Consider the following 72,089-nt stretch of genomic DNA (forward strand, 5'->3'; position numbering starts at 1 on the left):
TTTTTCTTTTTAAACCGGAGTTTTTCGTCAAATTTAAGCCCATCCTGTCCTTGAAAAGGAAATGAGTTTTAAAACTACTTTAATTTTGGCGGGTGCTTGATCACCCACAAAAACAGTCTGGTTACGCCCATGGTCTAGATTAAAGCAACAAAAACAACCCGAAGAGCCAAATGGCTCTTTTTTAGTGAGCCTAAAGAGACGGTTCCCTAAAATGACCCCGAATTCCCATTACGAATTTCTACACTGGGATGTTCAGTGAGCAAAGAAGATGATGCAATTCCTGCAGCATCCGAAGGATGGCACACTACGTCTGGTGGGAGGAAGGTGGAGACGGTTCGGGTGTTTGGGAGCAGCTCGGCGGTGCCTGCATTTAACCCGGGATGCAGAGAGCGTCTGCGTTTCCTCTGGAGGGAATCTTCCGCTTGCAGGGTTCAAAGAAGAGGAGGGAGAAGAAGGATGCTGCACGGATGCAAAATTGGTGGTGCCCGTGCTGCTAAACGAGGCACGATGTGGAGGCATCTGCAATGAAATGAGGGCCAAGGAAGGAGGCTAAGTTCAAATAAGTGCGATTCGAGCTTTGCTTGGTTTTTATTTCATACCTGTCAATTGCACCCTCTTAATAATTGCAATATCCCTGATTACTCAAAAATAAACTTTACAAACCCATTACCTATTTACTCACATAAATAGACAAAAAACAAAGATAATTCCTGTGATCAACTTTATTTATTTAAAAGTTACTATTTTTTCAGTGTCTTTCTGATCTTTATTCGTATAACATAGATGTATGTATGTATATTAAGATATCTATAAATATTTCTCTCCCTCCTATATATTAGTAAACATTTTAGAAATTAAGTGACAATATCATAATATACAGATAGGTGTAAATTCAGGAAATAAATCCATCAAATAGACTTGATAAATAAAGATGTGTACATCCTTGTGGGACTGAAGAAAATAAACAAAACAAGAAATGACAAAGCTCATGGTTACATGTGAAGCATTTTGAAGCTGTTTATGTTTATATTATAAATACGTATTTATACTTAGTTATAAATGGGATTATTTTTTTAGTACATTTGAATTGCCAAGTGTTTTTATAGTCATTGATAACAACTTAGTGAAACATTTTAAGCAACAACATTAGAAATGGCGCTCCAAAGTGAAGACGTAATAAAGACTTTAAAAAGAACAATAAGATAAAAGACTTTCTGTAGGCAAAAATATTTACAACAAGGTGCTAGGTTATAATAATGATACAATAAAAATAGAGCATTGTAACAAAAGCTACAACAAGAATTCCTAAACAAGTTGCAAGCTACAGACGCTCCCCTACTTACGACCATTTACTTACGAAAAACGGTAGATAGGAACATTTTTTGGGGACGTCGAAAAATATCTGGACATTGTTGAAAGTTAGATTCTGTATTTTCCACCTTTTTCGGAGTACAAGACCTTATTGTAGTGCATCTTTCCGCCGCTACCGGCGTGTGGCGCTGTGAGAGGTCACCCAGAATTCAACCCCTAAGAAGAAATCCGCTTCCTCTTCCTAGTTCGTGTGTACACATACTGTACTGAATCTCCAGTGTGCTCAGAACTTTGACATTGTTTAATATCGCGTGCATCCATTCAATATGGTTGGTGTAAAGTGTAAAGAAAAGGCGAGCCGTTTCTTTTGAAATGAAAGTGGAATAAGAAAGCTTGATGCGGTTGAGAAAATGGTTGGATCACTTTTTTTCGGCTACTTTCTACCTTGAAGCTCATCTTCCAAAAGTAAGTTAAACCTAACTTTATTTATCTCTATAGAGCATATTATTTTATGAAATGTTTATTTTTTTGTACAAAACAATACAGGCCACTTAAACGAGCCTTAAACATTCTTATACAAACCTTAAACATACAAAATGTAGCAATGAAGCAACTTACGAACAAATTCAACTTACAAACGTTCGTCTCCTTTGTAAGTAGGGCAGTGTCTGTATATATCTTTACAGGTTTGCACGCTTGTTTAGGGTGGTGACGACCCGGGAAGAGAAATCATCTCCCTATACAGCACCTTTGAATAGTCCATTCATTGCTAAAAGATGAAAGTACATACTTTTGAAAAAATGTATATATATATATGTCCTTACAAAAATTCAAATTAAACAGCTACAGTTTAATGGCCATGTTTGAAGTAGCTTTGGTATCGAGCATCAGATATATACTGTGATTGTTTTTTTTTTTACAAGGATTGGAAAATTTCAGTTTGTTTTAAAAAATGGCATCGTCCTGATTTTGCAGCTTTTTCCATCTTGTTTTGGGTTATTAATTTAATGTGTGTGTGTATTATGTTTTGCTTTTTTGTCACCATCTTGTTTAATTTGTGAAAATTGGTAATAGGGATTTTTCCAATTCATTTTTTTTGAACACGTATATAAGAATGGTTTTCTCTGATGTACTTTGTTTTGTTTCCTGTTTGTATTATACAAAATCATGCATGGACTTGCTCCCTCATATCTCTCAGATTTAATTTCCCCCTATGTTCCAGACCGGAGCCTTCGCTCTGAAAATGCTGGTCTACTAGTGATCCCAAGACCCAAGAAGAGATCCGCAGGTTCGAGAGCGTTCTCCATTCGGGCCCCGGTGCTATGGAATACTCTTCCCCCTGAGATTCGATCTGCAACCTGAGTGGAAATGTTTAAATCTAAGCTTAAAACACACTTCTATTCTCTAGCTTATGAATGACATATACAGTATTTCATGTTGACAATATCTGTGTATTTGTTAATGCTATATTCATTGCAACCTGGTCATCCTGGAAGGGGGATTACCTGATGTGCGGCCCCTTCTCAAGGTTTATTCATGTTGAGGTTTTTGTGTTTGTCCTTGCCCTCATGTAGGTTTTAGATCAGGGGATGGTGTAAAAATAGTCTGTAGTTTGCAATAATCTGTGGTCTATGCAGCCCTTCGAGACTCCTTGTGATTAAGGGCACAAACGAATAAATGCAGCCATTCAATAAACCTCGTAAATACAAAAAAGGGCATATGTTTTAGGATAGTGATGCTTTTTCATGAATGTAGGTTATACATATTCATGTTTGATAGACAAAATCAATATTGCAATTATTTCATTGAATGACCTCAAATTCCAAATTAAAACGTACGTTTTATTTCACAAACATCCAAGCACAAACCTTGAATATTCCAGATGTTTACAAATTATAACCAGGTCAAATGCTATTAGGCCTGAAGCTAGTGCCATAATTTTCAGGACATGGTGCGCAACTCAGAAACCCTGTGTTTAGAATATATGTCAAATGCAATTTCATATTTACCCAATAGAGGACAGCAGCACCCTGTCCAGCCATGTGCACAACTTGAAAACATTTTAAAATGAATTTCGAATTTTAGTAGACGTTTCTTTTAAGTTGTATGCTATGTTTAAATGGAAGAACGGGTAACCACTGCACGGATTAATATTTCATCATTTAGCCTATTGCCAGTGATAATACACACTGAAATATTTAGATGGTGTGTGTGTGTGTGTGTGTGGCCTTTTATCTATGTACAGTACAAACAACATCGAGCACTAATGAACAAAAGGAAAAAAAAACGAATTATTTTCTTTTTTTTAATACTATGATATATTATGTTCATAGAACATTTATTTTTTTTGTGGTTATTTTTCATGTTTGAAATCTTATTTGTTCTGGTTTATGAAATTTGATATGTCGAGTTCCAAATGAAATTGTCTTAATTGTCGTTAATAACAATGTAGCGAACATTATTTGCAATGATATTAGACAAAACTCTTCAGGATGAACACCTAGTAAAGATTTAAAGGAGTAAAATAAGGTGAAAATAATGTACGGATAAATAGGTGAAATTAATCTAAAAAGGTATGTTTAAGAATCTTAAGAATTTGAATATGCAAGAAACACTAAAAGCTGTTACTTTATTTATGGTCTAAAGTAAAATAAGTGAATGAGTTTTCAGGTTACTAAGAGTGATCAGAGGGGCTCCACCGACCCACCCAAATTTCAAACCTTCACCATAATGAAGAAAACAATTCCACTTTTCAAAATTAGTGATTGAAAAGTCGACATCGTCGGCCATCTTGCTTCTACCGGTACCCCAAAACTTTTTTTTTTTACTTTCTTTTTTCATAATCTTGTCTCTTTTTCTCTTTTTTTTATCCGCTTTCCTTCATTTTCCTTTAAAAAAAAAAACAACATACTTTATTTAAATGAAAATTATTATTTTTCATTTTTTTCTTTTTTCTTACTTTGTCCTTTTTCAGTTATTTTCTCATCTCTTTTCTTTGTTTCCCTTTTTCTTTTTACTCTTCGTTTTTCCTGTTTAATATCTGCCCTAGATTTAATTTGACAATTTATTCTTTTTATCTTATCTTTTACTTCCTTTTTCTGTGTTTCATTTTTCTTTTCTTCATTCTTTTTCCTTTCTCTACAAAAGGCTGGGCAAAAAATGAGAAGAAAATGTATTTTTTTTTGTTCATCATTATTCTTTTTAACACTCTTCACATCTAGTGGTCAAATAATGCACAAATACACCTCACTTCAGTAGTTTTGTCTTTGACGCTATATGTGCATTCGGCCATGCAACAACATATGTAAACAAACTTCACCGGGTCTTTTTTCAGTGGTGTGAAATAACCGGTGCCAATTTGCATTTGCAGGGCATTATCGTCTTTTACTATTTAAGACTGTCGTTCCATTTCTTTCCTCAGCATTATTTCACCAAAGCCTGCCACCCACTTTTAGTTCCCGACCGCAAGTTGAGAACCACTTCTCTTGAAGACCACTGAAAATCACTGTGACAGGTATCAGTTGTCCCTCAGTATCCACATCGCCTCTCAGACTCTCTCGACATCTGCTCGATTACCTCCTACAGCCAAACGCACACATATCGAAACATGGTTCCCCCCATGGCCGCTGTAAGCCCCTCTGAGCCATATGAAACGTAGTGCAGGAGAAAGCAGATACTGGCGGCTGTGTCACATTGCATTTGCTGCCACCCGTTACGAGTTGCTGGCTTTGACTGCCAAACGTTTTGACAGCGTCGCTCATCCTCTACGCGTGAGAGAGAAGAGACCGCGAGCGCTGAAGCCAAATTCAAATTGCATAAAAAGGAAGAATTTCCGGCTAGTTACAAATAACCGGACATTTTCATCCACAAAAATAAAAAATAAAGTTTATACGGTACAGCGACCGCCAGGCCGCTGACTGGTGCAATGCTGTAGTTCTTTTGGTTCCAGGCAGCGAAGAAAAAAAATTAAATAAAAAGAGTTGTCTAGTTTTTTGCAAATACCATAATTGTGTACACATGCATCTTTTTTTTTAAACCCCCCCAAGAAAAAAAAACTCATTATACATAAATTTGATTAAAATGATTAATCAGGGGTCAGATGAGTATATTTGCTCAGCATTGGATGCAACGGGGCAGCACGGTCCGCGCCACAGTTCTGAGGTCATAGGGTCGAACCTTCCTGTGTGGAGTTTGCATGTTCTCCCCGTGCTTGCGTGGATTTCCCCCGGGCACTCCGGTTTCCTCCCACATTAAAAAAAACATGCATCATAGGTTAATTGGCCGGTCCAAATTGTCCCTAGGTCGGAATGAGCGAGTGAGTGTCTCTGTGTGCCCTGCGACTGGCTGGCAACCAGTTCAGGGTGTCCCCTGCCCACTCCCTGAAGATGGCTGGGATGGGCTCCAGCACCCCCGCAACCCTACTTAGGATATGCGGTGCAGATGATTGATGCCACTAGACAGCTATGAATGTAGAAGACATAAGAAAAGGTATTCGATTTTATATCATTTGAACTCATTTGCCACATTGTAGAATGTTGATTAACAGGGGTCAGGCGTCTTCATTAAAAAAAAAAAAAAGTACAATTCCATGAACTATGATACAGATGTGCATGTTTGCAGATACTTGAAGTCTGAGAAAACATGAGTGTCCACCATCTTGCTGCTACAAGAACCTGAAAAAAAAGTGGTCCCCCAAATTGGTGCAGTTTGGTCACTTTGTGTCCCTGTAATTTGTATATTTTTGTATGCTCTTTAGCACTTATTTTCAGTTCTCAATACATTTGGTGGTCAAAAAAATGCACAGTCCCTTTAAAAACTATTCACAAACTTTTTTTTTCTGATTTATTTCTTTTCATATTCATTCATGATGTTATTCTAATTGTAGAGCTTATTTTGTGGATTTTTTAAAGATATTTGAGAAGAGGGAAACGTTATTCTTTTGTGGTCCAACCTTTTCCAAACTCAAGCTCCGGTGGCCTGCAAGTGAATTGATTTTGAGACCCCCTATTTAGATAATATACGATGCCCCTTCAGGGGTAATTGTTGGTGGGTTTTTCTTTGAAATCAGTCATTTTTTTAAATGAAATTTTAGGTATATTAAATAAATTGAATAATTCTAGTATTGAATCGGACAAACACTATATAATTGCTTAGTTTCCATTTAAGAATATGATTTTTGTTTTTTAGCTTATAATGAGGAGTCAACAACAGGCAGGATATTTGGCACTATTTCAAAAATGATTGCTAATAGAAAATTGATATGGTTTCTCTATATAGGAAAAGCATGACACAGTCTTGACGCTTTCGAATTAACACACACACACACACACACACACACACACACACACACACACACACACACACACACACACACACACACACACACACACACACACACACCTTTAATAAAACAAAAAAAAAAAACCAACAACAAAATACTTCCCTTAATGATTAGCGAGAGTGGAACCGGGAATGCTGAGGAGGGAAGATGTGAGAATGAGACTTGAGAAGGAAAGTCGAGAGGGGATCTTGGGGTGGTGAGAATCTTGAAAAAGTGACTAGGGAATACGTTTAAGAAGGTTGGAGTGGTATGTCTCTGAATGAATGATCTTGGAATGAGGAGGGAACTGAAGAAGAAAGTCTTGTGAGGAGAAGCTGGTTGGCTGTGCGAGTGAATGTCTTGCGCAGGATTTGAATGATTCAACAACATGATGCGAAAGCCTGGAGTATTCATGGTAGTGTTGGAGAATTCTGGGTTCGAGAATTGATTAATTCTTCTCGTATGCGTTCATAGAAATGCAGGAATGCAGGTTACGTAAGAGAGAGCCTCTTTTTTTTATTTTTGCATCTTCAGCGTTTACAAGAGAACTCAGAGAATCTTAGACATAACAGAGCTTTTATAGCTTCAAAGGGGTAAAATTGAAAGGGGGGTTCGGCCCTGCGAGAGGGCTTACGTAACTTCTTCGGAAATGTTTTTGCCTCAGTTTTCTCGGAAAGTTCTTGGAAGGTCAGATGCTGTACCTAGTCCGTCTGCTAAGACTTTTCCCGAAAGTCTGATGTCAACACGTCTTTTATCTACAAGAGTAGAGGTGGCTAATTGATTGGAAGCACCTGGGGAGCAACTCGGTAAATGGAAATGGAAAACTGGGGTAATAGTGCCATCTCTTTGAGAAGGAGAGGCACAGCAGGTACCAAACCATGACATATACACAGTATGTGTTTCCCTCTGTATAGGGCTTATATAAAGCATTTCATATTTGAAATTATAAATTGGCCTGGTTGATTTAAAGCAGGGTTGTTTTTTTTCCCCCGGTCCAATATGGCTCTTTTAACATTTTGAGTTGCCACCCACTAACATAAAAAGAAGCAAAACTGTATGTGACAACAAGATTCAAGCACAGACAGATTGAAGTCAAGGACACACAGGAAAGATGTAAAAACACACGCACACTTTCCAACTCGTAGAAAATGTGAGTTATGCTCCCATGCGGCACGATCGCATTCCAGACAGCAGCACTAGACTCTGACACGGGCAACAGCGCCCTCCTCACCACCTCGGGGTCTCACCTGCCGCCTCGCTCCTTTCAGGACAGCAAGCCCCGAAAGAGGCCGAAGAGTGAGAGGTGATGGACAAGGCAGACTCCGGTGCGAGCAACTTGGGCTCCAGACACAAAAGCTTCTTGGACGTCTGGCTCCCTGCCACGTGAAGAAACAGAGGAACTTCAGGTGACACTCGTCTGAATGTTTTAGGTTTTGGTCATTTTCTTTGGATGCGACCTTTTGATTTCTTATCATTTGTGATACATTTGCGGTCAAATTATTATGAACTAAAAGGTTGTTTTTTTTCAGCAGAGGGGTCCAAACCAGGGGTCTTAATTTGCGACGAATGTACGTCTGTCCAGGAATATGTTTAGGGAGCATCAATACCTCCCGATTTGACCCATGGCAGTGACTATTTTAAAGAATTAGCTATTCCGCGAGTCATTGTTTGCAATTTAATTGAGAAATAAATATACTTCTGTGTCAAGATTTCCATCGCTGTTGAACTGGAGATGACAGGACAGTGGATGCACCTTGCATGTTACTTTGGGTGTTTTTCGCCTTTGAGCCAGGTTTGTTAATTACATTTTTCCAATCACATATTTAGTTTAATTATTTTTGCTGTATACTTTTTTTTCTATATAAATTGATTTTCTCATTAATTCTTATATTAGCGCTTATGATCTTGTGTAAGACATCTTTGAGAACCGTGAAATGCTTCAATGGACCTTTTCCTCTGGAAAGCCCATTACGACCTCACCCAGACCTTAACTGCAGAGGCAGTCCGAAAAAATGGAGCTGTAGGCCTTGGTCTTACCTCTCAGACCTGGTGTTTAATCTTGAAATATACGATTCTAAACACAAAACAAAAATGATAATAGATAAAAAAGTCGCTTGATGTCATCAAAGTACTCCCCAGTCAATGTCATCCTTCTGCAGTGGAATAACTGGTGGTAGGGATTAATTATTTTGAAAATGGAGGAATTTGCTATTTTTACAGAATAAAATTAGCTTTTAATAAGAACTAATAAATTTAAAGTTTAATAGACACTTAAAATAAGGAGCTAACATCTCATCTCATCTCATTAGCTACACCGCTTATCCTCAGTAGGGTCGCGGGGTTGCTGGAGCCCATCCCAGCAATCATCGGGCAGTGGGCATGGGACACCCTGAACTGGTTGCCAGCCAATCGCAGAGCACATGGGGACAGACAGCTCACTCGCTCATTCACACCTAGGGACAATTTGGACCGGCCAATTTACCTGAAATGCATGTTTTTGGATTGTGGGAGGAAACCGGAGTGCCCGGAGGAAACCCACGCAAGCACGGGGAGAACATACAAACTCCGCACAGGAAGTCTGGAGCTGGATTTGAATCCACGCAGGAGGTTCCCAAGACATGAATTGTGCGCACATGCGCTAACCACTGCGCCGCTGTGAGGAGCTAACATATCTATGGATTTTAAATTTGCAAGGAGAACAGGGGCACAAGCCTTTAGATAAGAAATTCCAACCGTTTTCAAAGGCCTCACCTGAACCCATATTTTTATAAATCTAGGTTACAAAATCAAAGAACAGCAATGATTGACAGATAATTAAAATAATGTTAACAATTCATAATAATCAAAACAAAAAACAACAGTGTGCAATAAAAGTCATAAAAGGAATTGGCATCATATACAATCTCCTTTGCAAGTGCCCAATATTAAGATAAGAATACATTTATCACATACTATCCAACAGATTGATTTTTTTTGGTATTTTATATAATTGTTTGCTTAATTATTTTATTACAATTGTATTTAGAAATGAATACAATTTACATTTATATAAAAAAAAATGTCTACAGTCCAGATTTCCCTGCTCCTAAATATGCTGTGTCATTAAGAGACAACTTGATGATGTCACTTCTGTTGCTTAAGACATGATGTGTTGAGTCCTCTGGAATTATTGTATGTCTTGGAAGCTCTTTTATTGTGCAATTATTTTCTTGAAAAAACTACTGCATCATGTTTGATTTTTAAATATGGAGCAGGACCTTGTGGCCATTCAATGTGAACTGTCCTTGCAATTATAAATTGGCCTAGTTGATTTAAATATAATTTTAAATTCGTTTTTTTATGATTAAATCTAGTATAAGGGAGGTACCTATAGACTTTTCAGATGCTATTCGTTGATATCGCTGCTCCTTATGTCTTTTTCCACCCATCTCAGAAATTAGGGTCTGCCATGAATTCATAAACAAAGCTGTTAAGAATGCACCAGACAATACACTGAAGGTCTGTTTGCCAAATACAATCACTTTTCTGTTAAGAAAGCCCATTAATCATGCAAGCGATGTCACTAAATGCAAGGTTAATGAAACACTGCTAATGCTCAACTCCTTTATTTCCACTTCAAAAGCAGTTCTAAGTGGGATTCCTAACATGTTTCAACTATTTATCTCCGCAGTCCCGTGTTGGATTGGCGGGTGTCGTTAAAAAAAGGAAAGTCTATTTTTTAAAAGTGAAACACTTAGGCAGAGTGGAGGTTCAGTTGTGTTCCCAACTCACCTGAGAGGATAACAAAACACAGACAAGATGTATAGGAACCGGTGTTGGGACTAACGCATTGTGATGAAGCCCGGACCAGGCTGGGATGGACGGGGCATGCGTGTTGAAGTAAGTGGGGGCCCATCGCTCATACCTGTAGTTGCGCGTGCTTTTGATGAATGTCCTACAACTTTGTTTCAACTTTCTATGAGGACAATAAAACCATTAATTCAACAGCTATTATGTGTTGTACGTTATCAGTAGATCTATTATAGTTTTTATGTTACGATCATTTAATCTCAGTTGTCAATGACATCATCTCGAGGTAGGTTTAACCCTTCAGAGGCTATTATGAAGGTGCGAGGCTACTTTGCCGACTTTTTGCAGGTGGTTCTGGTCCCCACTGTAGAGCAAATAAGCCCAAAACAGAAAAAAGACTTCCTCCTTCTTTTTTTTCAAATAACTCACTTTGGAATGGATATAAACAACGGCTTCCCATTTTGGACAGTTCCCAGACGTACCAATTTACCATGTACCATGATGATATCTGATAACATGAAGTCTCGAATGGAAAACATCCAAGGCTATGTCTTGATAAAACAATGTTCTCACTGCAAGTAGTTATGCCGAATGGAGAGGGCATTCTCAAGTACAGAACATTATGCAATTTTTTTCACTTTTTTGACTTTCTAACAAGTTAAGCAACTTCAAACACCGATTCGATCCTTGGGATATCAGAGATCTGAGACCACGCCTAAAGAGGCATGATCTGGTCAAGCGTCCCTGGTCCATATAAAAAGAGAAGCTGATCGATAGATCGCTCTCCTTTTCTCCTACCTGCCTGGCTGATCGCAAGTCGGCCACTTGGCGCGACTGTGCGGGTCTGCACTGCGGCCTCGAGTTCAGCGTGCGGGCCGCACAGAGCACGAGACCAAATCTCTCCGCAACACAAGTAGGGTGACGGCTTCAGGTTTCACTCCATGTTTGCTGGTTCTTGGGCATGAGCGTTTTTATTCTGTACAAGAGAATCTCCCCAAATCGACTAGCATTATAATGGGAAACTTTCTTTTTTGTGCTAGTAACTTCCAGACCATCAGCGGTCGGAAACTCCCATAATCTCCGGTGATTTGCCCCCTCCTCCCTTCTTTTATCATTGATTCTCTGTTAATAAATTGTGTGTGTTGTTTCAAACAGCCTGGTTCATTGATTCCATTTTCTTGGTATTAGTAATACATGTAAGAACTCAAAGAACTCAAAGTAATAACAAAATAAATAAAAAATCATCAGTGTGGGAATTTTTAGTATCATTCAGAGAAATAAAAGGTTTATGGTGGAGCACAAGCAACACCTAGAGGCAAATTTGTTAACTGATTGAGTAAAGAATAATTTGTTTCAATCGTAACACATTTCAAAATGAAAACCAGAAAAATCCCTACGCCATTAACTGCAAAAACAGAGGGGTCTCTGTATTAAATAAAACATAAACGAAACCTCTTTAGTGGCTACAATTGTTGTGCTGTGTTTATATAAATTACATATTTCCCAGCAAAAAGTATCAGCTTGGTATCAATCAATACTACTTTGTTTTTACTTGGATGGAATCAATACCAAAATTTCCATGAATGCCCATTCCTAATGGGAACACTTCAGGTATGAAATAAATTCTAACATCGGTACTTGATAATGGATTCAACGGGGTCCCCTGAACCATTCAAAAGCACGCCCGGCATTGAGCATCAGCAGTTATAATCGGCACATACAACTTGTGTGCTGGCTTGATGTGTGTGGCTTGTTCCCACTTCCTTTTCCAGCTGTCAAGTCGACCTATTAAAGAGTGTATGATTTTTTTATGTACTATGTGCATTGCGTCTGTGTACGCCGTAAGCGCAACATCAGGAGAGATGTTTATTGTAACGCGTTGCCAGCTGAGATGAGTCGCGAGCTGCTTGGCGGAGCCGATGACTATTTGATTGTTTGATGACAATGTGAAGCCCGCAACTCGTTTCCTTTTGTTTGAGTCTCTGAAGAATGCTGACATTAAATGTTTGATGTTGGCGTGCACAACTGATGTGCAAATAAAATACCCTTACCGGTGAGACAATGGAGCTTTTCTTCTTTAGTTTTTCTATTCAAGGTAGTATATCACTGTATTTTTATTCATTCCCCTTTTAATAGACAATAGAGCTGGCTTTAGTGGGGTACAGGCTCAGGAAGGCTACCTCGCGAGGGTCGTTTTGTAGCTTAGCCGTAGCAGTAAGCCTGACCTGTAGCCTATGATTCAAATTGAATCTTTTCTTCCGGCGCCGTCACGAATGGCAGCCACTCCAGCAGCTCCCGTGTTATTTTCGATTGTTCTCGATTGTTCTCAGCTCAGGGATGCTGCTGGAAATGTGAATTTCCCTTCGGGGATGAACAAAGTATCTATCTATCTATCTATCTATCTATCTATCTATCTATCTATCTATCTATCTATCTATCTATCTATCTATCTATCTATCTATCTATCTATCTATCTATCTATCTATCTATCTATCTATCTATCTATCTATCTATCTATCTATCTATCTATCTATCTATCTATCTATCTATCTATCTATCTATCTATCTATCTATCTATCTATCTATCTATCTATCTATCTAAATCGCTTCTTGGACCCGATAACAATCCACGGAGGACCCCTGGTGTTCACCATTTTGTTTCTTTTTTCTCAGAGTCTGATTTGATTGATGAAGTTCTCTTCAATGTAACGAGCCGCTAAAATACTAACTCGGCTGAAGCCGTACTCCGCATTTGTTCTGGGGGAGGTCAACAAAATAACTGGTGCGATTGGCCAACTTGGCTGTTTGACTGACCGCATGAACCAGTCTATCACAGTCACGCCCACCCAACAAACAAAACCCTCCCTAAGCTACCCTAAGACCTAATTTGTTGTATGCTGTCTGCTCAGAACAAAATGAACAAACCATCTATTGTAGATATTAATGACAATAGAAACGATTTTAAATCCGTAAAACAATAAGGAAAGCACAAAGTAGAAAGGGTTCTCTGTATTTTTTTGATTTTTTTAAATGATTTTTTTACCACTAATAGGCGCTCTATAATACACACTGTTCCTCTCACACATCAGTCCGTTTTTTGCAGAGGTTAGGGAATTGTATCACTATTGATATGGGGCCAATATCTTTTGAAGCTTATAGCCATATTTTACCCACTAAAAAAAATTTGGTGTACAAAATCCATCCTCCTTTCTTTCCTCAAGATTTCAATTACTCTGGCGTACAGATTCCCTGTGTTTAAGTTCCAACTCAAAATCTGATTGGCTAAACCAACAGCTTTATCTTACACTGATGTTATGGCTCAGGGCCTTCAGAGGTCTTTGTGAAGGCCTCCAGACAGATTACTGACCCGAATTACTATATGCTTAAATACAAAACTACACAGCCAGGGGAAAAGCAATGAAAGAAAGCTGACGGACGAATTAGAATTATTCTCAGCATCATGGACAAAATATACTTAACATCCCATGATTCAAAAGGTTATAGGCCAGCAGAGAATTCTTTGCAGGCCCTTATGCAGTGTTTGAAATAACGTCCGCCCGGACGCCCAGGGCGTGCATCTTTTACGTCCGGCGTACAACTTACACAACATCTTTCTTTTCAAATCCAACGTTTGCTTTATTTCAGTTTGGGAATTTCGTTTCGTTTTGCAATTTGCATACTCGGCAGCCGATCAGAAGACGAAATAACTTCATGCTTCCGGACCTTCCTGAGCGTTATAAGGTCGCGCATTTGAATATCATTTTCCAAAGTTGTTAAGGATATGTCAGAGTGTGCAGTTTCCTTATGCGTGAGAATATAAGTAGGACATTGTGGCTCAGCCTTGAAGCATATTTTTTCCTCAACAGCAAGCAAAACAAGAACACGGCTCCATTCAATACAACATGGCAATCAAACGATAGCAAAACGAAATATGATGCGTGCCTAATGACGTCACACAATGGAAAACGTCTTACTGCAATATCACGAGTAAAAGCGCTATTAAATTGACAAATCTTAACAAAAGTTGACGCACAGAGAACAAAAGAAAAATTGATATGTGTTTAGGAATCAAGCCAAAACCTCAGCCCCAAAATAAATATTCAAAGGAAGCAAAATCTATGACGCTGCAATACGTATACGTACATTAAAAGCATCGTGAAAAGAGGAGTTCACGTGGCTTGTAGCAGACGACCTAACGCAAACATTACATGAATGAAGATGAGTAAATAAAGGTATATACTGATGGCAGCTTGAAAACAGCAATGTCATATACATGCAATGTATGTTATAAGTAGATTTATAATAAACTTAATTTTAAAGTGTTGTTCTGTTATACATTCTGATTATAGATCCTTAATACTTTACAACAATGTTTTTTTTTTTTTGCGATTAGTCGTATTATTCCGTTTCAAGTTGTGAAAAATGGGGCAGGCAACTTTGTGGCTGGGCAGGCAACTTTTCAGCCATGCTCCGCATTTATTCTGGGGGAGGTGGCCCCTGAGATGTTGCTGTGTATATCTTGTTTCAAATACATACACAATGTATTACAGTGTCATGTTACCCTGAGTGTTGTGATTGCAGAACCTAAAAATGCCCAAAATTGAATCAGGCACTGATGGAGAACAGACGGCATCAAACTTGAATTATTATGAGTCCATGCATGCGGTTCTCGGTGGTAGGCCGTCCGTTCATCCACCAGTATTGGTGGCGTCATTCATCCCTCCTGAACCCACACAACCACCAATGGTAAGTTGAGAGAAGCAGGAACTGAGCCCACCAGTAAAGTTTTTTTTATGTACGGCACCCTATACACTGTTGTTTTTTAACAATACACCAACATCAAGTAATTATTCTTGTTTTTTCCACCCAACCTAAAGGCCAATGTAGAACGTCCCATGAAAGAGCTGGCCACCGCCACAGCTACCACACAATCCACACCACCAGGCATGTCGTCAGCATCTTCCACTCCGGCACCAAACCCCAAATCACACAGAAAATAAAAGGAAGCATGTTACACTCATGGACATTTTGAAAGAAGAGTCTGCCAGAGTGCAGAAAAGGACCCAGGAAACTGAGGCCGAAACTGAGCGGTTCCTGATCATTTTTAGGAAACTCCTGGACAAATTGCCAGGACAGTGACATCTCTGCAACATTTCCCTTTGTTTTATAAAACTAAAATATTTTATTTTATTAAGAACTCAATGAAGTTCCAGTTTGTGTTTTACAGTTTTATGGACGTATCGGTATATTTTTGTTACATTTTGTGACACATTGTTATTTTACTCTGATGTATTTCGGACCAATGTGAGTTTGTTTTTCTGAAATTACTATTTAACACAGGGTGATTTGTAGTTGTTTTCTGTACAACAATCACACACAGTATGTCACATCATTATGAAATAAACCACCAAAAAAGACGTTTAATGAATAGTAGTTGTACTTAGAGAAACAATATACCAAATACACATGACACACAGGTAAAGTATCTACATTAACTTGTGTAGAACTCAGGACAAATAGTGACTGCTGCAGTAATAACAAATAGTGATCCAAAATAAGAGAGGAACAGAACTTTTTTAAAGTTGATCCAACCATATATTGCAGGGCTTGCGTTTTGTTACATCAATGAGGCGAGTCAATCTCTTCTGGCATTTCCAGAGGTTTCATTGGGGTCAGGAAGTTCTGGAATTAGAAGCTGCAGGTCAATATTGTCCTCTGATACATCCTGATCTGGGTCTTGGATGTCCCCGTTGTCTATGCAAACATTATGCAGAAAAGCACTGGATGCAAATTATGGTCTGACTTCCAGAGCCTGGAACATGGCTTTGAGCAATTTCTTCCATATTAACTGTGCAACCTGGTGGACAATTCTGTGTACGGTGGACCTGGGAACACTGAAGACCCGTGAGACCACACAGTAGGACAGACCGTGGGCCAGCTAGTACATGTAGATCAGGACCTCCAGCCATGGTGCTGTTCCCTCTTCAGCAGATCCTACAGGGCCCACATGGCCTTCTTGCTAAGCATGAAGTCCTGGATGAGTTCTGACTCCACATCAAACCCTAAGCACAGGATAGGAATATTCCTGTCCAACCTGTCTACGCTTATCGGACGGCCACTCTAAACACAATAGATAAGATAAACCATTTAGACATAAATGTGGGCATAGAAACGAAAAAGACAGCTTTGACTGTGACGTATGCATCATGAAAAAAATGTTGAAATGAACTCTTTTGATATATATTACTTATGAACAAAGGTGTTTGGGTGCTACAGAGAAGGTTTGGTAACGATATTATGTCAGCTTAAAGGTCAGGTGGACTGTTCTTGTGTTTGTTTACTTTTCATCATGTCACACATTAAAGACCCCTACTATTTGTCATAAAATGGCCTTAAGATTCTAATAAGTACGTAGTCATTTATGTCTACACAAACATAGGGTATTATGTGAAGGTGCGTTGTACCTCAACCCTTACTGTATTTGACCAAACGGGTCATTTTTTTAATGATTGTACGTACCTTGTAAAGATGAATCAGCGCTACATAGCACCGAAGCCGTCTTCAGTTTAACGCATTTCTCCTCCGTTGATTGGAGACACGGAAAAGGTGATGAGCTTTCCGGCGATCGGTAATAACACAGCTGTAGCGGGCATTTTCAACGTTGTACGGACTCTCCAACTGGCACACCACAGGTTGAGACTCGAGTTGTTTACATGTGACGTAGGCCAATACGTCACTGAGGTCTACAGCCAATTAATATTACCGCCATCTCCTGGACTGGGGTGGAACCTTGCAAGTTTTTTCAATTTCTTAGGCGACATTGTTCACTTGCACTCCTCTCAATGAGGGGACTTCCCTATGGAAGGACCTCACTGGAGGGTTCTCAGGGCCAAGTGAGAGGAATGGGATTGGGCCCATGTCTTTACACAAGTGCCACATCAAATCTTAAACCATGTAGGCTACACTAGGTTGTAATCAATGACAATTCTATTTTGTTCTAAATGAATAAGCGGATGAAATACTGACCTATCTTTTGGTAATAAAGATAAAATCACAACAGTCACTAAAGCACTACGTAATGTGAAACAAACTTTACGAGTGAACAACCTAAAGAAAAGCAATTCAGTGTGACACCACAATTCCTGCAAGTGGAGTTGATGCAGGAGATTCTGGTCAATAAGATTCTTAATAAAGCATGAGTTCATTTCCCCGCTCCACTTCCCCCCAGCACCTCCATATACAAGTCAAATCAGCTTTTTGCCTCCCAAAGCCCCGTGATTTATGACCTGGCTCCATTTACCACAGCAGCTAGTTTTCATTTTTGTTAAATCATGCGGCCTACTAAATGAAACTATTGATTTAAAGTCAGTTTACTGAGGCTTTAATTTGTATTTGGAAAATTAAAGCAGGTAACGCTTGATAATTTCACATAACACTGGTGTGGAACCAGTTATCCCGAGACTCGCTGTACCCTTCGAATAACCACTAAACACACCCTACCCCCAATCCGTCGCACACACACACACACACGTTTCTTTTCTCATTTCTCCTTCCATCTGGTTTCAGTGGCCACTTTGTGTGGCCATTAATGAGTTTTGGACAGTGAGAAAAGGGATTTATAATCCTGGGACTCCAGCCCGGACTGTCCCATACTTAGTGCCCCCTCAGTCCAGGGCTGCTGGCACAGCATATCACCACTTAGTGACCGTCTTTCTCCTGATTTCCTGTGACCTAGCCAGAGGTACAGAATTTCTTTTTGACTGGTCATAATTTCATTTACAAAAAGAAACGAGGAAAAACCACCCTAGTGCACGAAGCCGGACCAATAAAAGCGGCTGTGTCATTCAATAACTCAAGGGTTGCTTGTTTGATTCCGGTTCATGGGCATGTGTCGTTGTGTTATTGGGCAACACTCTGCGCACTTTGTCGATTGTTCTATTCAAACTTGTGTGCAAAAAGTGCAAATGCTCAGATCTACTCAAGAAGTAAACTAGCAGCATGCTCATTAGTCCTCTAAAAGGTAAAAATTCCAGTTTTTGAATGGTTCGAGATATACATTTTAGAGGTGATGGACCCATGAGGGGGAAGCAGGGACTGGAGGCATAGATGCTCAAAAACGGGGATTGCATTTATTAACAAAATAAGGTACAAAGTAACAAGCAAAATTGGGTTCACAAAGCAATAAAATATCCAAAGAAAACCAAACCTGACAAAGTTTAAATAAGAAACATAGACCGGAACTGGAAATGGATATCGCATGGCATCAATCATGGTGTTGGTTCCTATAGGAGATTGGATTTGGCTGCTTGGAACATAATGCAAATGGTTGTTTTTTTACTCCTTAATGCATGATCAATAGAATAATTATTAATGGTGCTCAACCACAACATTAAAGTAGTCAATAAGCAATTATGTGTACAGATGAATACTTCTAGTCACGAGCTACTCGAGAAATGAGAAAGTCAAGATAAGAGATGTCTTTTAAAGAAACATGTTGCCTGACAAACGAGGGAAAATCCAAGTTACTTGAATTTCCAGACACTGTCATAATAAACCACCAGAGACCACTCACACCCAGATTCAACCTATCCCATTTGCCATGGTTTGGTGCCTGCAGTCCCTTTCGTTTTCAAAGAGATGGCTGCTTGATCCCATTTTCCAGTGCCCCTCACAATTCCTCTGCCCAGGTGCTACAACTTTCCCTCTAAATACTTTCTTCAGTTTCCTGCTCATTCCAAGATCATTCACTCAAAGACCTGCAACATGAGCTTCTCAAAAGGTATTCCCAAGTCACCTTTTGAAGACACCCCAACCTCTGTTTTCCTTCCTCGTCCTAAGACTTGCAACTCCAACCATTTTCCTAAAAGTATTCCCAAGTCTCCTTTTCAACGTTCCAGCCACCTCAAGTCTCCCCCCCAAGTCTCTCCTCCTCCGCAGTCCCGGTTTCTCTCTCCCTTATTATAAGTGAAGCTTTTTTTTCTTGAATAAACGTCCCTTATCGAAATTTGATCATCTCTTTGTTTTACATCTTCTTGTGTCCTGCATTTGGGTCCGTCTGACATATTGTGACACCATTAGGGTCTGTATTCATAAGACAGCTTATCCCGTGCACTTATGTTGTTTTTCCTCCTTTTTTGTGGAAAAGGAAATGCTAAGATGTTTTCTCTGGGGGAAAAAAGGATTATGTCTGTTGAAATAAGGCAGAAAATAGACAAAAATTAGTGTGGCGTTCGTGTAGGTGTCGTTAGCTACAATTTACACAATATTGTAACTGAATGAGATTTAATATTTATGAGAAAATGCAGAGACCTCTTTTGTAGATTCGCGACAAAGAGCTAGTGAGAGCATCATCTCAGAGAAGGCGATGTACATCTGCAAGAACCTACAACAAGTGGCAGTGTCAAATAAGCGGTAGTCATCGTATGGTACAACTGGAAAGGATTTTGAGTCTGGTTTGAGAGGCATGAGAAAGCAATGAGTGCAGATAACAAAGCCATGGGTGAGTTTACTCAGCGCTTGGCTTCATTTTAATAAAATGAGGAAAATACAAATATTGTACGGTAAAAGTGTGTGTACATTTATCTAAGGTTACAGTAACTTATTTTTTTTAAGAGTACAGTAAGTGCTTACATATATTCAACAGTTTCTCATGCGCCGTCACTCACCTGCACCATGGACACACCTCCGTAATGTTAGCCAACGCTCATAACCATCATAGCCAAGTGCTCCTAATAAACTCATCTTTTGTTTCGTTAATAACATCTAATTTATCCTATTTCCACATTTTTATGTTAAATTACTACTTGAATGTGTTTTCGGTAATCAGGGAGATGTGTTTTGTCGCTATTAAGGGTTACCTTGGGTGCTTTTAGGAGTCTGAGAACGAATTAATTAGTTATTAATTATTTCTGAAAATTCTGCTCATAATATAAGCAATTCTAGATACGCACACAATCCGGTCATATCAAAGAGGTGGCGGCCAGGGTGAAAGGATTCCTTTATATTGTTGTTGCCTCTGATGCGGTATCACTAAAGTCAATGTCCTCCAGATTGGGCTGAGCGCAGCCAATTATTTTCTGGTCTGTTTTGATGACCATGTTTTTTCTGCCCACTGCCGAGCTCCTAGCATAAATCTTTTGAGCATATATTAATTATGGTACTATTAGGTTAACCACTGTGTTGTGTCTTGGGCAAGTACAGCCCGGTGGCGCCCATCCCCCTCAAAGCCACCATATAATTATATTACTTTGGAACACTAGGAAAGATACATTACGGCAAAACAATGAGCCATTGTTGTATTATAAGTGGAAGTGTCCTAAATTCAGCTATGCTTTCCTCTCTAATCTAGCGCAGCTAAAAGCAAAATTTGTTACACACCATTGAAAGTCTACACTTTTGTAGCATAGACTCGTTTGCCAATGCCTAATTTTTCGATATATCGTTACAATTAGAAGATCAATTGCATTATACATGTGTGCATCTTAAATGTATGTATTGAATATTCACTTTTTACAGGAAAATGTGCCAAAACGTCCGTTTTCCTCCCCTCAACACTCGCTTTTCAAAATGTCTATGCACGCCAATAATTGCCAACATTCATTTTTGACTGCATTCAAACATAACCGAGATGTCCCAACGCCGCAGCCTCTGGAGTATCTATGATTGGTCCCTTTGTTCAGTGATTTGGCAGCATCGCAAAGTCTTGTTAGTACCACAAACTTTGTGAAATGATGAGTTGATGACATATCAAAACTGGGAAAAAATAAAACCCTGCAACATCACATCCCTTATCTGCAATGTCGCGTCTACCAAATGGCACAGCGGGGACAAAAAGCTACTTTGTTAGAGCTTCCATCACAGGATGTCTCTGGCACCGCTGCTTCTCCTTTTGACAAGAAGCAAAGAAATGCACCTCGCCATTTTCAAAAAAAAATGATACTTCCTGGCCAAAAAGCAAGCTACAATTACAGCTCATAACAGGGTGACATGTTTGTGCGTGTGATTGTAGCTTATTTGTGAGGGAAGCCTCGTCGGCGGCAGCCTCGCCTCACCAACAACTTGAACTTCTCAGCTGACGCGGTGGCAGCCAAGAAGCCTTCCTTTCCCCCCCCGAACGGTTCTCTCAGATTTATACTTTATTTTAATGATATATTACCAATAATACAGAATAATTATGAACTAAAAAAAATAATTTTTAAACTATATTATAATGGCCTTTATCGTTTCAATATACAATGAAATTTTACGTAATTTCCACTCTCAAATTATTTATATTAAGCAAAAAAAAAACAGATGATGCCACAAGCACCTAGATAAAAAGAGAGCGAAAGAGAGAATAAGAGATATTAAAATTGAGAGATAAATGGAAAAATAAATTGGAAGAAAGAGAAAATAGCAGAGAGGGTCAAAGAGAGAAAGATGGAAGTAAAAAGTGAGGAATTAAAAGAAAAAAAGAGTGGGAAAGTGAGGGGAAAAGAACAAAAAGGGAAAGAAAAAGAAATAACGATGGAGACAGGGGAGGAGGAGAACACGGCAAGAGAGAGAAAGATAAGGTGAGAAATGGGTAGAGAAAGAGAAAGGAAGGGTGAAAAAGAGCAAAAATAGAGATAAACAGTGAAAAATGGAGGAACAGAGCAAAAGAGACACAGAGGGAGAAAACATGACTGAAGGTAAGTTTTCACTATAGCATCCTTTGAACCCCCAAAGAGTTTCGACTGATGCTTAAGGTGTTCTTTATTTAGTTGTAGCAATCAGGGTCACCGTAGCACCGTGAAAACGGTATGTCAGGGTATACAAAACATAAAACCAAGTCAGCTCGCGGTCTTCACAGTACAAACAACTCCGCATCAATATCCAAACATGCGTTCATTCATCAAAGTAAACGTGACAATACAAACTCACAATGACACAACGATAAAATATATTTCATATAGACGAATAAGCAAGCAAACACATCTTACTGCACTCACCAAGGATGCTTAAATATTTGTGATGGTTTCTTCAGTCACAGTCTTTTTCGTGCAAATGCCTGGAAAGCAAACCTTATGTAGCTCAGGCTCAAACAATGTAGCCTCATAATTAGCAAGACCTGTGGGTTCACCTTTATCTGTCCCCCTCTTTTATAGCTGCGGTGTCACTCAAGGACTACATTTCTCCACACTCCGATCCAAGTCCATACACACAACTTCTCTCTTTTTGGTTTAAGCACACATAAAATAGAAGCATTATTCAATCATGTAAAGTTTGATTTTTCTTAAGACATGAAAAAAAATTAAATAGTTTAACTCAAACATAACACGACGACGAATGCGGTCCTTTACAAAGAAAGAAAGAAAAATATAAAGAAAGAAAGCTAAAAAAAAGATACAGGGGAAAAGAAAGAATGAAAGAAAGTGAAAGCTAAATAAAAATACAGGGAAAAAAAAAGAACAAAAGCAAGTAAGAATGAATAAAAGACAGAAAGAAAGGAAAAAAGAAAGAAAGAAAGAAAGAAAGAATAAAAGAATGAAAGAAAGAACAAAAGCACGAAAGAAAGTCAAAGTTAAATAAATATACAGGGAAAGAGAAAGAAAGAAAGTGAAAACTAAAGAAACATTCAGGAAAAAAAAAAGAAAGAAAAACAGAACAAAAGAAAGAATTAAAGAAAGTTAAACCTAAATAAAGATACATGGAAAAAGAACAAAAGAATGAAATGAAAAAAGGAAGAAAGAACGAGAGAGAAAGGGAGAGAGATGGAGAATGAAAAGGAAAGATAGACAGGGAGAAAGAGATAAAAGTGAGTTTCAAAAGGAGCCTGCTCCTTACTCACGTGCAGCTGACTGTCTTCATTCACCTCAATGAGCTCATAGAGCCGTTTCGGCCGCAAACGGCTACAACCCGCCACAAGCTCCTTCATCAAGCCCTTCATTAACCTCTCCTCTTCCTCCCGCCATTGAAAAGACTCCGTCTTTAAACCTTCACCACAGTTTTCAACAATCAACATGTGCTTGAAAGGGTGGATCACTTTCTCTGCCCACCCTTGCCCCCCTTGCCTCTGCCTGGTTCATATTCTATTTAGTAAAAATAATCACAGTGATCACACCTCCTTTTCCTCCCTTCTTTTTGTCTGAACCTGCCGCTCGCCGGGTGGTGGGATGGCATGGCTGTCTTTTTGGCCTTAGCACCTCTGAAAGGCCTTCACATGTCGCTTTTCTACCATAAAAGAGAGGGAGGACCGGTGGCGGTGGGTCGGAAGCTCTAGGGTGTCATTAACTCCCTTTCTTCTAACCAGGAGGAAACAGCAGTCTGACTACCCTGATCACTACCCCTTCCCCCCACGTTCTGCAGAATCTTCTGCACCCCGTCAGCTTTCCTGCTTTTTTCCATCTTTCACCAACCTCGCCACCCAGGATGGCAATAACTGTTTATTAACACGTCTCTGATTTCACTAAACTCTTTAAATGGCGCCCAACCCTCCACTCACCACCTACATTCAGATGTCACTAGAAACTTTGGCTTTCGATAATAAGGACCCTTTGGAGCAGGGGTCGGGAACCTTTTTGACTCCAAGAGCGATGAAAGCAAAATATTGAGCCTATCGTATGTTGATCATTTTAATTTTCAATCCGTGCATCCTATGCAAGACGCTTCAACAACACCAGAGAAACATCTATCATGTCTTTGTGGATTTTAGGAAGACATTTGACAGAGTATGGCAGGCCGCCTTGTTGGCCACCGTGCGAAACTACAACATAGGCAAGGAACTAGTTCAGACCATTAGACAGATGGACACCAATGATTGTCATGCGGTACTGATCAAATGTACTATTGGAATGCGGTTTCAAACTCCAGTCTTTTTGATACACGGCCCCATTGTCTCTTCAACTTTATTCAACATCTTTCTGGAGAAGATCATGAATGAAGCCCTGGACCACAATGAAGGTACACTCAGCATTCGGGAACGTACCCTCGCTGAACTATGTTTTGCTACTGGTATTGCCAGACGGAGAAGAACGGGAACTCAGCGATCTTGTCAATCACCTGGACAAAGCATCAAAGCATCAAGAAACAAAATCAGAAGTATGGACCAACACCCCCCCAAGCTAACACCACAGACATCACCATCAACCACCAGGAAGTTGAACCTATCACCAAATTTGAATACCTTAGAACGGTCAAGTCAAGAAAAGGGACAGAGACAGAAATCCTGACCAGAATAGCTCAATTCATAGCTGCAATTGTCTACCTAAACCCATCGAGAGGGACAATACCACAGCAGGGAAATCAGAGATGAGAGTCATGCAAGCGCCGGTTACTTCCATCTTTTACTACGCATGCGAGGCATGGACTTTCACAGAAAATTTAGATAGGAAAACCCAGGCCATAGAGATGCAATGCGACAGAAAAACAGCCACATAGCCTATGCGACAAACCAAACAGTATGCAACACCATCAGAGGGCACATTGGACCCTACAAAGAACTGTTGTTAACTGTGCGCTGAGGAAAACTGCCATGGTATAGTCTTGTCATAAGAACCAAGATCCTTTTTCAGGGCACACTTAAAAGGGGAAGGAGGAGAGAACAAGAACTTGGGCAACAACATCGAAGAACAGACTTGTGCCAACTTTGCCTCAACCCAAAGGCAGGGCAGGAGCCATCAGTATTGGAGAAAATTATCCAGAGTTGCGTTCTTTGTGGTGACCCGACAACCCAGAGAGTTAGGGGATCCATGAACTGTGAACTGTTGGGCATTCCAATGTGAAAGCACTAGCTGTGCTAGTTCGTCACCTTCCTGTTTATGTTTCAAACACTCATGTTACAGCGTCTTGCTATTCAAGTGTACTAAACCCTTGACTGTCCTTCCGGATCACAAATACGGTAAATGGCATTCGATTTTAGTCATTTATTTATATAGGAATAAAGTGTGGTGTGTCATTTATAAATACATTTAAAAATAATTACACGAATGGAAATAACTTTAAAAAAGGTTTAATTTTAAGTAAAAAACAATAAATACAATTTTAAACAATTTTTTTTCATAAAGTATTTCTAAAAAAAATATGTTCTGCAATATACTTACTGGAACATCGACCCCTAACTTGCATCTGGCATCACGATTGTTGTCTCTCTACCTGACTTCGTGTGCACTGAACCCTGCCTGAATAAAAGACCACACAGTTGCCCTGACCTGTGCCCGCTCGTTTGGCTCCAGCTGCTGCTCGTTTCCTGATTGGTTCCCCTCCTACTTAAACTCAGTACTCTCATTCAATCATGGTCAGTCCGTCACCGAACCTCAACACTTGCCAGGCAAGCATTTTTTGACTCTGGCTCCTCTGGTTTTGTTCCCGACCTGTCCTGTATCCTGTATCCTGATTCTGTTTTTTTGTTACGATCTCCGATCCAAGCTCCGTTCTCCTGTCCCAGCTACCCGTATCATGATTCTGTTTCCTGTATCAATCCCCGATCCAAGCTCTATTCTCCTGTCCCAGCTACCCGTATCCTGATTCTGTTTCATGTATCAATCCCCGATCCAAGCTCTATTCTCCTGTCCCAGCTACCCGTATCCTGATTCTGTTTCCTGTATCAATCTCCGATCCAAGCTCCGTTCTCCTGTCCCAGCTACCCGTATCCTGATTCTGTTTCCTGTATCAATCCCTGATCCAAGCTCTGCTTGTTACCGGTTGTGACATGCTGTACTAATCAGTATTTCTGCATTTTGCTTCCACGCCATTCCGAGAGGGTTTTTGAGACTTTTGACTGTGCTTGAACAGTTTAGCGTTTGTAAATTACCAAATGAGGCTATCAAATCCTTCCCAAAGTAACTACCATGCTGAGTACATACTGGTTGTGTCATATTGTGATTTTAAATAATTAACAAGGTCTGCGTTTCAACTGATATTTTGCTTCATGTCAATTTCCTCTCAGGGATTGAAATGTGTTATTCTGTAAGTACTTTGATTCTTTGGAAGCAGTTTAAATGATATTTCGAAAGACTATGATACCAATAGTAGGTCAAGTTCATTTTCTTAGAAACATACACATTTCAGAACACCAGGAAATTGCGCGTAGGTAACTCGTATTTAAAATCTCAATCTTTCCCGGGTCTGTCAGTCAGATCAAAACTTTGATAGCCCCTTTATCCCGAGAGGATGAAGCGAGACTGTTTTCAGCGTGATTCAGGACAGTAGTACATTGACTGACAGTATGAGTGTCCCACAGGGAGCATGCAGGAGGGTCTTTGGGCTGGGCTGCCAAGCTCATATCTCTTTTCTCCCATAAACATCACTGAACACTGATGTCTTTAAAAAGGCCCTGAATGACATCTGAGAGAGAAGGGACACTGTGATTGATCACCACGTTGATTCTCACGATGCACGAGTTTAGGAGGAGGAGCCAAATACCCTGTGAAACCAACTCTCGACAAAAACATTATTGGATACAAGGGAATGTTTTTTTTTTGTTTTTTTTTTTTTTTTCTTTTTTTCTAAGCCATTATGCTTCACTCCGAAGTTTCACCTTTATCGCCAGCTAGACAGCTAGTGATAGACGTCCCGGAAAAATAAATTTCTTTGCCGTTTTGTCGGTATTTATTTGGACAAAGGCCTCAACCATTACCAATATTAGGTAGCTTGCTGATCTCACCAATTTATCCTAAGCCAAGAAATGCTAACAAATATTCAAAAAACTTAGGACTAACGCCTAACGTAGCCATAATACAATACAACTTTTACTTATATCTGTACATTCGAGGAAACTGTGCGGGTCAGATGTATCGACATTTCGTTCTGTATACACGTGTACTAGAATGACAATAAAGTAGATCTGAATCTGAATCTGAATCTAACAAAAAAAGCATTAATGGAACTCATTTACGTTTCCTGGTATAGAGTACTATAAAGTGTTACAGACACTTCCTACTTACGACCATCCAACTTATGAAAAACGATAGACACGAACATTTTTTTCGGGACGTCGAAAAATATCTGGACATTGCTGTAAGTTACATTTTGTATTGTGTGCACCTTTTTCGGAATACAGGACAGCACTGACGTGCTTCTTTCCGCCGCTACCGGCATGTGGTGCTGTGAAATGTCACCCAACATCCACCCTGAAAAATAAATCTGCTTCCTCTTCCTAGTTCATGTTTAAACATTCTATATTGTATCTCCAGTGCACTAAGAACTTCGACATTTTCATTGTTTATTCTCTCGTGCATGTATTTGATATGGTTGGTGTAAAGTGTAAATAAGAGGCGAGCCGTTTCATTTGAAACGGAAGTGGAGTAAGGAAGCTTGATACGGTTGAGGAAATGGTTGGATCGCTATTTTTCGACCACTTTCTACCATGGGGGAGGAAGTCGCCGAATTCTTGAAGCTCATCTTCCGAAAGTAAGAAAAACTCAACTTTATTTATCTTTTATATTATTTTATGACTTTTTTATTTTTTAGTACAAAAAAATACAGGTATTTATACAAACCTTAAACATACAGAAAATAGCACTGAAGTAACTCAGGAACAAATTCCACTTACGAACGATCGTCAGGAAGCTATCTCGTTCGCAAGTAGGGCAGCGTCTGTATAAATTAAATCTGGTAACCTAACTTTCGTTACTACATGAAATGTTACTTTGTTACTCGTTAAATGCAGATTATGAATTTCAATGTTCTGCAGTCAATAATGCATCACTCATATTGTCACATACAACACAAAGTATAAATGGTTGGGCGTGTTGATATCTACCCCCAAAGTATAAAAAAAGTATATATACTCGCATGCAAGCTAAATTTTCAACTGTAATATAAAATACTCAAATCAGGGGGTTAGCTTATAAACTCGTATTTGGCTGTGTGTCACTAGTAGCCAATGGCGGGCAGCGTGCGGTGAGGGTTTGTGGATTATATAGGTATAAAAAGCCACTCAATCAATTGGGAAACACAGAAAATTTAGTAAGTGTGCCAATTTTTTACCCTTTTCTTATAAAAATTATTTTTGCAATACACCATGCCGGGAAGAAAAAAGAAAGTTTCTTGGATAGAACACGGAAATGGAGAATTTGGAGATGGTGATTTTATTTAATTATAAGCGCTCTGCATCTGGCTAGCAACCAGTTCAGGGTGTCCCCTGCCCACTGCCCGAAGATAGCAGGGATGTGCTCCGGCACCCCGGCGACCCTACTGAGGATAAGCGGTGCAGATAATGGATGGATGGATATTTTAAAGCAGTTTTAGGGTGTTGGCTTCTACGGGAGTACTTACGGTAATTTGTAACTAGATTGTTACTTTAAACACTAGTTTTTGGTGTCAGCAAGGTAATTGAGTTACATTTCAAATAAGGTAAGAAGTAACTACCGTTTTTCCAGTAATGCGCCCAACACTGGCCAGGAAATGCGAACAATAATCCCTTAGGTCTCCTCCCTGGAGCTATTTTGAATCTATATCTTATACAATCTGTTTCCTAAACCAGTTGGAAACCCAACATATTGAAATAGCTGTATTGGACTAAAGACAATATATCGTGCAATGGAAGGTGTTATAGTTGACAAGTTGGCTTTGTAATATTTGTATTTTCATTATTAGACTGCTTTACTTTGGTTTGACTTTTATTGTGAAACAGTTGTGATAGAAATATGTAGATATCTTAATACCATTATCATTTTAATTGTAGTTTTGGGGCGGCATTAGCTCAGGAGGTAGAGCGATCGTTTTAGGATTAAGGGATCCCAGTTCGAATCCCGGCTTGTCCGTGTTACATGCCGAAGTGTCCTTGGGTAAGACACTGAACCCCCAATACCCCCAAAAAGCAGGTTAGCGCCTTACATGGCTGCACAGATCACGGCCGCTATTGGGAAATGTGAAGCACAATGTAAAGCGCTTTGGGAAGTCATTGACTTGAAAAGCGCTATATAAATGCAGATCATTTCATTTCATTTCATTTCATTTCATAGTAAAAAAAGAACATTTTTAGTGCCACAGATATTTGTACTATTTTATCGGAACTATAATCTAATTCAAGTGGGGAAGGGCTCATTTAATTAATGATTATGACGTTTCAGAACAAAAAATATCAGTATCAGATCAGTATAAATTGATACTACCCTGTATTTACTTGGATCGGAACAATTCCAAAAATCTCAGTATTCCCGACCCTTATCCCATAGGGCATCAAATATCATTCATAACAATAGCATCAGAGATTGTTGTGAGACAGTTGCAATAGAAACATTTATATTTCTTAATACTGTTAACGTTTTAACTGTAGTAAAAAACGGAAGATTTTTAGTGCCTAAAATATTTGTGCCATTTTAGTGTAACGATGAACTAATTCAAGAGGGGAAGGGCTCAGTTAATTATTGATAATGACATTTACTAGAGAGCTGATTTTCTCGGAGCTGATCGATTTCAAAAATCCCGGTCTCGTATACCCCTATCACAAATTGCATCAACTATCACTCATAACTCCAGGTTCACAGATTTTTGAGAAACAGTAACATTTTGTTGTTGTTGAAATTGTGCGTAAACTCACATCTACGGTACAAAAATGCCTACTAAAGGTTAAGCGTACAGTGCTAAATGTGGGATTATATATGGTTTAAACGGGATAGCAGGTACTGAGTCAGGGACTTTAATTTCCCAAAGGATGAGGAAACATCCATCTATTCTAAATGCTGTGCATGTACTGTTCTGGGTAATTCATCTCAGGGATCATTCAAATACAAAGCTCTCAGTGATAAATGTAATCTTAGAAAGACAGAGATAAATGTGGGCGCATTCACCGAGGTGTGCACTACATTTGAGCAATGGCGGAATTCACAGCGCTACCTCTTCATAACAAAGCCCAGGAAAGTTGAAGCTGACATCCCAAAAACGAATGTAAGTTCAATTTGGAATTTGTCAGGAGGGGTAGTTTATACTGTTTGGCATACCTGCCTTCCTCAACCTATCCGTCTATGCCAGGGTTAAAAACAAATAGTCGGACAGAGGAAAGCCGAGAAGGAGGACATTTGCTGGAGTGACACATTGATTTTGCCTAGCTCAAGAGAGCAATTCATTCTCAAACATAGCCAAACGTAACCCTCAACCTCACACGGACAAAAACACACGCATACACATGAAATCCCACGCGCATCCATCCATGCAAAAAACATATTTAACCAAGCCTGTAAAAATCTCCCTATTGTAGTTTGCTTTCCATTTGTTTTTCAGGATGGATTATTCTAAATAATTTCCACAGTTTCTGGAGGAGAAATTAGGGTAGTACATTGATATGGTTCTAATACATCACATAATACAGACGCTGCCCTACTTACGAACGCGATCGTTCATAAGGTGAATATGTTCGTAAGTTGCTTCACTGCTATATTTTGGATGTTTCAGGTTTATGTAAGTATGTTTAAGGCTTGTATAAGTAACCTGTATTGTTTTTTACTAAAAAATAAACATTTCATAAAATAAAATGCTATATAAAGATAAATAAAGTTGAGTTTAACTTACTTTTGGAAGATGAGCTTCAAGAGTTAGGCAACTTCCTGCTCCGTGGTAAAAAGAGGTCGAAAAATAGCAATCCAACCATTTTCTCAACCGCATCAAGCTTCCTTGATCCACTTTTATTTCAAAAGAGATAGCTCGCCTCTTCTTTACACTTTACACCAACCATATTGAATGGATGAACGAGATATTTATCAATAAAACATGTCAAAGTTCTTTGCGTGCTTGAGATAGTATGGACATAGACCGTATAGAATTGTCATGTCCTGCACGGTTGTCATGGCGCCCAGCTGGCCCCGCCCCTTGACGGCTGAGACGCATTTGACTGATTGCTCTTGGAGTACTTAAGCGTGCCTTTTGGAACTGCCCGCTGCCAGATCATTGTTTAACCCTCGTTGAAACCCTGTTCATGCCTGTTTGTTCTGAGTAATGCCTAGTTTGTAATTTTGCCTGCCTTTGAGCCTGCTTTGTTTTGTTTTTGGTCCGTTTGTGTGTTGGACAACTTTTCTTTCTCAATTCAAGTGACAGATCGTCTACGCAAATGAGTTCCTACTTCCTGCTTCCCGACCCGTTTCAAGACAGTCCCGTCCCGTTTCGTGACAAGAATGTTTACACACAAATTATTATTTTTTCTTCTGGGTGGATGCTGGGTCACACGCCAGCAGCGGCGGAAAGAAGTACTACAGTAATTTCCTGTACTTTGAAAAAGGTTCACACATTTTCAAAATCTAACTTACAGCAAAGTCGAATTCTTTTTCGACATCCCTAAAAAAATGTTCGTATCTACCGTTTTACGTTCGTCAAATGGTCGTAAGTAGGGGAGCGTCTGTACCGCAAATTTGGCTACCCGTTGCTTATATTTTCAATGACCACTAAGAACTGCCATCATTTTAGAACAAGTAAATGAGGGGAAAAACACGATGGACCCTCCCTCCCCCCCCCCCTTAAAATCTAAAAAACAAATGATAAAAATTAAACTCCTTCAGCTAAACAATATGATTTTCAATATTCCACAGCAATCTCTTGGCATTGGATTTCCTTTTATTATTTCCGTTACTCATACTTATAATTTAATGTTCTTATGCATAGTGGAATTTTAGTTTGTTGTACTCTGCTTTTAATTCTAATGTACTTCGCATGCACTGAGCAGAGGTGTTAATGTTCCAAGATTGAAACACAAATTGACCACTTCTAAATATCAAAAACATACTGGTTTAAGTTAGGGCACGGCGAATCGCTCCAAATATTGATAATATTGATACTAAAAAGGTAATTGGTTTGGACCAATACTTTTGTCATGAGATTGATACATTACTCCTCTACCAATCATCTCAAAGTGCCACTTCTATGATGTAGATAGTGTAGCCCTTCTCTTTCTTACACAGCTCCCTCGACAAATCTCAATGTTTATGCCACTGATAGGCACACTATTAGTAACACTCTCTACCTGGCCTGCTTCAGCATCCAGAAGAGAGGGCCAAATTTATGCGCTGACCCTACCAGACGCTAAAATGACATTGGGAACAGGAAGCCTAGACCAGTACGGACCAGTAATTTAGCTGCAGAAAAAGACACTAGGTGTTATGCGTGGTAAAGTGGTCTGCTACTGTGGCAACACCACACATTTACATTCAAACCTTGGCAAGAAACTGTGCAATATTAGATATTTTAGTTTTGTAGTTTACATTGTTATACAGTATTTGTATTTTTTTTTACATTTTTGCTTTTTTGACTTAACTCTCTTGATTTTTGTTCCTAACGAGTACATTTCTATTATTTGTTTTATACTGTTAAAGTTTGCAATGTAGTTATTTAATAAAAAGTAAAACATTTTCAGTGCCTAAAATGTATGTGCTGTGTTCAATTATTCAACGACCATGTCATTTTCAAACAAAAATGATCGGTATTGATCAATACTACAATTTATTTACTTGGGTCGGATCAATAACATCTTTATCAGTATGACCCATTTGTATTTCCCCGTATACTTGCTAAAATCCTTTAATTTGTCGTACATTCTTTGAAAATATTGTTTTGTTTTGGATACATGGATTTTCCCGAACTGAGAGTATATGCAGCTTATTGTATCGCATTATGTTTCTTGGACAATATCACAAAACGAACCAATTTCCCACACAATGCACTAAATCTGTGTCTAACAACGATTGAATATTGTTACTTCTTTTGTTTCAAAAAAAGTGCCTGGTATCCTTTGCTCAGAGGACAAAAAAATGTGAATTGCAAATTGTAAAACCCTTCCTCTCCTTTGCAATGCTAATTTCCTGCATTAGGTAAGTGGCTCATTTTTCTGTGGCCGCCATTGTGTTGCAACACTGTTCAAGAGGGAAACAACAACAATGTGAACAATGAAGCAATGAGGCCCTCTTTATTTTGTGACTGCTTGCAAGATAAAACAAACAAAAATGAAACATAGAAGAGAAAACATCGGTTTAATTGTGTGCTAAAGCTTCTGTGATATTGTTTTTTGGAGATAAGACTCCCCACTTAAAGAATGTCACGATGGCTTTTGAATTAATTAGAGGTTAGAGATTCGAGATTTAAAGCCCGACACGAATTTTGGCCCGGGTCAGGCCTGAAATGTAAATCATTATGTTCGGGTTGGCTTTTCTCTCGCTGAATTTTCCAAAATATAAATAAATGTATGGTTGTTATGGAAATGTATTCTAAAACAATGTGTGCATACACAAGTCACCTCATTCTAAAAACGTATGGGACTAAACTCTTCTTCCAGTCATTGTTCTTCTTTGTCTTACTATCTTAAATGTGGTGTCTGTTACTGAAAATTTTCAACTTGCCGACGCCATCTTCTGGCTGAAATTATCATTCAGTCTCTGTCAAGGTCTTTTTGTTGCGTGTGCAAGTATGTGAAATTCTACGAAGCTCTCCAAAAACTCTTTTTTCTCTTTTTGGGGGTTTGTGTTGGTATTGGGACTGCATTTGAAACAGTCCTTTTCTTACTCTCAACATTTTCATCCTAGAATAAAAGAAAACTGCAAGCACATGCGTGAAATCACTCTACCACCTCCTTTTCTCCAGCGATATATCTCAGTGACCGGATTACTGAGGGTAAGATAAAAGCAGATAGGTGCGGTGGGAAAGAACATGTAAAGGCTCTTTGAAGGCAGGTGGGTATCACATACATTAATAGAGAAAATATTTAATTATAAACATTTGAAGGACCCCTCAAACTACGCACTGCACCTTTGAGAAGTTGCCGTTGTGGTTTATGGCCTAATTTTCAACCCGTCAACCTTTCAACCTTAAAAATATCATGTCAACTCTTATAAAATCAATTATGTCAATGATGGAAAATTTTGGTTTAATGTAACCTCTGCACACAGAAATATAAAAGATGTAAATGTATGTAAGCTGTGTTTGCCTTAGATTTCATTACAAAAGACAAGCTTTAATTTGTTATAAAAATCACCTCTCCTGTTTTTTTTTTCACAAAAAAATCAAACCAATTTGGGTTTGCTTCAGGTTCGGTCCTGTTAATTGGTCATGAGGTGGAAGGAATCGATCCAGATATTATTGATATAAAGCAATTACTTGGATCGGATTGATATTATAATCCTGGGATTGATCCCTTACCCCTCCACTTTTATATGCAGAAAGCACAGTTCTTCACGGTATTACCTATCGCCGTTGGCCTCTCTAAGTTTACACATTTGTGTGACTGACAGGCACACTTTTTAGCACCTCTCCTTACATGGCCTGTTGCAGCATCCTGCCGGCCGGGCAGAAGGGACGGTCAAATCCAAGTAGCCACCCTCATCAGAAGCTAAATATGACAGAGGCAAACAGGCAGCAGAGCAAAATGAGGACGCTTTTTTCAACGGTAAAGGACAGTGCTAAGTGTCATTTGTGTAGTTAAGTGGTATGCTACTAAGGCAAATTTACATACGTGAACACATACAAAAAAGTTCACCCCACATAAAGCAACAAGATGCAACCAAAAATGTAAACATGTTACTGTTCCTGAACAAAAACCTGTAAATTCGTTGTCTCTATGGTACCAGAGCTAAAACGGCTTATTTGTTACTCGGCTGATGCTTTGATCAAGTGAAGTCATTTTTTGTATAGCCCTTAATCGCAAAACGTCTCAAAGGACTGCCAAGGTTACAATTAAACCATCCAATGAACTTAAACCAACATGCTGGCAAGGACAAACTCAAAAACCTCACATGAGAATAATAAGAAGCCTTGTGAAGGGACATCAAAAGTGGTAATCCCCCTTCTGGGGTGACTAGGGTGCAAAAGAAAGACACAGGTAAGATGTAAAAATTTGTCCAGAAAGTGCATGACAGCAACAACGTCTCAAGCCTAGAAAATTGTCAAAAAAGTCCATTACAGCAACGACACAGCTTCCCATCTCTCCCGGCTGGTCGATGCAGACAATGACTAACTTAAAACATCTTTCTCCCTTATTTCACAGGCAGCGGGTAAGGACAGAAAAAGAAAAGTATGAGGTGGGCATCAATCATAAGCTATAAAGTAGAAGAGTGTCTTAAGTCTAGATTAAAAACTTCTATTGAGGTTGCAGATCTTATCTCCGGAGGCAGAGCGCTCCACAGCACTGGGGCCTGGATGGAGAATACTCTGCAGATTTCTTCTTGACTCTCAGAGTCCCAAGTAGACTAGCATTTTTGACTCTCTTGAATTTTGCACTGTAACAATGGTTGCAGTAGAAGTATTTTGTTTTTTATACTGTTAAAGGTTTATGGATTGTATTGTTTACACTATTTGCACTTTGTCACTTTATTTCCAAAATATTATTGGATGATATAGTTGATGTTAACCTTGTTATATTTGTATTTTTGTTAGATTGCTGCTTTTTATTTGACTCTCTTGTGTTTTGTTCTGAAACAGTTATAATATAAATATTTGTATTTATTTTTGTGAACTGTTAAAGCCTGGTCAGACCGTATTTTAAGGCCTAATCCAACCCGTGGAATGAATTTGTGCAGACAAACAAACACACACAGGTATCAGTTTTTGTGCCAAATACTATGCTTGTAGGTTTACAGGGATCAGTGATGTGTGGTTGAAAAATTTCAGGGCCTTGCGCTTCTCACAGCTATAGCTTCAGCAGTGTGAGACCTGCCACTGAGCAGCCTAACCTGACACTATTTATCACCGAGAGCATACAGAAGTCGATGGTACACTGCACACAGCGACACACAATCTCCCTCACTGTCGATTGCACTCTGTCTCACTTCCGACGCTTGCTGATTTCATTCGCCATCACTGTAACGTGTCTCTTTGTCCCACCCTTTAAAACAAGCGTGCGAGAATCCTGGAAGTCTTATATGCGTTTATGCGCATCATAAATCAAAATGATCTTATCCGTTGCAACGGCGGAGTCTTATTTATTGCAAGAAGTGACGATACAAGAGTTCATCCACCCCGCGCATTATCAGTTTTGTATTAACATTTTAATATGAGCAGGGATCATTCTTAGTCACCAGTGTAGGGAACTAACATGTTACAAAGTTACAGGTTCTGGGAATACAACAAACTTTGTTGGTAACTGTCACGACCAGAACGGAATCAGGACCCAATTGTGTAACGTTTACCACAAGTTTTATTGAAAGAAAGAGGAAGGGCTGCGCCCACGATCCGGTAATCGCTGGACGCGGGAGGCAAGTTTCTCTCGCAATCGGATTGTGATCCGAATATGGAAGTGGATTTTCCGTAGAGGGCGATGGCAGTGTCAGGGACGGAAAAAAGGTCGATAGCCGGGACAGGAGTGCAAAAACGTGGTCGGGGTCAAAACAAGTCGTAGCTGGAGACAAACGGGGAAATCAGGAACGGGCAGGTGGAAAAACGGGTGCAAAAACGGGACAGGCGGAAGTCAGAGTCAAAAAGGCTTGTCTTGTATCAACCGAGGTTCACAGACGGACTGACAACAGGAGAGTGACAGGACTGAGTTTGAATAGGGACAGGGAGCAAATCAGTTAGCCCGCAGCGGCTGGGGCCGAATGAGTGGGCACAGGTGATTCAAATCGGTAATCATGACAGTAACGGGTACTGTACGTGTTATTAATACAATTTTGTTACTTTACTTTCATTACCACTTAATCCGATTAGGAATTACAGCAAAGCAGTCTAAATCAAATGGATGGAAGGTAAGGTAAAAAAGGGCCGGTCTGAATGAATGTTCTTTGAAAAAAGAAATTAAAAGACACGTATAGTCTCCTGATTGAACGACTAACAGATATATAGCAATACACTGAAATAATGGCTTATTTATGAACATCAAAACAACGGCAAACAAATCAAGCAAACGTAAGCACATAATTTACAGTGAAAATTATTTTTGCAATACACTGCCAAGAGAAAAAAAAAATCGTTTGTCCCATACTGTCGACTTCAGGCTAAAAGAGCTCAAGTTGGCTGAAGAAACAAGCAACTTGGAAGCAGCAAGAAAGTTTGGTTTAGATTAAAATGTCAGACGATGGAAAAAGGATACATTACTGGAAGTTACACCTAGTTTAAGGCCAAACATGTGAATAAGGGATATCCTGGGCTATAAATACCGACTGTACCCAGAGGGAGATCTTTGAGTAGTTTAAAGCCCAGAGACTAAATGGATATGGAGTGTCTCAGCTATGTGTCCGTTTGCAAGCTCTCAAGATTGATCCAAGCCAAGAAATATGACAGCTTCCACGGTTTTAGCGGATTGGCCCATATGCGAGTACATACGATACTCTGTGTCGTGTCATTAACCCAATGTACACTCTCTGCCTACCAACACACATTAAACCACTATATTACACAGCAAATACAAGTTTTTATTTGCTCTTTAAAAACGGAAACATGTAGGGTTTTTTTTAACGTTTTTTTAATTTAAATTTCCAACATGTTTTTATATTGCATTTTTAAGATTTTTAAAAGTTAAAATCTACACATTATTGAGAAGTAATTGTTTCATGACTTAAAACTAGTAGTAGTGTATGTTGTAATCATATTTTAAAAAAACAATAGTTTATATTTAGAAGCGATGGCAAGACCAGTTTCATCGACCAGATGATGAAGATGCTGTATCTGAGTCAGCTCTGCGGGTTATCAGTGTTAGGAATTAATATCAAAATGTACCGTTTACCAAATTTTTCGAATTAGTTATCTGACTCCATTAACCAAACACAACCTACGTTCACCCAACAATTTTTGCACACTCGTTTCTTGACGGAAAAGATGAACAGGAAAGCCGACATTTCCACATGGGGGCAGATTTTATTTCATTAACAATTTACCTAAGTGTACTCCATCGAAAACGGCCGAATTAGTGTCGTTGGGGTCTCTGGGAAGCCCTCCTCTGAAGTCTTTTTGCTCTTTTTTTCTCCTTGACCCACGTCTCCCCGCAAGATGGTGTGCAGGCTCCCCCCATGGGCTTCATCTCGGATTCATCTCGGAAAAGAGCGTTGCGACGTCTGGAACAACCAAAACAACACAGAGCGTTTCTACGTCATCAGGGCCTTTCTGCGTCTGGATGTACTGATTATCTTATCAGCCTTATGTCCCGTTCCCGTCATTCCTGTAAACAACATTATCTACTAGGGTGCCCTGACATTGCACCACAGCCCACCCAGTGAATATCTTTTGCATTAAATGTAATTTGTATTCGATCATATAAAATCCTTTATAGTCAAATGTATAAAATCCTTCATCAGTAACCATGGGAACCATCTGTTTGATGTGGGGAGGCAAACCATACTAAAAATGTTTAGAGAGATGGCTGCCACCAGGCTTTACATTCCGTGGGAAGTGGTACCTCAAGTTAGGGATCCGAGAACCATAAATCTGACTGGTAACGGACTTACTTTTGAAATACAATAACTTATTACTGTTCTTCAGTAATGCGCCTAACACTGTCAATCATATCATGCAGAAGCTTTCGCCATCCTTACACCACCCAGTTGCCTCGTGGGCTTACATCTGTTTGTGATTGCCATGCACGACGTAACACAACACTCACCCACACTCCAAAGTGTCACAGAATCCCAGTACGACAAGGGATCGACACCACGTAGTTTCTGTCAAGGTCTCGCTCTTTACCACAACCGAAACCTCCTCCATCCCAGCCCACACCTTTTTAAATTCTAACCCTGGTAACGTGGACAGCTCATAATAGCAAACATGAATCTGCGTCTCCCATAGCTCCAAACAGATGCTGGCTGTCCATAAATCACATGCCTCCATTTTGTTGGGGAGAACAAAAAGCGTCGTTTCCGTAGGCCTGGTAATAATCCCGTGCCCCATGTTGTGTTTTGTCTCTCGTCTCCCCTCTCCTCTGTCACGTTACGACTTCTCCGCACGCATAACAATAGGGGCAGTCAGGTGATGAATATTTGTGTCCGGTCTGCCGTTAAGATTTCATTAATCAAAGCGAGACTTGAGAGGAAAGTAGCGTACCTGGTTGGCCAGCAGGCACTAGGCCCAGTTTACAACCTCCTGGGGATGACTCGCTTGCAGCTTTGTAAGGACCGAGGCTTATTTGTTGTTTAGCTTCTTTGGATTTTTTTTTCCACACTCTACTCTTTCGCTTTTCCCTCAAGACACAGTGCTGTGAAACATGAATTGCCCCCTCCTGATTTCTGTGTTTCTTTGCACATTTATACTTGCAGTATAAATATTTATACAGACGCTCCCCTACTTACGACCATTCGACTTACGAAAAACAGTACATATGAACATTTTTTTGGGGTATCGTATAGGACATCACTGTAGTGCTTCTTTCCGCCGCTAACGGCATGTGGCGCTGTGAGAGGGAACCCAGCATCATACCCGAAGAAGAAATCCGCTTCCTCTTCCTAGTTTGTGTTTAAACAGCACGCTAAAAACTTGGACATTTATTTCATTGTTTATTATCTCGTGCATCCATTCAATAATGTTGGTGTAACGTGTAAAGAAGAGGCTTGCCGTTCCTTTTGAAATGAAAGTGGAATAAGAAAGCTTGATGCGGTTGAGAAAATGGTCGCAACCCTTTTTTTTGGCAATTTTTTACCACGGAGGAGGAAGTCGCCTAACTCTTGAAGCTCATCTCCAAAAAGTAAATTAAACTCAACTTTATTTATCTTTATAGAGCATATTTCTTTAGGAAATGTTTATTTTTTAGTACAAAACAATACAAGTTACTTACACAAGCCTTAAACATACTTATATAAACCTTAAACATACAAAATATAGCCCTGAAGCAACATACCAACGATTTCAACTTTCAAACAATCGTCAGAAACGTATTTTGTTCTTAAGTAGGGCAGCGTCTGTACTTATTTTTTACAGTGTTAAAGTTTGCATTGCAGTTGTTTATAAGAAACATATCTGGTCGCAAGTATCTTTGTGCTGTGTTTATTGAAATTATTAACAAACTCAAGTGGGGTGGTGTTGGTTGTTTGATTTTTCAATGATCATGAAATTTCCGAGGTCAAAGTATCAGATATGTATTGATTCAGACTACACAGTATCGAGTTGGATCCGATTTATACCAAAACTCCCAATATCGTCCACCCCTCATCTGATTTTTTTCCTGGTCTTTCCCCAGTGTTATTTTTTTCTGATTTTAAAGTATTTGTCCCAATCCTGATTTCTGTGGGTTTTGGAAAAGTTTTGGATCATTAAACAAATTTTAATAACACACAGAGAGTGGCCAAGGAAATACAAAATTCATTCTGAAATGTTGATTCCATTTGTTAAGACACAAAAACCCGAAACCTATCTAGCCCTATGTGAAAAAGGTAATTCCCCCCTTTACCCAACAGTGAGTTGGACTACCTTTCACAGCGATAACAGAAATTAAACTTTCATAAAAAAAAAAAAAAAAAATGGTATGCGTCTTTTACAACGCTGTGGAGGAATGTTGGCCCACTCTTCTTTGCAAATTTGTTTTAAATCTGCTATTTTGGAGGGTTTTCTAGCATGAACTGCCGGTTTAAGATCACACCACAGCCTCTAATTTCAATTTAAATCCAGACTTTGACTTGGCTACTCCAGAGCCTTCATTTTTATTTTATTTTTATCTATTCACTGGTGGACTTGCTGGTAACTTCGATATAGTTTTTTTTACAGCAGGAGTGGAGCGCAAGAGCATGTTGAAAACAAACTGGTGGCTACTAGGACATAGGTCCCCTGAATCCCCAAGTCTATAGTATCAAGTACTTGCTAAGTTTGGATAATATTGCTACTTGGATTAAACTACCCACATTTACTTGGGAAACATTTTGATAAAAATAAACATAAGCATACTGGTTTCAAAGTTGGAGTCAGTTTTTTTTCTTAGTATTTAAAGTTTTTGTCATCACCAATGGGAACAATTCGTCAAATACGAAAACAAATCCACTGATCAGTTGTAGTAAGGGCAGCACGGCGGCGCAGTGGTTAGCGCTTGTGCGGCACAGTTCATGTCATGGGAACCTCCTGCGTGGGTTCAAATCCAGCTCCAGACTTCCTGTGCGGAGTTTGTATGTTCTCCCCGTGCTTGCGTGGGTTTTCCTCCGGGCACTCCCACATTCCAAAGACATGCATTTCAGGTGAATTGGCCGGTCCAAATTGTCCCTAGGTGTGAATGAGCGAGTGAGTTGTCTGTCCCCGTGTGCCCTGCAATTGGCTGGCAACCAGTTCAGGGTGTCCCCTGCCCACTGCCCGAAGATGACTGGGATGGGCTCCAGCCCCCCCGCGACCCTACTGAGGATAAGCGGTACGGCTAATGAGATGAGATGAGATGAGTTGTAGTAAGACTGTGCAGTAATGTCAAGATACTGCACTTTGGTTCCTGTTTCTCTGATGGTTCCCTTTCTATCTATCTCTCTCCTCTCCTTCTCTCTCTTGTCCCTCTTGACCTTACATATTTGGTCACTCAATTTTGTCCTGTAATTTTCATCCTCACAGCAGCTGTCACTTGTCTTGATTTCCCTCCAATCACGACACTCCCTTCTCACTCTTTCAAAAATGTCGCCTGGGCTCTGTGCTAGTTTGTTGTCTTCTTTGTCATGTCCTAAACACTCTTGTCTCAGCCTTTTTCTCATCCCAGTGTACCGAACCCTTGCCTGCCCTTTCAGATGGCGAGTACCTCCTGACAAACTCTTTGACTGACACTTGAGCTGATTGGGTTTACTGGAACACTTGCATCTTAGACCACAATTGTTGCCTCGCTACCTGACTTCCCGTGTTCTTGAATAAAGACCTCCGTTACTACACTAATTTTGTGTTTCTGCACTGCACTTCCACACAGCCCTGAATGGGTACTAGACAATTTCATAAAATGTCCGCAGGGCTTTATGTATTTTTTGAAATTGAGTCACAATTTTTTAAATTCATATTCTTAAAAGAACGTTAATCCTAAAATTTACAGGATTCAGCACATGAAGTACATAAAATAGCTTCAAGACCTTGCTCATCAAAGATTGTGTTCTTAGTGTCTTTAGTTGTCTTACTAAGGGACAAGGCTTCCGATGGCTACTAATGTGGATAATGGTGACAATCAAGAGTTAATATTTATTAGTTCAACAGATGGTTGAGTGGGCAATAAGAAAGCACAAATATGAAACATTTGGCACGTGCAAAATCAATGATGAGCAACATCATAAATATCATCGATACAACTTGATGAGATCGTCCGAGACGACACTCCTGTTGGATTTCATGATCGCGACTGCGCTGAAATCTGGGCGGTAGCTTCAGTGATAAAATGGAATTATTGGCCTTGGCTCTGCAGCGTGATAAGGCAAAAGTGTGTCGTCTACAACACACGTGCTTTAGAATTCCTTAGCGCATATGACAAACATGACCAATAGGTGGGCTGCTGCAGGGACACGCAGATAGCTCTTTTTCCCAGACACCATTTCTTTTTACGGTGCTGGTGAGCGAGTAACAGATGGAGAGACAGAGCGCGGGGATGATGAGAACGTAAAATGTGCAACGTTTACTCATTCGCTTCTTTATTGTTTTTCACCGCAGGAGTGGAGCGAGAGAGCGTGCGGAAAACAAACGGGTGGCTACAAGGACACGGGCCTCCTGAGCCTCATTCACCAACCAATCGGCCTTGATAAGATACAGAAACAGCTGCCGAGGCACACTCTTCCCTCTCACTCGGTTTCCATCCTTCCATCTTCCCCATTCGCTTGCTCACTGTCAATCAATTTGTTTCCTGTATCTTTAGATTTACCCTTCTCCTTCACTGGTTACACTTTCCCATCTTTTCTTCTTTGCAAAGCTGAGCAGTGATGGATAGACATGCACCATTGTACAGAGGAACCTATTTGGACTTGCGTGTCAGCCCATCTTTATCAAATGTTGCAGAGGTATATTCTCTTTCTATGCTTCATTACTCTGGAATGGAGAGCCCTGAAATGTTTGACTGCTCTGTCTTACCGCCTCAGATCCCCCTTCCCCCCTATACCCTCACATTTATCGGCCGTGAGCCGTAGCTTTTGCGCTGCTGAGTTAGTATGAGATAGTTCCTCTCACCTTGTTGTTTGGTTATCGATTCTGCTGCCCAGACTAAGGAGACTAAGGACCCCTTCCCTGCCTGGCCGTGGCGCGTGGCAACAATCCACCAGACTGAGTCGCCATTGGCTAAGCCTCAATGAGGTCTCTGCCAATCAAAGAACTACTTGACAGGCTCCGTTTCTGAGAATGACCTCAGGATGACATAGATGGAATGGCATTAATGCAATAAAGAGCTTGATAGTACAATACTGTAAAGGGCAGAGCAACATAAAGACGCATCGATCAGAGCGCGAGGAGTCTAAATTGAGGTGTTACGCTTGTGGTTGAAAGAGGGGTCAACTCTCACTAAATTGCCTTCGAGGGAAAAAAAAACGGACTCTCCAAATACTTTGTGTTTGTTCCTGAAAACACTACATAGAGTCAAATAAATGGGTGTGGTCATGACCAAATGCAAAAACAAACACAAAAAGTTCTTGCTGCGTCCATTTTTAGATTATTTGTTACACGTTAAGCTTTTTCCGTCTTCGCAACATTGCAAAGATTCACCCGATGATGTCCCAATCTAATGCTTTGACTATAATTCATGCATTTGTTACATATCTTCTCGATTAGTGTCACGTATTAATCTCTGGTCTTTCGATGTCTAGCATCTAAAGTTTGTCTATCTATCTATCTATCTATCTATCTATCTATCTATCTATCTATCTATCTATCTATCTATCTATCTATCTATCTATCTATCTATCTATCTATCTATCTATCTATCTATCTATCTATCTATCTATCTATCTATCTATCTATCTATCTATCTATCTATCTATCTATCTATCTATCTATCTATCTATCTACCTTGGTCATATCCCTCAAGAGGGGTGACCAACAGCAAGACAAACACATACAATAACAAAGAAAATAAAAAAGGAAAAAAAATAGCAACAAACACACGCAAAAATTTTGGACCATGGCCAACCCAAATGCCCAACCAAGTTAGGCACCTCGGCACCTAAATGGTCATGCTTTCGTCCCTCCAGATGAAACGGGACACAAAAAAGCGGCCATATCACTCGGGTCAGGGTGACACAACACACTCTTCTGTTCAACAGCAGGGCCCGACAGCTTTCACTGGTTTACCCCTGCCGCATCATACAGGTGCCCTTAGAACGCCCCCAAACATCCCACTACCCTTTTAAAACACCTCTTTTGACTAAGGCGGGGGTTGGCAACCTCAGGTGCTTTTGCCAAAATGTTTACAAATTGAAAAAGATGCGGCATGGAAGTATATGTCCGTTTTAATATGGTGTCTGTCAGAGGAATAACATGTCACAAACACTTGTAACATTTTCCAATGCTTTAAAAATACATACAATAAATATTACATGTCAACTTGAGTTGTAACGATGAGCTGGTACTAGCTCATTTTACCTAGCTTGTTTTCTTCTCTCCCGCGCCCCCTGTGAAAGAGTTTCCTTTTAAAGGGGCCGCGTTACAAGCCGGGCTGGTAGCAAACCGGGGTGTGTGTGTGTGTGTGTGATCTGCTATGACTCCTAAAGGTAAAGAGAGAGTAAAATAACTGCACAAACATCCATTTTTGAGTGTATTATGGGATTTTCTTTTCTTTACATTTTCAACAGTTTGGTATCTTATTTTTATAATGGTAGGCTGTGTTTTTGTTGCCCAGATAAGGGGCACATGATGCACGCTTGTTGCTCTTTTTTCCGAACCTCAAAATTACGATGACATAAAAAACTGGATTTTATCAATTGCATTTCTTTAATTTGATCAGAACAATGAAACATAATATAATGATTTAAAAGGTATGGTGTGTAATACTTGACCCTTGCATCTTTATGATGCCGTGAAAAAATATTTTTTGCAGTTTTTTGTGACACAGGCCCCGGCAGTATTATTTCAGACATTTTATCAAATCATCTAACATCACACAGTGAAATAAGATGCGCTGAAAAACTAGCTTTTGTCTGAAAAGCGGGTTAGCGTTTTTGTTGAATTAAGGTGTGGTTCTCTTGAAAATTATATAAAAAAAAATTGCGATTATGCCAGGGCGGCACGGCGGCTGAGTGGTTAACGCGTCCGCGGTACAGTTCTGAGGTCATTGGATCAAATACAGCTACTGGCCTTCCTCTGCGGAGTTTGCATGTTCTCTCAGTGCATCCGTGGGTTTCCCCCAGAAACTCCGGTTTCCTCCACCATTCACAAAAACATGTATTTCAGGTTAATTGACCGATCCAAATTGTCCCTAGGTGTGAATGAGTGATTTGTCTGTCTTGGTGTACCCTGCAACTGTCTGGTAACCAGTTCAGGGTGTCCCCTGCCCACTGCCCCAAGACAGCTGAGACGGGCTCAAAAACCTCTGCGACCCTACTGTGGATCAGTGAGGTCCAGATAATGGATGAATGGATGAATACTAATATGCTTCTTTGGATCAAAAATGTACCTGACCTCTGTTCTTTAGCTTATAAGTAATGCTGACCTCCTACTCTCGTTTTTTAGTCCTTGAGAGAGGCGGGCCTGGATGTTGCACAGTGCATGCATTCCCAGCCATCCTACCGGCACTTGGCAGTCATTGAGAACCTGCTGCATCGGTAAATATTTTGAGGCAAAACATGGACCTTATCTAAACTACATTTAATGTCAATGTGTATTGTCTGCGGATTCCCTTTAAACATCTATTGCAGCCTGATCATCCTGGAAGGGGGATTTCCTTATGTGCGCCCACTTCTCAAGGTCTCTTTATTTTCTTCATGCTGTGGTTTTTGAGTTTTTCCTCGCCCTCAAGTAGGTTTCGGATCAGGGGATGCTGTAAGTGTGATCTGTGCACCCCTTTGTGACTTTTTGTTATCAAGCACTTTACAAACAAATGGAACTTGATTTTTATTTTTTGTATTTTTGCTCATTCATCCTGAAGAACATTTGTGAGGTCATAGATCTATAAGGGTGAGCGTCTGGGCCTGGTTTAAGATCTATTTTATGGTTCATTCTAGAGGTGTTGATGAGATTAATACTAAAGATCTTCCAGATGAAACCCATTGCATTGTGCTTCGGTTGATATTTCTTTATGCAATATGTCTCAGTTGTACAGTTCCAGATCCATGTGTCATGATTACTGATACAGGGCATCTGAGTCTGCTCCGTTGGCGCGAACAGCCGCGGATGCTGATTGGCTGCTTCCTCTTTTTTAAACCCCCATTTTCCTGACAACACTCGTCCGATCGTTTGTGAACCTACGCTACACGCCAGGCAAACTTTTGTGACTCCTGACTCTATCTCGCCCTGTTCTCCGACTGGCTGCTTGCCAGCCAGTCGCAGGGAACACAGAGACGGACAAGTCACTTGTTCATTCAGACATAGGAACAATTCGGACCGGCCAATTAACCTGACCTGCTGACCTTTTTCTGAACCCGTTTACGTTTTTGCTCCTCCGCCCCGGCCATTGACTTGTTTTTTCCTCGCTATCGACTTGCCACTTCCGCGTTCCCAGTGATCTGATACACGTGACCGACGATCCCCAGATCGTGGGTGCAAGTCTTTTCCTCTTTCTAAATAAAACTGAGTAAAACGAACGCATTTGGGTCAGATAGTCAGATAGCAGGAGCAGGAAATCGGAGCGTGGTTGGTGGACGGAAACGAGTCGGGCAGCTAGAACGGAAAATTGGAGCACAGTCGGAGGAAGGAATCAAGTCAGGTAGCAGGAACAGGACATCGGAATGTGGTCAGAGGAAGGAATTAAATCAGGTAGCCGGAGACGATCGGGAAGCCAGGGCAGGCGAGTAGGATACAGGATAGGACGGGACAGACGGGAGCCAGAGTCAAAAAGTGCTTGGTTTGCATGTGCGGAGGTTCCCTGACGGACTGACAAGGAGAGAATCAAAGTGTTGAGTTTAAATAGGAGGGAACTAATCAGGAAACGAGCAGCAGCTGGAGCCAACTGAGCAGGCACAGGTGAGGGCAATGGGCAAATCATGACAATATCTGCTATCGACCTACTTTGCCACTATTGAGAAACTTCAAATAGGGAGGGAGAGAACATGATAACCCAAACGCTGCCCTTATGAAAACATTAAAAGAATCAATTCTCAACTCCAGTTTAATTTTTAACACTTTAATCATCATGGCTGGTTACAATGGAGAAAAAGTAATAATGATTATTTTAAATGAAACAATTATTAGCCAATCCATCAGTAGCAGTTTCCTGATTGCAGGAGGGGGGACAACCACCAAAACATTCTTTGCAGTGGTTCTCTGTGCAGAATTTCGAATTAATTTTAAGACATAAAACATACTTGTACCTATTTGCCAAAAGACCAATAATTAATGTTCAGATGTATTGCTTACTTTGAAATTGTTCCGGAGTCGAGAGGAACGAATGCTCTTGCGTGAGCCCCATTTGTATCAAACTGGCCTTTCCCCAAATAGCCTGTTTAGTCCTTATGATCCAGACAGGAAAAATAACGTGGGGCCGCTTTGGGATCAAAGAAACAATGTATAACCGTAAAAAAGCCATAACAAGGGATTTTAATTGCATCTCGGCTAAATGCCAGGGCGCCCCAAGACGCCTGCTCATCATCATCATCATCCTTTTAATGCCAGTCACTGTCAGTCTAACAAACAAAATCAAATTTGGACTTCTAATACTTGCGGGATTAATATGTGGCAGATTTGAACAAATCAATGCAGTCACAAACTTGAATCAAATTACCTTTAAAGGGACAGTGTGTAGTATTTGACCACAACTGAAAATGAGTTTTACAAAGCACAAGGGAGAATACAAACTATGGAGACTCAAAGGGACCAAACAACACAATTTGTTTGGATCAGGGGATGGTGTAACAATAGTCTGTGGTTTGCAATAATCTGTGCACTCTGCAGCCCTTTGAGACTCCTTGTGATTAAGGGTTATACAAATAAAGATGACTTTTGAACAGCCTCTGCAAAGTTAAAAAAAATCAAAAGATAACAGGGCAAAAGATAAAAGGAAGAAATAAAAAGTAAAAAGGCAAAGAAACAAGGGAACAAAGAAAAAAAGGGGAATTAAAAGAAAGACGTAAAAAAGAAATGGATAAAAGACAGAAAAAAGAAAAGAGCAAGAACTCATAGGGAAAAAAGAAGAGTAAAGAAAAGAATAATGAGAAAAGGGGATACAATCGGAAAAGGGAAAAAAAAAGAAAGAAAAAGGGGGAACAAATAAAAGAAAAAAGATGTAGGGGAGAAAATATAAATTGAAGAAAAAGACAAAGAAAAAGGGAAGAAAAAATTAAAAGAAAGAAAGTTGGTTAAGAAAGAAAGAAGAAAAAAGGCAAATGAAAACATCGAGGTATGATGGAAAAGAGTAAGAAAGGAAAAAAGAAGAGCAAAGAAAATAATAATGAAAAAATGGAAAAAGATAAAATAAAGAAAAAAGAGAGGAACAAGGCAAAGAAAGGGTGTAATAAAAAAAGATACTAAGAAAACCAGGAAAAAGAATACAATGAAAACGAAACACACAAAAATGCAAAAACTATCGAGAAGGAAAAATAAATAAAGAAAGAGAAAGATAGGGGAAAAGAAAAGAAAAAAGGAAAAAAAGGAAAAGATAAAAGGAAGAAAAAGAGAGGAAAAAAGATAAAAAGGAAAAAGAAAAAAAATAGAAAATAAAAAAGCGGGGAGAGAAATAGACCAAAAAAGGAGGAAAAAAAGTAAAAAAACAAAAAAATAAAGTAAAAAAAGAGTTTGACACCCCTTGCTTTAGAGTGTCTGATCATCCGAATAATTACCCATTTCGCATAATCGCGTAGACGGATGAAAAACAGAGCAGTCGAGATGACATGTGTTCAAAATATTGATACATTCAAGAAGGGTATCATCAATATATCGCTTTCATATCCTTGACAACCTATAAAACACATTTAACCTTCAAGGCTGTTTCTACAAATGAAATTGCACTAGTGCAAAGACGGGGGGTTAAGGGAAAAAAAACCCGACAGACTCTTATTACCAAAAAAAAGATGCCTTTTCTCCGGAACAATAAGCAGTCCTTGAACTCGACATCATTAAAACGAACGCCATCATTTCCTTTCATTAAGATGACTGTGTGCAGACGCACATTGCAGAAGGAAAGCGAAACTGCGGCAGGAGACTCATTTAAAAAAACGCCTTAATCTGGAAAACGATTCCTGTGTTTCTCAGATGTTCTATCGTCCCATCCTTGCATGAGAAATGCTTAATAGAGCCGTAACATTTTGAGGCATTTAAATGAATCCTTTCTAAAAAGTAAAAAAAAGGGGCCTGAGAGCTGCTGCTCTCCTGCTTCCACTTATATCACCCATTTCTTTGGTAATGAATGTTGAAGAAAGAAAATGAAATTTGGACATTTTCCCTGCATAAGTTTGTGTGTTCTGTGTTTCTGTAATGCCCCTTTTCTCTTCCTGTAACGAGTACTGTCATTATTGTATGATGCGTTACTGCGTTACCACACTATTCATTAAATGCATGAAGGATTTTATACATTTTACTATAGAGGATTTTATACGATTGAATACAAATTACATTTAATGCAAAAGATATTCACTGACTGGGCTGTGGTGCGAGGTCAGGGCACCCTAGTGGAAACTGTTGTTTACAGGAACAGCGGGCACGGGACGTAGGGCTGATAAGATAATCAGCACGTCCAGACGCTGGTGACGCAGAAAGGCCCTGATGACGTAGAAACGCTCGGTGTTATTTTGATTACCCCAGACGTCGGGACTCTTCTACGAAATGGTGACGCCCAGGTGGCTTTCTCGGCGCGCCCATGGGAGGAGTCGGCACACCATTATGCGGGGAGAAGATGACCAATAGGAGAAAACTAAAGGACTTGAGTAAAAGGCTTCCCAGAGACTCAACATCTCTAATTCGGCCGTTTTCGATGAAGTACACTTAGTTAAATTGTTGATGAAATTAAATCTGCTCCCAAGTGGAAATGTCGGCTTCCTGTTCAAGTTTTTCCCTCAAGAAACGAGCGTGCATAAATTGTTCGGTGAATGTAGGTTGTGTTTGGTTAATGGAGTCAGATAACTAATCCGAAGAACTTGGTAAACGGTACATTTTGTTATTTAATTCTCAACATGCCATCCATCCCATCCATTGTCTTCCGCTTATCCGAGGTCGGGACGTGGGGGCAGCAGCTTTAAAAGGGAAGCCCAGACGTCCCTATCCCCAGCCACCTCCTCCAGCTCATCCGACGGGACCCTGAGGCATTCCCAAGCCAGCTGAGAGACATAGTCTCTCCAACGTGTCCTGGGTCGCCCCCGGGGCCTCCTGCCGGTGGGACATGCCCGGAACACCTCCCAAGGGAGGCGTCCATGAGGCATCCTTATTAGATGCCCTAGACACCTCAACTGGCTCCTCTCACCGCGGAGGAGCAGTGGCTCTACACCGAGTCCCTCGCGGATAACTGAGCTTCTCACCTTATCTCTAAGGGAGAACCCAGCCACCCTGCGGAGGAAACTCATTTCGGCCACTTCTCAACATGCATAACATCAATTTTTTGTGTCATCTGATTGATGAATACCCCTGCATCACTCACTATGAATTTTGGCATCAATCAAGAAGCTGGGACGGGAAAACGAAGCGTGATCGTGGATCGGAACAAGACAGGTAGCCGGGACGGGAGGACGAAGCGTGGTCGGGGATCGATACAGGAAACAGGGACCAGGCTTGATAAAGGTTGCCAGTACAGGAGAACGGAGCTTGGATCGGAGATCGATACAGGAAACAGAATCAGGCTGGATACGGGTAGCCGGGACAGGAGAACGGAGATCTGGGATCGATACAGGAAACTGGTTGGGATCAAAACCAGGACCTGAGTCAAAAGTGCTTGCCTTTCATGCACTGAGGTTCGCAGACAGACTGACCAGGAGTGAACGAGAATGACGTGCTTAAACAGGAGGATAACTAGTCAAGTCAAGTCAAGTCATTTTTATTTGTATAGCCCTAAATCACGAAGAGTCTCAAAGGGCTTCACAGATTGTTACACTATATTACACAAACTATTTTCAACCGACAAGAGGAGTAGGTTATTCGTATGCAATGGAGTAGAAGTGAGTTTTAAGTTTAGATTTAAACATTTCCACTGAGGTTGCAGATCGAATCTCAGGGGGAAGAGCATTCCACAGCACCGGTGCCCGGATGGAGAACGCTCTCGAACGAGCAGAAGACTTCTTTGCTCTCGGGATCATCAGAAGACCAGCACTCTCAGATCGTAGGCTTCGGACCGGGACATAGTGGCAGATCAGATCTGAAAGATAAGAGGGAGCAAGTCCATGTATGATTTTGTACAATACTAAGAGAACTTTGAAGTCACATCTTTGGCTAACTGGGAGCCAATGCAGGTTAGCCAAAATCGGTGTTATGTGATCGTACTTTTTTGTCCTGGTTAAAAGCCTCGCTGCGGCATTTTGTACTAGCTGAAGAGACTTGATTCTGGACTTCGGGAGACCGGAGAGTAGTGCATTGCAGTAATCGAGACGGGAGGTAACAAATGCATGAATTATTGTTTCCGCATCAGACTGAGACAGTATTGAACGGATTTTAGCAATGTTGCGAAGATGGAAGAAGGCAGTTCTAGTAATTTGCTTTACATGCATCTCAAAGGATAGATCAGGGTCAAATATGACACCTAAATTTTTAACTGAGTCACTCTGTGTGATGTGACATTTGTCAATGTTCACAGCAGTTTTTGAGAATAAGTCCCGGCATTTAGAAGGACCAATGACTAACATTTCGGTCTTTTCAGAGTTAAGACGCAAGAAATTGAGTGACATCCACTCTTTTATCTCAGTGAGACAGGCCTCCAAATTTCCACAGTTTAGTGTGGAAGATTCCTCCAACGGAAGATATAGTTGAGTGTCGTCTGCGTAGCAATGGAAGCTGATATTGTACTTGCGAATAATATCACCTAATGGAAGCATGTAAATGTTGAAAAGTAGGGGGCCGAGCACTGAACCCTGCGGAACACCGCAGGTAACATTAAAGGGCTCAGATGTCGTTTCACCATATTTAACACAGTGCGTCCTATCTGAGAGGTAAGATTTGAACCACGAGAGGACGGCTCCTGAGAGACCAATCCATTTTTCCAACCGTTCTAGTAGGATATTGTGGCGCACTGTGTCAAAAGCAGCACTAAGATCCAGCAGCAGCAAAAGTGATGAAGCGCCAGAATCCATTGACATTAGGAGATCATTTGTTACCTTGATCAGAGCTGTCTCAGTAGAGTGGTTAGCCCTGAATCCTGATTGCATGGATTCAAAAAGGTTATTCTCCGATATGAAAGCATTCAGCTGCTGTGCCACTACTCTTTCGAGTACTTTAGAGAGGAAAGGTAGGTTTGACACAGGTCTGTAATTACTTAATATTTCTGGATCAAGGTTGGGTCGTTTCAGTGTGGGTTTAATAACGGCGGACTTAAAAGCTGCTGGAACTACACCTGAGGAGAGTGATGTATTTATAATATTTAGAACTGAAGGCCCAAGGACACTAAAAAGACTTTTAATAAGTGAACCTGGGAGCGGGTCGAACTGGCAAGTTGTCGGTTTGGCCGCATTCACCACTTGTTTGAGATCATCAAGTGACAGTTCACTAAAACCGGCCATTTTCCCAGGGCAGCCACCCTGTCGTGTATCTGTAAATTTCAGTCCTTTAATACGTGTGGTACTAACAATATCTTTTGCAATTTCTTCCTGTATGCATTGAATCTTCTTAGTGAAGAAGACCATTAACTCCTGAGCAGAGTGTGTCGAACTGTCTGCGATAGGCTGTTGCCTTGTAAGCGATGCTACAGTGTCAAAAAGGGCTTTGGGGTTGTTCTTTTGAGACGCCTTTCATGCACTGAGGTTCGCAGACAGACTGACCAGGAGTGAACGAGAATGACGTGCTTAAACAGGAGGATAACTAGGGAATGACTGGCAGCTGGGGCTGAAAGTCAGCGCAGGTGAGGGCAATCCACAAATCATGACACACTCCTATATTTGGTAACTTGCACTGGCTCCCAGTCTGATTAAGATGTGACTTTAAGGTTTTCTAACGAACATACAAAAGCAGAGACTAATCTCTCTGATTTGATTCCCCCCTATGTTCCTGCACAGAGCCTCCGCTCGGTAAATGCTGGTCTACTTGTGACTTCAAGAGCCAAGAAGAAGTCTGCAGGCTCGAGAGCCTTCCCCATCTGGGCCGTGGAATGCTCTGCCTCCGTAAATAAGATCTGTAACCCCAGTGGAAGTTTTTTTTATCTGTACTTCCAACTCACTTTTATCCAATAGCTTATGATTGATGCCCACCTCATTCATTTCTTTTTCTGTCCCTTCTGACTGCCTGGCTGGTGGTGATACGAGGGAGAAAGATGAATCAAGATGAACAAAAGCCAAGTGACTCAAACCAAAAAAGCAGCAATGTAACCAAAACACAAATACTATATGACAATGTCAACAAGAAAGTACCCTGCATTGCACAACATTCTACAAAGTCAGTAATGCAAATAAAGTGTCAAACGTTCCCTATAGGTTTTATTACCATAGTGGCAACAGATTTACAGATTTATGTTCAGTAACTGTAAAACAGTTACATTTTGGTTGCAGCTCTTTGCTCTTTTTTTTCCCACGTGTTTCAGCAAAGGAGACCGGCTGGGAAAGGTCGCTGACTGGACAGGAGCCACTTACCAAGACAAAAGATACACAAATAAGTACTCCTCTCAGTTTGGAGGCGGCAGCCAATACTCTTATTTCCATGAGGAGGACGAGAGCAGCTTCCAGTTGGTGGACACGGCCAAGATCCAGAAGACCGTCTACCAGAGGAACCGCATGAGATTTGCTCAGAGGAACCTTCGCAGGGACAAGGACCGCAGGAACTTGACGCAGTTAAACCTACAGACACTGCCCAAGAGTGCGAAGCAAAAAGAGAGGGATCGTATGCGCCTGCAGAAGAAGTTTCAGAAGCAGTTTGGTGTGCGTCAGAAGTGGGACCAAAAGTCTCAAGCTCAGCTGAAGCCCCGAGATTCTTCAGTCGAGGTGCGCAGCGACTGGGAAGTAAAGGAGGAGATGGACTTCCCGAGACTAATGAAGATGAGATACATGGAGGTGGCCGACCCTGTAGATATCGAGTGCTGCGGCGCCTTGGAGTATTACGACAAAGCCTTTGACCGCATCACCACTCGCAATGAGAAGCAACTGAAGAGCATCAAGAGGATCTTCCATACTGTTACGACCACTGATGACCCTGTCATTCGCAATCTGGCCAAGACCCAAGGCAACGTGTTTGCCACGGATGCCATTTTGGCCACCCTGATGTGCTGCACTCGTTCAGTCAACTCTTGGGACATCATCGTGCAGCGAGTGGGCAACAAGCTGTTTTTCGACAAGCGAGACAACTCTGACTTTGATCTGCTGACTGTGAGTGAGACTGCTAATGAGCCGCCTCAGGACGAGGGCAACTCCTTCAACTCGCCGCGCAACCTTGCCATGGAAGCCACCTATATAAACCACAACTTTAGCCAACAGTGCTTGCGCATGGGTGGAGAGCGCTACAAGTTCCCCGCTAGCAATCCTTTTGTGGAAGAAGACATGGACAAGAGCGAGGTGGCGTCTGTTGCGTACAGGTACCGTCACTGGAAGCTTGGAGATGACATCGACCTGATAGTCCGCTGCGAGCACGATGGTGTGATCACAGGCGCCAACGGGGAAGTGTCTTTCATCAACATCAAGACACTAAATGAGTGGGACTCAAGGCATTGCAACGGTGTTGACTGGCGCCAGAAGTTGGACTCTCAGCGAGGTGCGGTTTGTGGTGATGGGTGACTAGCGAGAACATGTGAATGTGTTCTTGACTCTAGCCACCTCCCACTAGGGGGATATGGCTCTTACATATATATACTGGTATATATATATATATATATATATATATATATATATATATATATATATATATATATATATATATATATATATATATATATATATATATATATATATATATATATATATATATATATATATATATATATATATATATATATATATATATATATACACATGGGCAGTGGTTCGCGCGTGTGTGGCACAGTTCAGATGTCATGAGATCAAACCTTCCTGTGTGGAGTTTGCATGTTCTCCCCGTGCTTGTGTGGGTTTTCTCCGGGCACTCTGGTTTCCTCCCACATTCCAAAAACATGCATGTCAGGTTAATTGACCTGTTCAAATTGTCCCTAAATGTGAATGAGCAAGTGAGTTGTCTGTCTCTGTGTGTCCTGCAACTGGCTGGCAACCAGTTCAGGGTGTCCCTTGCCCACTGCCTGAAGATGCCTGGGATGGGCTCCAGCACCCTCGACACCCGACCGAGGATAAGCAGTGCAAATAATGGATGGATGGATACATTTACACCAGGATTGGAGAAAAGGCCTTGGAAAGTATCCACTAATCAGGAAGGAGATATTTGCGTGGTTTGAAAAGCGGAGACGAAATGGATATGGAATATCTCGGCCAAGTCCTTATTTGCAAGCTCTTAAGATTGCACAAGCCAAGAAATAGGAAAGCGTCATTGCTTCTACAGGTTGCTGTACACATTTTCTTCAATTACTTTTATTATGGGAGTATTTGAAAGCAGTTTTAAGGGGCCGGCCTTTTAAGTATACACGGTCATTTGTTACTAGTTACTTTTGGAGTAACGCGCTACTTTTTGGGTGGCAGTCACCTCGGGTAACATGTTGCTTTTCAAATCAAGTAACTGTGGAGTACTGTCCTCCAGTAAACTCGCCCAACACTGATGATGGAGCAATTGAGGACTACATAAGTCAAGGTTTCTACTTTTTGACTATCAAGACCAACCAAAAAAACCACAAAAAACAAGGGACTTCCATACTGTTTTTGAGTAGCGCTCCCAACCCCTGGTGATGATCATACAGCAATTGAAAAAAAATGACTCGTTTTTTGTCAAATTGTCGCCGCGTGTCTTGTTTTGTTCACATCACAAGTCACTCATACTGTATCCTCGTTTGGCCCCAGAGATGAAATGACTCTAAAACTGCGGTCTTGCTACAGGCAGCCTGGCTGAAAGACTATTTCAAGCGAAATGGACATTGACATAAATATCCTCACGGGTGCTTGTAAAAAAAAAAAAACGGGAAAAAAACAACACCCCACTATGTTATGAAACGCGCTGCAACATAAAGAAAGGAACGGAGGCGGTCGTGAAAGGAGAAACATCCATCAAATTAACACATCAGTGCCTTTGATTGTAATCTCTCTGCCCTCGCTGGTGCTCTGCCACACCAGACAAGCGGCCAAATGTGATTTATCAATGCAAAGCTAATGGCATCAATATGAATCTAACTAAAAATCAATATTTCATTACTAAATTGTTAGCGAGAATGAAGAAAAATGGCCGCGGCCGGCGCATTCTCCGGGGTAGGAGCATCTGGAGTTCAATGTGACAAGATGAGCGATGCATAACTGGGGGCCCGAGGAAGGACACGGCGAGGACAGGACTCAGTCTGGGCACCATTTGAACTCTCTCTCTCTCTCTCTCTCTCTCTCTCTCTCTCTCTCTCTCTCTCTCTCTCTCTCTCTCTCTCTCCTTGTTTCTTTTTGCCGCTAAAACAATATTCCTCTTTGCTTAATTTTGCTCCAGCCCACTTTTCTTTTTTTTTTTTTACATCTTCATCACCAGTGATGAGAGTAACACGTTACATAGGAAAGAGTTCCTAGAACCCAATTACTTGTATCGGGTAACACATTCTGTAATGCAGTGCTTATAACATTGTAACTAAACTGTTGTCACAGCATGGTTGGTTACGCCGCCAAGTTTGAAAAGCAGATCATGGATCGCGATTTTTTCTGTCTTTTGATCGATCCTTTGATTTTGAAGTAGTGTATGACCCGAAGTGAGGCAGCAACCCAACGCTGATCAAGAAATTTTAACAGGGTGGTCGTGTTTCTATGTATGTTCAAAATACAACCGAATACCATTAACGCAGAACTGATGGTTAGTAATTTCCCCCTGCTGATTTTGGATATTCTCTCTACCGCATATTGACCCCTTGCAAGTGACGTCACATTGCCTTCTCCGGTAGAATGAGACCCATGACGGACGGCGGGAGCACCTGAGCGCACGGCAGTTGAATAGGCAGTTGAGTTGAAACAAATACCAATAATCATGAAAGAAAAATGCGGCAGGCAAGCTTCTAAGCTCCCATTTGTAATTCCATTCCTTTTGATAAAGACAGAAGACAGCAATGTTTATCCGCAGTCAAACAGAGGGTGGCAGACTGGCAGCAATCAAGTATTATAGGATTTGTAGCAAACATTTGTACAAGGTACGCTTTATGTATTTCCGAGCAAATTAATTTTGAGTAGGTACGATTTACTTCAAAGACATTACATATAAGTATAGGTAATATAAGTTAGCTAGTCCTAATTGGCCACGTTAGTGGCTTACCGTGACTTACGTTGGTAACTTACCGTTGGTTCTGTCATCAGTAGCAAGTTCGAAGCAGCACGTGGGTAGGAGGCGTGGTTAATAAAGGAACGACAAAATCATAGGGGCAAACAGGAGCAAATAATTTACGGTAAAAGAGTGCATAATTTTGGTCTTTGTAAAAGTATTTTTCCAATACACCATGCCCGGAGATAAAAGAAAATCTCTGTCCTTTACTGCTGACTTCAAACTAAAAGTCATAAGAGCGGCTGAATAAACAAGCAACCTGGATGCAGCAAGGAAGATTGGTTTAGATAAAAATATCATACTACTGAAAAATGATATATCACTGGAAATTGCACCTAATGATGCCATACGTTCCAACAGGGAAGATCAACATTGACTGTAACCAAAAATAGAGAGGGAGATCCTCGAGTGATTTGAAACTTAGGGACAAAATGGATGTGGAGTGTCTCAGCTAACTGTTTGTTTACACACTCTCAAAACTGCCCTCGATAGTATTTTTTTAATAAGGTGCTAGTTTTTGGTGTCAGTAATCTAGGGTGTCCCCGAGTTGCATTTTAAGTGAAGTAACTATTAATTTTAACTAAATGCTGTTTTTCAATAAGACTCCTAACACTATTACCGGATAACCAGACTTATCTTAATTTTAGTTTCTGTTCATTTGGACGATGGTCTCAACTATTACCCTTATATGAACAATAAGGTCTTGTAAGCCTGCTAACCACACAGATATATTTTAAGCTATGGTAAGACATGCTAATAATTCAAATAAGAGTAAAGGGCTACTTTTGGGTGGCTGTAATCTGGGGGGTAACACAATTACTTTTTAAGTGAAGTAGCTAGTAACTGTAACAAATTCCCCTTTTCAGTACCGCGTCCAACCCCGGTTATCACGTCGTTTCCTCCATCAATCTAGCCTTGCGTGTCGGCCAAAGACCACACAGTGTTTCACATTCCTCCTCAATTAATGGCCGACTCCAACACGGAGCCACTCAATCTCCGACTCCTCCCCCAACCCACCGGCACGGACACGCACATATCCGCCATTTCAATTATTTTTGCCTCCTTTGAGGAGCAGTCAGCATTTTTTTATCTATTCCCCTTCAGTCTACCTCTGTCTCTCCCTCCCAGTGGATATATTTCCCAAGGCTCATTTCACGTTCTTCCGCCTAGCACTGCGTGGCTTCTCTGTAATGAGCGCAAGACAAAACGACCCCCGGCAAGTGAATGCCAAAGAAAAAGGATTTTCAAAACCGAATCTTGTGCCCTTCAAATGTGACCTTCAATATTATTAAAGCGACAGCATGTGATAATTTACCACTAGAGGTTGCTGTAGTATAAAAATGAACCGAAACGTGCGCATTCGAATACGAGTACTGTGGAAGCCCAAAGGGATAATAATTCACTGACAAACTGCTTGGAAATAGGGGGTTAACAAAAGCTTTCTATTTTAATGGTGTTGTTATTATTTTTTTTCTTGCTTTTTCGGCTATCAGATTAGAGGCAGACGTAACTTCAAAACCTTAAATGTAAAATTAACATTGAAAAGTTTCTGTATATCTATAACTGGCGTGAAACTATGGAACAATCCTAATGAAGACCCGAAGCAAAGTCAAAATATCCATCGGTTTAAGAAGAGGTACAAACATATGTCGCCTTGTGGATACAATGGAGAATGACCATGAATAAGTGTGTGTGAATTTGAGTAATGAGGGACAGATATATCTGGTTGCATGTCTATCTATCTATCTATCTATCTATCTATCTATCTATCTATCTATCTATCTATCTATCTATCTATCTATCTATCTATCTATCTATCTATCTATCTATCTATCTATCTATCTATCTATCTATCTATCTATCTATCTATCTATCTATCTATCTATCTATCTATCTATCTATATCTATCTATCTATCTATCTATCTATCTATCTATCTATCTATCTATCTATCTACCTATCTATCTAACTCTCTATCTATCTATCTATCTATCTATCTATCTATCTATCTATCTATCTATCTATCTATCTATCTATCTATCTATCTATCTATCTATCTATCTATCTATCTATCTATCTATCTATCTATCTATCTATCTATCTATCTATCTATCTATCTATCTATCTATCTATCTATCTATCTATCTATCTATCTATCTATCTATCTATCTATTCTGTCTCTGTCTCTCCCTCTCTCTCTCTTCCTCGCTGTCTCTCCCTCTCTCTCTTCCTCTCTCTCTCTTCCTCTCTGTCTCTCCCTCTCTCTCTCTCTTCCTCTCTCTCTCTTCCTCTCTCTCGCTTCCTCTCTCTCTCTCTCTGTCTCTCTCTGTCTCTCTCTAAAGTTTCCATTGTTGTTATTTAATTTAAAAAAAAAAGAAACAGTTTTAGTTCTTAAAATATGTATGTTTATCAAAAAGGTGTGAACGCATCAATATCGGATCGGAATCGATCGACACCACCGTGTATTTACTTAGAACGGAGCGATACAAAAATTCCCAGTATCGCCTACTCTGAGTGTTTGACTTTAAATAATCTGTGAAAAGAACACAGTACTTCAGAAAATGATCTGTTCACTCAGTTTCAATTGAAAGAGTTGATCTTTCCAAAGAAAAGACACAATACACTGCACGTTAACATTTTGGATTGACTTCGGAAAGAAATCCAGCACATCTTTCGTCTTCTTACTTCCACCCCGCCTTCCAGAACCGCTCATTTGTATTTCCCCTGGGAGGGAGAGGTAATGTCCGAGAGGGCCATTTCTCTCCAGAAGCAGAGGACAGGTCCACTCCTCCCAAAGAAAAGGGGAAGGGGCTGATTGTAAAACATGTGTCATTACTGTGTCAAAACACCACATAGCACAATGACTCCATCCTTTGCCTTTAGTGTTTTGGAGGAAATTCAGTCCTAATTTACAGCACATGAGATAAGCATCCCCCAAACTGTGTTGGTGCGCTAAAGGGCTTGCAGTGACAAAAATCATGCATAAAGAAAGGAGACTAATATGAATTCTAATATAGCCCCTGACACACAATGAATCAACCCGTGGTGATACGCACCTTTGGAAAAAGTGTTCATGCTTACTTTGCTAGGAATTGAACGTGCTATGTATTTTCTGTTATCTGTGCTCTGTTAGCTAGTGATGGGAATTCTGTCTCTTTTTTAAGAAAAACTAAAAACTCCAAAATTAAAAAATGAAACCAGACAGTATCCAAATCAGAAACAATGACTAAACCGGATATGGAAATTAAATGACCCAACGCAGTGTCCTGTAAGAACAGTCAATATAAAGTCCTGGAAAAATTTGGGACAGATGTGAGGAGATTGGGCTCAAGTGAGTCTTGCTCCACACCCGGATAGCGCCCTCTTGGGGAAGGTGGGGCGCCAGATCCTGACGTTACCTTCCTCTCAAGGGCCAAAGGCTTGACAGACCAAAATAAAAACAAACCAAAACAATTGACAACCATGGAGGCTGTAGCATACAGTCCTTTGCTGGAACAGGGGACAGAGGGCTCTTCTCTCCGCTGAGACAGGGAACCCAAGGTGGCTGAGGATTCTTCTTCTCGCCACTGAGACCTAGAACCTGAAGTGGTAGAGGGCTATTTTTGTTGCAGAGACAAGGAACCCGAAGCAGCTGAGATCTCTTCTCCTTGTCGCTGGGACAGGGATGTGGAAGCGTCCCACTAAGTCTTTTGGTGGTCAGGTCCTTCTGTTATGGTTTGAGGGTAGACCTAAATGAAAGGAAGCAGGAACTTAGGCAGGGGTGCTCAAAATAGGGATCGTATTGAATATCAAAACCAGGCACAAAGTAATAAACAAACAAGGGGTCACAAAACAATTAACATGACGAACAATCTCAAAACTAAAAACAAAGACCAATCTGGAAACAGACTACTCAAAATAGGAAAACATATGATTACTTTTTGTGGTGTATTCCAGCTAGCTAGATTTTATTCAGGCACCATTAGTTGCCTCAAGTAACAAGATCTTTTGATGCATTTATTTAAAAGGAGCAGTAAATTATGTTAAATGATCAAAACGGGTCACTGAATATGTTGTCACTGTTTCATCTTTTCGGCTATATTATTTTTATTATTTAATCAGAACATCATTACTTTGATAATCTCATTATTGATTTAGCTATTACCAATGCAATATGCTTAGCAACATATTTGAATGAAGTATTTACTTTGCCAATAATGTTTCCAAGGGCCCTTGAATCTGCCATACTTTATCAGAACACCTGCAAAATCTAGTTAGATCCAGTCTGAACAATGGTTCCTGTGAATGTGTCTCTCCCTTGACTTTTGAGTGGAAAATTCCAGTTTTAACAAGTTTAATTTTCCATTTTGTCAAATCCATGCCTTTTTCCTAAAAGAGAGGGGCGATACATTCTTTGATGCCTTTTGAGGGAGAACGCTCCCCTGAAGCCCACCATATACTCTGTTTTTTATTTTTATTTTGTAACTTTGTAATAAAAGTCCTTAACCGAACTGCTCCTTTAACATCTTTTTTCTACATGAAAAATATTCGTTCTAGTCCCGGGAAAATAATATGGAAGATGGAGAAAACAAAATCTGAAAACAACGAGGGGAAAAGAAGAGAAAATTTAGTGGAAAAGGAAACAAAAGTTCAGTAGGTTACCAATTATATATAATAATCCGCATAAGATATATTAATACCGTCTTAAAAATTATTATCACACTAAATTAGCAGCGAGACATGAATGGTCAAACTAATTTTTTTTTTAAATGAAGTGTTCGAAGAGTATGTTGGGAATGACAAGATGAGATAGCATGAGAAAATAAATTGTGAGAGACAGAACTAGAGTAGTAGTGGAACTGAGCAAGCGTGTGGATAAGAGAGTATTCGGTTGGTTTGGACACATGGAGAGGATGGATGAGGAGCGAATGTTGAAGAGGATCTACAGAGCAGAAGTAAATGGAAGGAGACCAAGAGGAAGGCCCCGATTGACGTGGATGGATGGTGTTATGAGTGCACTGCAGGGAATATAGTGGAAGCTAGAGCTCTTTTTTGGTGATAGGAATGAGTGGAGAGGTGTTGTGAAAGGATTGTGGGATGTCTTGACGTGTTCTAAGGGATGGGCAGGGCACCTGTATGGTGCGGCAGGGGTAAACCAGTGATACAGTGCATCCGGAAAGTATTCACAGCGCGCCACTTTTTCCACCTTTTGTTATGTTACAGCCTCATTCCAAATTGTATTAATTTAATCTCTTATCTCAAAATTCTACACAAAATACTCCATTATGACAATGTGAAAAAGTTTTTTTTTACTTTTTTTGAATTTATTAAAAATAGAAAACTAAGAAATCACATTTATATAAGTATTCACAGCCTTTGCTTTATACTTTGTTGATCCACCTTTGGCAGCAAATACAGCCTCAAGTCTTTTTGAATATGATCCCACAAGTTTAGCACACCTATCTTCAGGCAGTTTTGCCCATTCTTCTTTGCAATAAGTCTCAAGCTCAATCAGGTTGGATGGGAGACGTTTGTGCACAGCCATTTTCAGATCTCTCCAGGGATGTTCTATCGGATTCAAGTCTGGACTCTGGCTGGGCCACTCCAGGACATTCACGGAGTGATTCTGAATCTTTTGAGATCTTGGCTGTGTGCTTTGGGTCGTTGTCCTGCTGAAAAATGAACCTTTGCCCCAGCCTGAGGTCAAGAACGCTCTGGAGCAGGTTTTCATCCAGGATATCTCTATATATTGCTGCATTTATCTTTCCTTCTATCCTGACTAGTCTGCCAGTTCCTGCTGCTGAAAAACATCCCCAAAGCATGATGCTGCCACCACCATGCTTCGCTGTAGGGATGGTATTGGCCTGGTGATGAGCGGTGCCTGGTTTCCTCCAAACATGGCGCCTGGCATTCACACCAAAGAGTTCAATCGTTGTCTCATGAGACCGGAGAATTTTGTTTCTCATGGTCTGAGAGTCATTCAGGTGCTTTTTGGCAAATTCCAGACCGGCTTCCATGTTCCTTTTACTAAGGAGTGGCTTTCGTCTGGCGACTCTACCGTACAGGCCTGATTGGTGGATTGCTGCAGAGATGGTTGTCCTTCTGGAAGGTTCTCCTCTCTCCACAGAGGAACGCTGGAGCTCTGACAGAGTGACCATCGGGTTCTTGGTCACCTCCCTGACTAAGGCCCTTCTTCCCCGATCGCTCAGTTTAGAAGGCCGGCCAGCTCTAGGAAGAGTTCTGGTGGTTCCAAATGTCTTCCATTTACGAATAATGGAGGCCACTGTGCTCATTGGGACCTTCAAAGCAGCAGAATTTTTTTTGTATCCTTCCCCAGATTTGAAAAAACTTTTTCACATTTTCATAATGGAGTATTTTGTGTAGAATTTTGAGATAAGAGATTAAATTAATACAATTTGGAATGAGGCTGTAACATAACACAATGTGGAAAAAGTGAAGCGCTGTGAATACTTTTCGGATGCACTGTATGTGTCGGGTCCTGCTGTTGAACAGAAGAGTGTGTTGTGTCACCCTGGCCAGAGTGACATGGCCACTTTTTTGTGTCCCGTTTCATCTGTAAGGGAGAGCATGACCGACTTGAGGGCTGAGGTGCTTAACTTGTTTGGCTGTTTGCGCATTTGGGTTTGAAATGAAATGATCTGCATTTATATAGCGCTTTTCAAGTCAATGACTTCCCAAAGCGCTTTACAATGTGCTCCACATTTCCCAATAGCGGCCTTGCAGCCATGTAAGACGCTAACCTGCCAACCCAAGGACAATTCGACATGTAACACGGACGACCCAGGATTTGAACTGGGATCCCTTGATCCCAAGACGAGCGCTCTTCCTCCTGAGCTACTGCCGCCCCATTTGCCATGGTCAAATTATTTTTGTGTTATTGCTACTTTTTCCTTTTCTTTTTTTTGTGTATGTTTGTCTTGCTGTCGGTCACCCTTCTCGAAGGATATGACCAGGGTAGCTAGATAGATAGATAGATAGATAGATAGATTTGTTAAGATAAGACAATACATCATTTTTTGTATGTTACTGTTGTTACAGTTGTATTGATTTCTTGCTATGCCCATCAAATGATGAAAAAGACGTAAGTTCATTTATCTGTAAATCTGACTATGCCTCACCATATTCGAACCTCATTGCACGTCATTAATATGTGCAATTATGTGGACCAATAGACTTAGGTAATAAAAATCAAAACAATATGATCAGTAAAGGATACTGTAGTACCTTTTAAATTTTTCCAAATTGACCCTTTTAATAAAATTCAGAAGGTAATGACGCACATTATTCCTCATTTCTCATTTTTTCACTGAAGCTGAAAACTAACGCAGTAGACGCAAAGAAACACTTATCGATTCCATATTTTATTTATGTATTGTTGTTAATCACTGCTGAGTAAGTTACACAGTTTCAGATTTGATATCAGTAATGAGGCTAACACGCTATTTGTTTCGATATAATGAAAACGGAATTGAATGTGACACAGATACTCTAATAAGGGTTTTCCAACATGTTTGAATATTTGTGCAAAGGGCTACCATTTCAACCAATGTGTCATTCTTTGTGTTTTATTTTGCAGAACAAAATTCGATGTTGATAAAGGCCATTTTCTTAATGTTCTTTCAAACGCCACAATTTACAGCTTTTCCTCTTCCCTTTTATTATAATTCAAACACAAATATCAAAGAATTTGAAACTGATGCAAATTTTGTGGTAGACTATCGATAAATTTGAAGGGCCATCAAACATTATTTAGCGATGTCATACATTGAAACAGGAATCTTGTTTTTTAAAAGGGCAACACAGCGATTGGGTGTTTAGCGCCCAACAGTGCAGAGGTTCAGGGTTCGGGTCCAGCTACCGCAGCCTCCCCGTGTGGAGTTTGCATGTTGTCCCTGTGCCTGCGTGGGTTTCCTCCGGGCACTCCGGTTTCCTCTCACATTCCAAAAACATGCATGTCAGGTTAATTGGCCGGTCCAATATGTCCCTAGGTGTGAATGAGAAAGTGAGTTTTCTGTCTCTGTGTGCCCTGCGACTTGCTGGCAACCAGTTCAGGGTGTCCCCTACCCACTGCCCGGAGATGGCTGGGATGGGATCCAGCAACCCCGCGACCCTACTGAGGATAAGCGGTGCATATAATAAATGATTTGAAAAATAAGCAAAAATACATAAATTATCATATAGACGAGCATCTTTTCAAATATTCATGGGTCCAGAAATGTGCATATATTCTAAATTACATGAAGCTCATTAGAGGGAGTTAACATGATGGTCTACTCGGTTGTTTGGCGAATATAGGGTTCAATTACTTATTTGAACAAATGATTAATTGACTTATTAAATTAAAGAGGCAAATTTAATCTATTAACCTCGTTTTGCCTGCTATGAGAAAAACATTCAATTTTTCGATTGTTTTGTCATAAAAAGGGATTCCAATTTTCTTTGTTATTCTGACGTTTGGTCACACAACAATTTAAAGTTAAGTCTTTTTCACTGCTTTAGCGCTAGCTTCTCTATGCTAACTTTCGACCAACAAGGAAGGAATGTGCAAAACCAGAACTCTCCATTGCTGGCTCAATCAGAAGTTAGTCAATCTGTCGCAGTGCGGGGAGCGGCCAAGGACATACCTTTTTTGCTTGCTTCACGGGGGGTACCAAGGCCACCTCCTATGTCCTTTGTTTCAAGGACAGGAGATGAGATCTGAGCAACCTTTACCCAACATAGAACAAATAACTCGCTTTAAATAATTTCATTAAAGCTGTCATATTACTCAATGCACATGTTGTGAAATCATTTTTACATTGCAAACAGGTAATATTTATTAGTGCGCACCAACACAGATGGATTGGTTATATCATGTGGACTCCAGCTTGGGGGTGGGGAGGGGTCGTGTCGGTGAAAGGTGGGCAGAGTAGTAGTTCATGTGTATGTGCCTCTTCCCACTGCAAGACTTAATGCTGTCCAAAGTTGATGTACTACACACTTGTGAAAAGGAGGGCTAAAAAAGAAAAACGGCGTGGTTTGGTCACAGTTTGTATTCCACCTCCCGCATTATAGTACTCTTTTTCAGTTGGACTACACAAAGAACTCTAGTAACCCAGTGGTCAAACATCACATACTGTCCTTTTAGATGAAATTGACAGACCGCGTATTGCAGAAAGCAGATTTTTGTCTATAATAATCTCAGTTGTGTATCCAACAATGAGTAATTGTTTAACATTACATTTAAAGGGATATTGTGTATTATTTAGCACACATTGGTGGTAAAAACAACAATGTTCATTGAAAAAAATAAACATGTCATTTAAACATGCATTTTTTTAAATACTCAGAGAAACAAATTTGTATTTATTTTACATAACTGTTACAAATGACCCCAAACTTGGTACTGAAAAGTCTCAAAAAGACCGGGCAAACAAAAAAATAATTTGGATGAAAAATGAAGCATTTTATTCACTCTTGCACTCATTTTTGATTGCACTACACCACACCATACAGCGACATCTAGTGGTCAAATAATACACACTTTCCCTGCAAATAAAGCCTTACATTTTATTTATTTTTCAAGTCTGTCAGCTCCTTAAAGGTACATTGTTCAATATTACGCACCTCCTAGTGGTAGAACAATGCATTAAAAAAAAACAATTGATTTGAATAATAGGCAAAAATACACAAATCATCATAAAAACATGTGATATTTTACTCTAATGCATGTAGTTAACCTATGGCCAGCACGGTGTATGAGCAGTTAGCGCATCCGCGGCACAGTTCTGAGGTCATGGGATCAAATCCAGCTAACGGCCTTCCTGTGCGGAGATTGCATGTTCTCTCCTTGCTCGTGTGGTTTTCCTTCAGGAACTTTGGTTTACTCCCACATTTCTAAAACATGCATGTCAGGTTAATTGGCCAGTCTAAATTGTCCCTAGGTGTGAATGAGCAAGTAAATTGTCTGTCTGAGTGGTTGTCAAACTGTACTGAGGACAAAACGGTGCACATAATGGATGAATCTTACCACAAGGGAGCGATATGATTGTCCGCCATAGTGCTGCTAAGGGTAAACACAAAATCAAAAATTAAAGAAATCACAGAAATTAGAGAAAAAATTGCTTATATTCTTCCTTGTGCTTTGTAGCACACGTTTTTTTTCGTTGCAAAACAAAATTCAGCGACGTCTAGTGGTCAAATATTACACAGTGTCCCCTTAAAATTGGCAGACCAAATGGCATCTCAATTCACTGAGGAAATTCAAAAAGGCACCACACTCACATTCAGCGAGACAAAATAAATTATTTTATAGAGAGACAATACACACCCAATTACATAACACAACGTCAACGCTTTCTTTGAAAGTAAAACATTCAATAGGGCTATCTAGTCGGCAGTACTATCACAAATCCCTGAGTCCTACCCCAATAAGCAATTACATGATTTTAATAACCAACACGGCGCCAGATCAATTAATCACAGCAGGAATTAGTCGTCCCCTCACAACTCTCCAAAAGGAGAAGGTGAGGACTGTGGGGACACAGAGGTCAGAGGGCTTCAAGAGGGTAATAGAAGTAGTGTGTTGCTTCATAATAAGTAATTCAAGGTACTGTGCCTCTGAGTGCATTACAACCGAGGTGAAAGTCAATATTTGTGCTGATCAATAGTGAGTAAATTTTCATTTGAGATTTTCCAATCTTCTTTCCCATTGCCGCCACGTTTTATGACAGTGACTTACATCAGAGTCTAAAGCAAAGGTCTTAAACATGCAGCCTGAGGGGCATTTGCGATATTGCCTTAAAATTTAAGTTTTATATAGCTTGTGAGTTATATTTTTCTTTTAGTTGCTGCTAAATGTTATTGCACTTATCTTCATTGCACTACTGTTACAATGCACTATTTTTCTTCATGGAATCATCACTATTATAGCTTAGGATTTAGGCCAGTTTTGTAGGCATTGTGTTGTGATTTCTTATTTTGTCTATTCGTCCTGACAGTCTTTTATCTTTTTTTCTCTTCAAAATCTTTACATTGCATGTTTTACCCCAGAGTTCCATATCTAATCTTGTTGCATACTGTTTCATAACGTTGAAATCAATGACGATAAAAACTATTCGAATTCTAATTTAAAAGTTTGATATCGATACTCTCTCTGGGGATGAGGTCCTATCTTTCAAACTGAAACTTAAAGGACAGTGCACCTGTGTACTCTTACCCAATTCTAAACATGTTGCACTCTGGTCATCCTGGAAGGTGGATTGCCACTTTTCTTCGTGCTGAGTTTTTGGGTTTTTCCTTGCTGGCATGTTGGTTTGAGATCAGGGGATGGTGTAGTTGAACCTGTGCAGTCTTTTGAGACATTTTGTGATTAGGCGATACAAATTAATGTGACTTGACTTGACCTCGATAATACTTTTGTTGGGTTTTTGTCATGAATCAGACATGGTTTTTTTTTGCTTGATCATGGTAATAATGGTAATTATTCGCTTCGTCTGACTTATCAGTTGTTAAATGTTAAATTTAACTATTTTGCAAGAAGCCATTTTCAGTTTTGTGTTCAGAAAACTAAGGGCAAAAGAAACTGTCAGGATGTGAGATGCCACCCTTTCCCAGAGGATGCCAACCGGGTTTCGAAGGGGGCACAGGTCTTTTTCCCCATCATACACTTGTACTTAATTACCCCGAACACTTAAAATGACATTTTGTCAGGTCATTTTGATGTCACTGTCTCTGTTATATCAAATTTGGTTTTAGTTTCCTATCCCTGGTTTAAAGATTTAGTTAGTTGTTTGCGCCCACTTTTTTTGTTAGTTATGTTGGGATATGGTACGAAAAGGGGAAAGCCTTCACCCCGCTGTCCCCCCTCTGGTTCTTGTCTTGGTGGCTATCAGAAAGCCCTTAGGCCGCTCCTGGTTCCTGTCCTGGTGGCAAGGAGAAAGCCTCTCTGATGCTCCTGGTTTCCTGTCTTGGCGGAGGAGAGAAAACCCCGTAGCTGCTTGAAATCCTTGAAAATGTGTTAATATTAATGTTGTGTTTTCAAGGTTTGAAAAGTGCTTGAAACTGTTGCCATGTTTCTCAACAGGTCTGCTTTTAAATGACATCACAACTACTCTCTGATGGCTTCGCTTTGCCATTGCATTTCCTTCTTCCCTCATCATCAATGACATTAGTTGGTTGGTAGTTTGTTTTGAAAGTCCTTAAAGAGTGCTTAGAAAACCATATTTATACATGTATGGGTGTGTTTCCATACCAACATTTTGCAACATCAGCAAGCACTTTTGCCCATTGGAAGGTTCTCCACTTATTTCGGCTATATAACCAATCAGCGTCAAGTCTTTGTATAGATTGGGATAGTGCAGGGTAGGAAGGGCCTCTGGGGTTTTATCTGTGAAACATTGGAAGGATCTTCATGGAGGCAGGCAGGGTTTGATGGGTGAAGAACATTTTAGTGTGGTGAACGCAGTATGACTAATGCAAGGAATAGGACATTTACATAGAAGAGGCAGGCTGCGCTTGCAACCTCCCAGAGGTACGTACGGCTGGCCTGGCATTCTCTCTGCTGCCTGTCCTCGGGGCTCACACTGCCTCTTCATTTCCATGCTCCATTTTAGATCAAGGTTTCTCTAATATTTCCACATTATCCACCAAGGCAATCTAAGATTGGAATTTGATCCACTCCAGAAAGGATGTGTGTCGCTCCTCCCTTTTTCGTTTTTTAACTTTCTTGTGACCCTCACCTGTGCTGGCGTGCCTTGATTTTGTCTTCACTGACTGCAATCTTTCTGGATTAAATAAAAACGTGGACACCATATTCTTTTGGGTATTTAATCTAGACCTGCGCTTATTCCAATCATGTCTGCTGTGTGGCAAAAAAATTGTCCGATAGGTGGCAACAAAATTATTTATGGAAATCTGTGCAGTCCAAATTATTTTGTACAAGCGCAGCTTGGTGGCACCCATCCTTTGCTGTTGTTTTGGGTAGGGGTCTGCTCCCACTATGTTTATTTGTGGAATGAGAAGCATCCTGTTCTGACTCAGAGGTGGCACAAGATCACAATTTTTATGATTACCATGGAAAGTAACTATTTCCGTTATTTTTAAAGAAAATTGTTGTTTGTCAAATAGTTTGACATTTCCTGAGGAAATACGAAACACAGAGTTTACTTGTGGAGATGGGAATTTAGACTATTTTTAGAAAATCTGCTTTTTCGGCTCGGCTCACCAAAAAGAGCTTGCTCTTTAGGGTCCCAAACAGCTCTTTAGGTTGTTATTGTTGCATTAATCACTATGTTACCAATTATAATGTTACGTTATACACATAATGTCTTGAAAAGGAGGGAAAATAAATAGGAAAAAAAAACAAAAATGAGTAAAAAAACAAAAGTAAAAATAAAAATGACAAAAAGATAAAAGAAGATAAAGAAATCAATTTATTTTTTTTATACAAACACTAACACTGGAAAAATCCAGGAAATATGATTACAACATTAACTGATCTAACAGGCACGGCGGCTGGGTGGTTAGCACACAGCTCCAAGGTGCATAGGTTCAGGGTTCAAGTACAGCTACCGCCTCCCTGTGTGAAGTTTGCATGTTCTCCCCGTGCCTGCTTGGGTTTCCTCTGGGCACTCCAGTTTCCTCCCACATTCCAAAAACATGTATGTCTGTTTCTGTGTGCCCTGCGACTGGCTGGCAACCAGTTCAGGGTGGCCCCTGCCCACTGCCCGAGGACAGCTGAGATGGGCTCAAGCATCCCCGCGACCCTATTGAGGATAAGCGGTGCAGATACTGGATGGATGGATGAATCTACCTAAAAAAATAAAAAAATACGAAACAATTTTAACCTTTCTATGCTTAACAAATTAAACACTGAGGTAACCAGTTGTTGATTAGTGGGATCCGGCTCCCTTTGGTAACTTTTAAGTTTTATTTTAGCGATTTGTTTTTTTATCTTTTCCTTTATTGGTATTTTGCTTTGTTGTACTGTTTGAATATACTGTTTACGCAACACTGTGGAAAGAAGTTTGTACGCTAATGTATATGTGAATGTTTAATAAAACAAAAAAAAAACACCCCAAAAAAACACACGCCGCTGAACATGACATCAGGTTTGCAAGGGCACGCCGTAGTTGGCATCCAGCAGCCAAAGTAATGCACTGAACATCATTAACAGTAACAGTGTTGTAACGTCGGAAAAAATAATTATCTAGATTACCGTTACTAAAAAGTAGTGCCGTTACGTGATGGTGTTATTCCCATCACCGGTTAGGAATGAGGGAAAGATATACGCAATTTTA

The 72,089-nt window shown here is 40.2% G+C and overlaps 1 protein-coding gene and 1 long non-coding RNA gene across 2 annotated transcripts; both read left to right on the forward strand.

Moving 5' to 3' along the window:
* Positions 1-441: 441 nt before the first annotated feature.
* LOC148371901 (uncharacterized) lies at positions 442-8,031 on the forward strand. Its single transcript, XR_015849645.1, has 3 exons — positions 442-563; positions 4,733-4,825; positions 7,900-8,031. It is a non-coding gene; the product is annotated as an uncharacterized LOC148371901 (long non-coding RNA).
* Positions 8,032-24,334: 16,303 nt separating this feature from the next.
* Positions 24,335-55,170, forward strand: LOC148371902 (eukaryotic translation initiation factor 3 subunit D-like). Its single transcript, XM_088327705.1, has 4 exons — positions 24,335-24,340; positions 24,402-24,572; positions 45,860-45,951; positions 53,988-55,170. The coding sequence occupies exons 1-4, from the start codon at positions 24,335-24,337 to the stop codon at positions 55,168-55,170; spliced, it is 1,452 nt and encodes a 483-aa protein (XP_088183831.1).
* The last annotated feature ends 16,919 nt before the right edge of the window (positions 55,171-72,089 follow it).

Source organism: Urocampus carinirostris, chromosome 2 (genome assembly GCF_059441175.1).
Source record: "Urocampus carinirostris isolate Australia breed hairy pipefish chromosome 2, RoL_Ucar_1.0, whole genome shotgun sequence".
Lineage (NCBI taxonomy): Eukaryota > Metazoa > Chordata > Actinopteri > Syngnathiformes > Syngnathidae > Urocampus > Urocampus carinirostris.

Coding starts and splice junctions, on each gene's coding strand:
- LOC148371902 (XM_088327705.1), top strand. Junction 24,573..45,859: donor AATTTGAATACCTTAGAACG/GTCAAGTCAAGA, acceptor CTCGTTTTTTAG/TCCTTGAGAGAGGCGGGCCT. Junction 45,952..53,987: donor ATTGAGAACCTGCTGCATCG/GTAAATATTTTG, acceptor CACGTGTTTCAG/CAAAGGAGACCGGCTGGGAA.